This window comes from Quercus lobata, chromosome 7, assembly GCF_001633185.2.
Source record: "Quercus lobata isolate SW786 chromosome 7, ValleyOak3.0 Primary Assembly, whole genome shotgun sequence".
NCBI classification, from domain to species: Eukaryota; Viridiplantae; Streptophyta; class Magnoliopsida; order Fagales; family Fagaceae; genus Quercus; species Quercus lobata.
Window position 1 is genome coordinate 46,293,589 of NC_044910.1, and position 72,089 is coordinate 46,365,677.

A 72,089-nucleotide genomic window follows, 5' to 3' on the forward strand; every position below is an offset into this window, starting at 1 on the left:
ATTGATAGTGTAGGGGTGAAATTTACATGCCAACAGTGGGCTTTGGGCCCTTCGCGGAGTCTAGCCATGACAAGAAGGGAAAACGGGGCCAGAAGATTTCCAGCCTAATCCTGCTGGGCCGGACTTATTTAAGAGGCGTCCGAGGAGGAGTGCCTCCTCGGACACGCCAAATGGGAGTCCAACGTACACGCTGCACACAGTGAGGAACCATCCCAAACAAGAGGAGAATGTTAGATGCCTAGGAGGCAACCACAGCTGCTGCATTAAATGCAAGGAAGCTACTTTTCCAGCCGCATTAATGTGAAGAAGACAGGTGAATAGTGTTATCTTGGCTAGTGCAACTCACAGAAAGATAAGGCGGATGTCCGATGAGACAGGCACTCAAGTGAAATTCCAGATGGTTAACAAGTGTAAGACCCTTATCAATTTGAGGGTGCTATATAAGAGAAGGAGATCCCCAAGAAGAGGGGATCGGAGAATTAAGAAAAAAGAGAGAGAGAAAGGTGAAAGAGCTCTGTAGTCTGTAAACAGAGCAAGAGGTGCACTTATACGTCTCCTCGGACCGATATCCCATTAAACGTAAATGGAATATTCTCACGTTCAACATGTTACATGGTGTACATCTAACTGACGTTCACTTCGTCTAGTCCCAGCTCTGTAACCCACTCTCTACAAATTCATTGTCTGGGGACTTTTGGGCCAGAACCACTTACTTGCTGGGCTTGGGCCCCAAAAACCGCCCCTACAATTGGCACCGTCTGTGGGGAGAACTTGTGTCTCGACAAGTGAAATGGTAAGAGATGGAAGGATCAGGTCCGCGCCAAACCGGACGTGCAGAATCTCAACGGCAGGACAACTTTTTAAATCTCGAACGAGGGAAGGACCAAGATAACCAACGAGAGGGCAGTGTGAACACCTCTCACACGAGTAGAAGCCGCTCAAAAGGGAAAGATCATGCATCCCATAAGTAGAACGAGCGAAAGGCTCTACAGCAAGAGATTGATGATTTGAAGAAGAAGTTGCGTTGAGCGCAACGAAAACATCCTTCACCCGGCTCGGACACTAGCAGTGATGAGGATGGTGAATACAGGCGAAGGTCAAGAACCCCTCCGAGCGATACTTTTTCCTATGAGGAAGAGCAGCCTCGCAAACGCAGCCACAAAAGCCCGTCTTACCAAGGCCTGGCCAATGATGCCATGAGCAAGGCCCTGGATCGCATCTTCCAGTCGCCATTCACGCGTAGAATAGAGAGGGCAGTGCTTCCTCGGCGGTTCCATCAACCAACGTTTGCCATATACAATGGTCAGACTGACTTAGTGGAGCATGTAAGCCAGTTCAACTAGAGGATGGCCGTCCACTCCAAGGATGAGGCGCTAATGTGTAACGTGTTTCCATCCAGCTTGGGACCCATGGCGATGAGATGGTTTGATGCCCTTCAGCCGAATTCCATAGATTCCTTTAAACAGCTGACGTAGGCTTTTGGTTCCCGCTTTATCACCAGCACTAGAGTCCCTCAGCCCCGATTCCCTCTTATCCTTGTCCATGCGGGAAGGAGAAACGTTGAAGGCCTACTCGGACAGATACTGGGAAATGTACAACGAGATAGAAGGAAATTACGATGACGTCGCCATTAGTACGTTCAAAAGGGGCCTGCCGACAAAGCATGGCTTAAGAAAGTCCCTCACTGGGAAGCCAGTCACCAGCGTGCGCCAACTCATGGACAGAATAGACAAGTACAAAAGGGTCGAGGAGGACCAGCAGATGGGGAAGGGTAAAGCGAAGGTTGTCCCTCAGGAGAGGAGGGACTTCAGGTCGGACCGCTTTAACAACAGTAACAAGCCGAGAAGGGACTACACGGAACAGTCCAGACCTACTGGGGCTCAGGTAGTCCATGCTGTGTTCCGAGAACCATTGCACAAGATCTTGGAGAAGGTGAAGTGCGAACCCTTCATTCAGTGGCCGAACAGGATGGCGGGCGACCCCTTAAAACGCAATCAGAATCTGTACTGCTCGTACCACCAGGAGCCAGGTCACACCACCGACGATTGCAGGAATTTGAAAAACCATTTGGATCGGCTTGTCCGAGAAGGAAAGTTGAGGCATCTATTGCACCACCCTGAACAGTCAAATGTCAAAACCAGACAAGGCACATTGAGGCCACCCATTGGCACAATAAATGTCATTCTTGCCGCACTTGGGAGGACCGGTTCCACCCCTTTCAAAGTAATGTCAGTGGGTAGATTCCCGATGGAGCCAGATGAAAGGGAATCCAAGAGAGCCAGAGTGAGTGTCACGCCATTAATCGGGTTCACGGAGGAAGACAAGTAAGGAACCATTCAACCCCATGACGATACCCTAGTCGTCACGCTCAGAATAGGAGGATATGACGTGAAAAGGGTGTTAGTTGATCAAGGCAGCGCTGTGGAGGTAATGTACCCTGATTTGTATAAGGGGCTGAACTTGAAGCAAGAAGACCTGTCGCCATACGATTCCCCCCTGGTCAGCTTTGAAAGAAAAATCGTCATCTCGAAAGGCATGATTAAGCTGCCTGTGCAAACAGACTCAGACGTGGTAGAAGTGAACTTCATTGTCATAGATGCCTACTCCCCCTACACAACTATTGTGGCTTGGCCGTGGTTTCATGCACTAGGGGCTGTGCCATCAACCTTGTACCAAAAAGTGAAGTATCCGTCAGGAAGTCAAGTCAAAGAAATAATAGGGAACCAAGGAATGGCTAGACAATGCATGGTGTCGGCAATCTCACGACGAACAAATAGCGAACCTTCCACTTCAGCCGAGAACGGCTTATAGCAATCAATGACCCCGGTCCCAACTGCGGGTAGTGGAGGACCGGCCATGGAGGTGAGCTGTGAGGAGCTGAGAAAGTGCTCGTCGGATCAGACCCTGAGAGGTTTTTTCAGATCGGCTCGGAATTGCCACCAAAGGAGAAGTCAACGCTAGTTGATTTTCTTTGACGGAATGAGGACGTATTCGCCTGGGATCCCTATGAGGCCTTCGGGGTTGACTCAGATCTCATATGCCATCACCTTAATGTTAACCCGGTTATAACACCGAAGAAGCAGCCTCCTCGGCGGCCGTCAAAAGAACATGCAGACCTTGTGAGAGAAGAGGTCGCGAAATTGAAGAAAGCTAGGGCTATCAAGGAAGTATTCTACCCCGAATGGTTAGCCAACACCGTCGTGGTAAAGAAGAAGAGCGGGAAATGGCGGGTCTGCGTAGACTTCACGGACTTAAACAAGGCCTACCCGAAAGATCCTTTCCCAATGCCACGAATAGACCGATTGGTAGATGCGACTGTCGGACACCCCCGAATGAGTTTTTTGGACGCTTTCCAGGGCTACCATCAGATATCCCTGGCTGTCGAAGACCAAGAAAAAACCACTTTTGTCACCCCAGTTGGAAACTATCATTATAATGTGATGCCCTTCGGCTTGAAGAATGCCGGGTCGACCTATCAGAGGATGATGACTAGGATGTTTGAACAGCAGATGGGTAAGACCGTTGAAGTATATATAGATGACATGGTAGTAAAGAGCAAATTGGTGGCCGACCACATCAGAGACCTCGGGGAAGTATTTCAAATTCTGAGAAAGTACAAGCTACGACTGAACGCATCCAAATGTTCATTTGGGGTGGGATCAGGAAAGTTCTTGGGCTATATGGTGACCCACAGAGGAATAGAAGTTAACCCTGATCAAATAAGAGCCATTCATAGCCTGCATCCTCCTCGGAATCCCAAAGAGGTCCAGAAGCTTACCGGCATGATAACTGCTTTAAATCGTTTCATCTCCCGCTCAGGGGACAGATGCAGGCCTTTCTTCCTCCTATTGCACAAGTGGAAGGGCTTCGAGTGGACTGAGGAGTGTGCTTTAGCTTTCCAACAGCTCAAGGAATACCTCGTCCGACCACCAATCATGTCCAGTCCCGATGCCGACGAGGTGTTGTTCGCATACATAACAGTAGCCTCTCATGCGGTGAGCTTGGTGCTTATCCGAGAAGACAACGGCACACAGCAACCCGTGTATTACGTAAGCAAATCGCTGCAGGAGGCAGAGACCCGGTATCTCCCCCTCGAAAAAGCCATATTGGCCGTCGTACAAGCCACACGGAAGCTCCCCCATTATTTTCAGGCGCATACAGTAGTTGTGCTAACTCAACTTCCGTTGAAATCCGTCCTCCGCAGCGCCGACTACACAAGTAGAATAGCTAAGTGGGGAACGATCTTAGGCGCCTTCGACATTAGATACATGCCTCACACTGCCATAAAAGGCCAGGTCCTCGCCGATCTAGTAGCTGAATTTGCGGAGCCCACCCTAGAAGGAATGGAAATGTCGGGGTCACCAAGTGCTGATGGGAAACTGATCAGCACGGTCTCTCATTATGAACACAATTAGTGGAGAGCACACATCGATGGTGCAGCAAACCAAAGGGGCTCAGAGGTGGGGCTCGTTCTAGTCTCTCCCGAAGGGATAACCATAGAAAAGTCATTGAGGCTCGGATTCTCTGCCACGAACAACGAAGTCGAGTATGAGGCACTGCTGGAGGGGATGTCGATGATCCGGAAATTGGGTGGAAAATGCGTAAGCATATTCTCGGATTCGAGACTCATTGTGGGACAAGTAAATGGGGAATTGGAGGCGAAGGATGAAAGAATGCAAGAGTACCTCGCACGGGCTAAACACCTACAGAACCATTTTGATGACTTCCGTTTAACGCATATACCCAGGAGTGGGAACACCCATGCTGATTCTCTCGCAACGCTGGCCACCTCCTTGGCTCAGCCCCTTCCGCGGGTTATTTTAGTTGAAGATCTCTGCCGCCCAACAACAGGGGAGGCCAATGGTATTCGAGTACACAACGTCGGGGCAAGACCTAGCTGGATGGACCCTCTGGTGCTGTTCTTAAAGCGCGACACCTTGCCAGACGATAAGGTGGAGGCTGATAAAATCAGGAGGAAAGCTTCTCGATTCTGGCTATCAGAGGACTCCAAACTTTATCGACACTCATTCTCGGGACCATACCTACTGTGTGTGCACCCAAAGGCTACAGAACTCATCCTGAAGGAGTTACACGAAGGGATCTGTGGAAGCCATACGGGGGGTAGGTCCCTGTCCCACAGGGCCATGACGCTGGGTTACTGGTGGCCGAGCATGCATAAAGAAGCTCTAGAAGATGTGAAGAAGTGCGACCAGTGCCAAAGGTTCGCCCCGAACATACATCAGCCGGGCGGAGAACTTAACTCGCTGTCCAGCCCTTGGCCATTTGCACAATGGGGCCTAGACATACTAGGGCCGTTCCCCAAAGCGGATGGGACCAAGAAATTTCTTCTCGTCGGCACCGATTACTTCACAAAGCAGGTCGAAGCTGAGGCGCTGGCAAACATCAGGGATGTTGATGTCAAGAAATTTGTTTGGAAAAACATTGTCACTAGGTTCGGGACCCCGCACACCCTGATCTCGGACAACGGCCTTCAGTTTGACAGCAAAGCCTTTAGAGAATACTGCAATGAGCTGGGAATCATCAATCGATACTCCACACCGGCCTACCCACAGGGTAATGGACAGGCGAAAGCCATTAACAAAACCATAGTGAATGGACTGAAAAAGAGGTTGGACGACGCGAAAGGGAGGTAGGTTGAAGAGTTAGCCCACGTCTTGTGGACATACCGCACCACGCCTCGTAGGTCCACGGGAGAAACCCCCTTTTCATTGACCTACGGAGCCGAGGCTATCATCCCACTAGAGATAAACTTCTCAACACAGAGGACTACAGCCTTCAACCCCATTGCTAATAACAGCCTTCTAGAAAAAAGCTTGGATCTCCTCGAAGAAAAAAGGGAAAGGGCAATGGTCCACCTAGCATACTATCAGCAAAAGCTCAAACAGGGCTACGACGCCAAGGTAAAGTCAAGGCCATTGGCGCCCGAGGATCTAGTGCTGAGGAAAGTCCTGGGCACCGCGAGGAACCCTGCATGGGGAAAGCTTGGACCAAACTGGGAAGGCCCATACCGTATCACTTCCGTAGTCGGCATAGGGGCATACTTTTTGGAAGATTTGGATGAACAGGTAGTACCACGCCCATGGAATGTAAATAACCTGAAAAGGTACTGTTATTAATGAAAGACACCATTCTTGATGCCATATTACTGTGCAGCTACTCGGGTTAAGTGTTAAACAGAACCCAAGTCCTGCCTGGCTCCTCGGACCACAGACTTGGGGGAAATTAACCTCTCAACGATTCTCAATAAGTGTTAAAAAGAACCCAAGTCCTGCCTGGCTCCTCAGACCACAGACTTGGGGGAAATTAACCACGAAGCAATTTTCACTAAGCGTTAAACAGAACCCAAGTCCTGCATGGCTCCTCGGACTACAGACTTGGGGGAAATTAACCTCGCAACGATTCTCAATAAGTGTTAAACAGAACCCAAGTCCTGCCTGACTCCTCGGACCACAGACTTGGGGGAAATTAACCCCCCAGCAACTCTCACTAAACGCTAAACAGAACCCAAGTCCTGCCTGGCTCCTCCAAACGCAGACTTGGGGGAAATTAGCCTCGCAGCAATTCTGTCTAAATTATTGACTATCATTCTTTACACATTCATTCATTCATGCTTGGTTTTCAGCAGTTAATGGCAGAATAGACATCCATTTATGATGAAAACAGAAGAGAAAGTAAAACAATAAGAATAAAAGGAAACGACACGATTCATTAAAATCCCCAAAAAAAAATCCTTTTACAGCCATTAAACAGAACAAAATATAAAGGGTCTAACAAGTAAGATCCTACACTACTTTCCTACATCTAATCCCTGAGCAGGTCCGGGTTGGTCGTCGGCTGGCTGTGGCCCCGGAACAGTATCCTTAGCCTATGCAACAACCTCCCTAATTGAAAGACTGTCCTCGGGTAACTTGTCCTTCACGGCCGGCTGCGCGTCCTCAGCCTCAGGTATAGCGGAGTTCGAGGCTAAAGCCTTCGTTAGGAGATGCTCTTCAGGCGCGACCTCATCAGGGGTCTCACGAACGTCCTCGGGAAAAAAGATATTCTCAGTTTTCCTAAGGTCGGAATCCGTTGGGACTGCCGCCCGATCCAGGGCTACACCCCAAGACAGGGTAATGTATTCCCTGCATACAGTAGCCACCTCCTCGACCCACCTAACCTCAGTCCCCTTGACCCCGCGATCATAAGAGGCTGCTACTGCTTTCTCGGCCGCCTCCCTAGCCAGACGGGCCTCCCCCTTGACCTTCGCAAGCTCGGACTTGAGATCTGAAACCGCCTGCTTCTCTGTCACGAGATTTTCCTCGGATTGACGGAGCTGTAGGCGCAGATCCTTAGCCTGCTTAGTAGCATTTTTTAGGTCGGCTTCTGCGCTCGCATGGCGCTTCTTTGCCTCATTTACTTCATGGCTCAGACCATCATTTTCCTTCTTGAGGTCGCCTGTAGTCCTCTCGGCGGCAAAGCAGGACTGAGCCTCGTTGTGAAGGTCCTCACCTGCCTTTTTGGCCCATTCCTCAACAACGAAGATTTGCTGAGTGACCTGCGCCAGAAAAGCAAAGGCTTAATTAAAGAGAATGATGCATAAATGGATATGTAATACGAAAAAGAGATAGGAGAAGTTCTCACTTACCATGGCCATGTCCCTCTTCAACGACATGAAGAGCTCGGGCTGCCGAGTATCCCGTAGCCCTTTCATATCGCGAGGCAAAAGAAGAGACTGCTGCAGGGCCTCAGCCAAGAATGACGCCTCCAGTCGTTGGGATTCCCACAGGGTTACATCCCAAGAAATTGGAGCGCCGTCCAGTTTGAGCCGCGGCGACCATATTCGTTGTTCCCTCCGAATAGCCGCCTCATCTCGGTTATCAATGGACTTGGTCCTCTTCTCTTTGGGCTCCTTGGTCTCTTTACCTTTCTTCTGAGGTTTGGCTTTTTCTTGGCCAACCTCACCCTCCTCCAACTCCCCCACAGGCCTTTTTCGCCTTAAATTAGGCATAAGCTGCAGCGACGCATTCGATGTGGGAGGAGGAGGAGGAGGAGTCTTGGAGGTCGGCTGCTCCTTCGGGGCGTCCTTGGAGGACTGCCCTTTGTTCCTATTGGCAAGGAGGCCCCTGAGGCCAAACCTTTGTTTCAGGTCCATTCCTTTTTCTTCTTTAAGCTTCTGATTGGTACCAACTTGTGCGGTTACTAAACCAAGGTCAGGGGCTGTCGAGGCGCGGTCTAAATCTGAATTAGAATCTGAGAGCTCTACTATCCTGGCCGACACCTCTCCCTCCTCGGCGAAGTGGAATTGGTCTATCTGATCCTCCAAAGACGAGTGCGAGGAACCGGCTTCTTCTTCTAGGACAACCACTGCGGGAAGGGCACGCTGAGCAGGCAGTTGGACAGGAGGCAAATCTCTCGAGGCGAGAAAACCTGGTATGGAGACGTCGATCCGTGCCAATCGCGGACTACCAGCCCTGATTGCTTGGCCGGGCTCCACTAGAGCACGAGTAAGGGGCACGTAGTCCAAAATCAGAGGCGCAGCCCGCAATTGCCCGTCTGCACTCACGTAAATCTCAGACCTCAGAAGGAAATTGAGTGCCTGGACGTTGACCAAACTCAGCCGAGGAGTCGTACGCGCCTTGTCTGCAAGGTCCGAAAAGAGGGTTATGTTAGTCCGAGGAGACAAACAAGCAAAGTCAGAATCGACACAATAAAAAAAAAAGAGGGGGGGGGGGAAGATTAAAAATAAGATCCTTTCCAAGGGATCTAACTCTGTGGTGCCCCACCTGGTTTTCCTGCCTTGACTAGGCAGTGAAGACCGTCGTGCCACTGTCCGAAGACGATCAAAAGGTGGTCCTTCAAGCCTTTGTTGGACTTGGGAAGGCAGGATATCAACCTCACCTCATCGGACTTGGACTTCAAGTAATATGAATCGCCGAGGCTGTGCAGTTCATATAGATGAACCACGTCATGCCATGTAAGGCCGAGGTTCATCTGATTGTTCAGGACCTCTATGCACCCCAGGATCCGGAACATATTTGCGACGCATTGGTGAGGGGCCAACCTATGACCACGCAAGTAATCCCTAGTTATCCTCCCCATAGGGATGGTCATTCCTCCTTCCACAAAGGCTATCACTGGAATGGCAACCTGCCCCGTTCTTCTCTTGATTAAGACCTCCTCCAGAGGACAATACTCTAGACCTACCTCCGGCGGAATACGGTATTTGGCCTTGAAGCCTTCCATACCGGCCGGGGAATCTACCAATTTGTCAAGCTTACCCATCCCCCTAATCCTAGGTGACGCGAAGACGATTTACTTAAGGAATAACGCCAGAAAAGGAAATGGAAAAAGGAGTGCGCACTTACGGGTGAGGAACTCATAGGAAATCTTCAAGGGGACGACTGCGAAGGCTTGAACGCTTTGAAAGGGAAGGTGCGGGAATGCTCTGAGTGCTTGGATGCTTGTCCAAAAATGAGAAGGAAATGCCTTCGAAAATCTCATGTAACCTGGAGAAGATGGACAGACATACTCCCGCCTAGGGAAACGGAAATGATCCCAACCGTTGATCTAACGTCTAACCGTCGGATTAAAAAGATATAAAACCGCTAAAAGCAATAATTAGCGCCTCCTGGGTCATTAAACACCTCCGTCATTAATGACCACGTGAGAAGCGTACCGCCGCACGGGTGAAGTAGGAATCCACAATAAATAGTCCAATGTATGTCAAAATCCCGTCTTTCCTCCTCGGATGAGAAAGAAGGAGCTGAAATTTTGAGGGGCTATTGTAGGGGTGAAATTTACAAGCCAACAGTGGGCTTTGGGCCCTGCGCGGAGTCTAGCCATGACAAGAAGGGAAAACGGGGCCAGAAGATTTCCAACCCAATCCTGCTGGGCCGGACTTATTTAAGGGGCGTCCGAGGAGGAGTGCCTCCACGGACACACCAAATGGGAGTCCAACGTACACCCTGCACACAGTGAGGAACCATCCCAAACAAGAAGAGAATGTTAGACGCCCAGGAGACAATCGCAGCTGCCGCATTAAATGCAAAGAAGCTACTTTTCCAGCCGCATTAATATGGAGAAGACAGGTGAATAGTGTTATCTTGGTCAGTGCAACTCACAGAAAGATAAGGTGGATGTCCGATGGGACAGGCATTCAAGTGAAAGTCCAGATGGTTAACAAGTGTAAGGCCCTTATCAATATGAGGGTGCTATATAAGAGAAGGAGATCCCCAAAAAGAGGGGATCTGAGAATTAAGAAAAAAGAGAGAGAGAAAGGTGAAAGATCTCTGTAGTCTGTAAACAGAGCAAGAGGTGCACTTATACGTCTCCTCGGACCGATATCCCATTAAACGTAAATGAAATATTCTCACATTCAACATGTTACATGGCGTACATCTAACTGACGTTCACTTCGTCTAGTCCTAGCTCTGTAACCCACTCTCTACAAATTCATTATCTGGGGACTTTTGGGCCAGAACCAATTGCTGGGCTTGGGCCCCAAAAACCGCCCCTACAGTTAGCTTTTTCAATTCTCGTGAAAATGTTTCCAAAAATGAATAACTTAATGTGTGCGGACATATATTAACCGGACCCTATCTAATTTGATGCGTTGGTTTCATTGACAATATATGTAATTATTATAAAAGTTTTCTTGGTCCTGTTTTGCACTTTTCTTCTGCTGTATTCTTTGAAGCCTACTTTAAGAAGCAACAAAAATAGTTTTAAATTAGCAGCAGGCCAACTTGGGAAGAAGTTAAAAAGAAAACTATTTGTTGAAAATAGGTTGTGAAATAGTTTGTTCCTTCTTTTGAAGGATTGTTTTTCCTCTGAGATAACATTGTTATCTGCAGGGCTAGTGGTCATCCTTTCAAGGGGTTTGGGAAACAGTTTATTTTTTCTTTTCTCTAAAGTTAAGTTCCTACTTCCATCCCTTTCTATCCGTTCTTATCTGAGCTCAGTTGTTATGGAAGAGTTATCAAAACAATGGACCAAATTTTCGTTGTTGGACAAAGAGGGAGACAAAATCACGTTGGGAAAAAATCAAGGATCCAAGGAACATATCATTGCAGCAAAGTTCTTAACCTGAAGAGCTTTGAACGTTAATGCTATTGCTAGGACCTTCAAACCTCTGTGGAGAGCGATTAAGGGGTTCACAATAAAAAACATGGGTAACCATGTTCTGTTGTTTGTCTTTGAAAACCAGGAAGATGTACACTGGGTTTTGATCAGTGAGCCTTGGACTTTTGATAAACATTTGGTGGTGATTCAGAAGTATGAGAAAAACACCCCATTACAAGATATTAGATTTAACAAAAGATCTCTTTAGGTGCAAGTTTTCGATATTCCAATAAGATACATGTCTAAGGAAGTGGCAGAAGATATATGCAGTTCTTTGGGTGAGGTTGGCTTCTCGGAAACTCATCCAACAGAGGTAGGAGGCTGTTGTGTGCATGTGAGGGTCAGAGTAGATGTGACACAACCACTATGCCGGGGAAGAATAGTTAATTTGGAATAAGGTGACTGAGTATGGGTCTCTTTCAAATATGAAAGGTTACCCATCATATGTTACTAGTGTCAGTGGTGTGGGCGCCTTGATCACGATGAGAAAGATTGCCATCTGTGGATTGAAAGTAAGGGTTCTCTTAAGCCTCAGGATAAACAATTTGGACCATTTATGCGTGCTTCTCAGACAGGCAACATCAGAAAATCTGTTGTTCATGTATCGGGTTTCTTTGAAGATAGAAGGGGTCATCAATCAAATGGGGAGAAGTCACAGGTGAACTCAAGTGCTCAAACGGAGACTTCATCGTCACCGGAAAACTTTGGCCATCCTCCCTCTGGAGAACAAGCCGAAATGGAAGCCTTGGTATTGACAGGGAATGCAATAAATGCCGTTGTGCCTCTGGTTGCCTCGAGACTGCGGACTGATGTGGAGTTGATGACGGATTTGCAGGGTAAAGCTGGCTCTTCCTCACTACCAGCTTTCGCGCACCAAACCAATGACAGTGACGTGAGCACTAGTGGAGGTAGAGCCTCGATGGGTGATGTGGAACACTTACCTATGACCTTAAACTCTGATTTTCTCCCAAAAAGCATGGGAACATATGCTGAGGGAGACCCTTTTCTGGCAAAACTTCAGGAAATTAATAGTGACATACAAAAGTATGATCATGTCCCATGCGAGAAAATAGGGTGCTTAGAGGGTCAACTAGGTTCACAACTACCAAAAGCTGAGGGCTGTCAGAGTAGAGAGGCGGATTGGTTGGGGTGTGTATCAGACAACAAAATGAGTGCAAAAACAGATATAAGTAAAGGGTTGGTTGGATCGGGTAGGAAAGGAAAAGCTGGAGTTGGGCCAGGCCTAATAAAGGAAGTGAAGAAAGGCCAGTGGACTAGATTATTAACTAGGCCTAATTCTGAGTTAATGGAGAAAGCACCCTATGGGGTTGAAGGCCCAAAACGCAAAATAAGGGAAACTTAGGCCCGTGAGGAAGCTAATGCAGTGAAGGAAAAAAACAAAAAACAGAGGAGGAAGCTGAAAAACAGAGCACGTTGTTTACTACACAAATAGGATCGGCGGAGGTTGCGAGGCAACTTCGCCGGGAATTATGAGTCTTCTATGTTGGAACTGTGGCGGGCTTGGGAACCGCAGATAGTTTAGGAGCTTGGAGATTTAGTCTGGGCACAAGATCCTACGGTGGTGTTTTTAGCCGAAATATGGTTGGATGAGGTTAGGCTAACTGGTTTACGTGATTCGCTTCATTTTGGTCATCACCATGGAGTTTCTCGATTAACTCGTGGTGGTGGCTTCGTGTTGTTTTGGAAGAAGGACTTTGACTTGCAAGTCATGTCTTCCTCTCATAATCATATTGATGTCTTGATCAATAGATGAAAGGTGAATGTTTGGCGCTTTATCGGTTTTTACGGTGCTCCTAAAACCCAGCTTCGTATGGAATCATGGGATTTGTTACGAGAATTAAATAATCGCTTCTCGATACTGTGGCTATGTGGAGGTGACTTTAATGAACTTTTGAAGTCGCAGGAAAAGTTGGGAGGCCGGTTAAGACCTTATGGTCAAATGCTGAAATTCCGTGAAGCCTTAGATAAGTGTGGTTTGTTTGATCTTGGTTTTGTGGGTAGTAAGTTCACTTGGCACAAAACTTATCCGGATGGTGGTATTGTTTGGGAAAGGCTAGACAGGGCAGTGTGTACAACAGAATGGTTTAACCTTTTTCCTGTAACTAAAGTGAAAACTCTAGTGTGTGCTTCATCGGACCATAGTCCTATCTTGGTCCTACCCGATGGGATTAGTTTAAACCCTCAACGCCCCTGGTGTTTTGAAAATATTTGGTTAGAAGAGCAAGGCTACCATGACACAGTGAAGAGCACTTGGAAGACCATCTCCTCGGAACCACCTATGCCCAGAGTTATGATGAACGTCGATACATGCAAAACCCAGTTGCGTGATTGGAGTAAGAAATCTTTTGGTAACGTTGTAAGTACATTGGCAGAGAAAAAAAAGAATCTAAAATTAGCGGAAGAGGCTGCAACGAAAGGAGGGAGTGTGGAGTTTTTTCTTCAATTAAAAATTGAAGTGGCCAATTTGCTTAGAGTGGAAGAAAAAATGTGGCAGCAGCGTAGTCATGTGCACTGGATGATCTCTGGGGATAAAAATTCTAGCTATTTCCATAACCGTGCGTCTCAGCGTTTCAGGAGAAACAACATTACTGAACTCATAGACTCTCGGGGAAGAATAGCTTCAGGTGATGAAAAGGTTTCTGAGATGATTATTGAATACTACAACCAACTGTTTACTACCTCTAATCTGCACAACATTGAGGAAGTAGTCCAACATACAAAAAAGGTGGTGTCCGATGATATGAATAACTGTTTAACCAAAAATTTCTCGAAGGAAGAGGTGGAGACAGCCTTAAAGCAAATAGCCCCTTTAAAAGTGCCGGGCCCAGATGGAATGCGCCAATCTTTTTCCAACATTATTGGGAGAGTATTGGGGACGACGTAGTCAAAGCTGTGATTTCTTGTCTAAATTCAAATTCAATTGAACCAGGTTTGAATCACACTTTTATTACTCTAATTCCTAAGGTGAAAAGTCTTGAATTTTGTTACTGAATTCCGTCCAATTGCTCTATGTAATATTTTGTATAAGCTTGTTTTGAAAGTTTTGGCCAACAGGTTGAAGAAAGTGTTACCCCATATTATCTCAGAATCTCAGAGCGCCTTTCAATCGGACAAAGCTATTTCTGATAACATTTTGGTGGCCTTTGAGATGTTGCATCACATGAAAAGAAAAAGAACAGGAAAAATGGGTCATATGGCCTTAAAATTGAATATGAGTAAAGCATACGACCGGTTGGAATGGGTGTTCCTTCAAAGGATCATGGAGAAAATAGGCTTCGACTCGAAGTGGATAGGATGGATTAGGGAGTGCATAAAATCCGTATCCTATTCGATCTTAGTCAATGGCGAACTTAAAGGTCATATAGTGCCAACTCGAGGTATTCGGCAGGGTGATCCTCTCTCCCCTTATCTTTTTCTAATATGTTTTGAAGGTTTAAATGGGTTTATTGATCATGCAGTGGACAATATGCATATTGAGGGGGTTTCCCTTTGCAGAAATGGCCCAAAGATCTCTCATCTATTTTTTGCAGATGATAGTGTATTGTTCTGCCGAGCTAGGGTAGGGGATGTGGAAAAAATTTAGGAGATATTGGGAAAATATGAACGTGCATCCGGTCAAAAAATTAACTCGGATAAAACTACCCTCTTTTTCAGTAGCAATGCCTCTATTGCTACAAAGGAAGAAATAAAAAACTTGCTTGGGATGGCCGAAATAAAGGAGTATGAAAGGTATTTGGGCTTACCGACGGTGGTTGGGAGGAAAAAAAAGGCGAGCTTAAATTTCATAAAAGATAGGGTGTGGGGTAAACTCCAAGGGTGGAAGGAGAAATTATTGTCGCAAGTGGGCAGAGAAGTTCTATTGAAAGCGGTGGTTCAAGCCATCCCTACATTTGCAATGAGTTGTTTTCGATTGCCTATTGGGCTTTGCCAAGACATTGAGATGCTCATTCGAAAGTTTTGGTGGGGTCAAAGGGGTGATAGGAGAAAAATTAATTGGAAAAAATGGAAGGTTTTATGTCAACCAAAGAGTGAGGGGGGACTAGGTTTCAAAGATTTATGTAAATTCAATAAAGACATGTTGGCTAAACAGGTGTGGAGGTTGATTCATGATAAGGAGTCTCTTTTTTACAGAGTGTTCAAGGCAAAGTATTTTCCAAATTGCTCAATTTTTGAAGCTAAGACTTCTACGGGCTCTTTTGCATGGAAAAGTATTTTGTGGTCTAGAGATTTAATTAACAAAGGAGCTTTCTGGAGAATAGGCAGTGGAGAATCTATTCAGATTTATAGAGATGCTTGGCTTCCTAGTCTTGATGGTCGAATCAGCTCTCTTATTTTGCATCTAACACCGGAATCCACAGTAGTTTCTTTGAATAATTCTGCAATGGGTTGGTGGAATACCAACCTCATTGATTTGTGCTTTTTTCCACCTGAAGCAAGTCTCATCAAGTCTATTCTCCTATGTTCTACCCCACAACCCGACACTTTGGTTTGGAGAACAGAAAAATCGGGTTGCTATAAGGTAAAGTCTGGTTATAAACTCCTTTGCAAGCTCCATAATTTTGAAATGAATTGGCCTCAAGTCTCGGACTCGCAGAAAGGCTTCTGGAAAAACATATGGAAGTTGAAGGTGCCCGACAAGGTCAAGCATTTTCTCTGGAAAGCTTGCACCAATTCGCTGCCTACTAAAGATAACCTTCTGAAGCGAAAAATTCTCCATGAATCGGGTTGTTCTCGCTGTTTTGGGGACTCAGAATCTGTAGTGCACGCTTTATGGAGTTGTAGTTGCATCCAAGTTGTTTGGGATTCGGATTTTGGATGGGTGGACAGGAGCTTAACGGCCCCTATTTCTTTCTCGGAAGTTTTGCAAAAAATCCGAGTCAAACCGTCTTTGTTACCGTTATTTGCAGTTACAGCTTGGTCAATTTGGTATCAAAGGAACAAATCTCGCCTCAATGAAAATCCCCTGCCTTTTCGCAATATCGCTGATTTTGCCAAGAACTACCTCTGCGAATTTAGGGGGCTGGATAGCCACCATTCCCACAGACGTCGAGCTACTCCTATCAGATGGCAACCTCCTAGTACAGGTTTAGTGAAAACTAACTATGATGGTGCCATGTTTGCGGAATCTAATATGGCCGGAATTGGGGTAGTAGTCCGCAACAGTGAGGGTCGGGTGTTAGCTGCCTTATCCGAGCAGATCATGAAACCTCCAACGGTGGAAATCCTTGAACTCCTCGCTGCCTGGCATGCCTTAAGCTTTACTACTGAATCGGGTTATGATCAGTTTGTATGCGAGGGCGATTCTGAGTTTGTGGTAAACTCTTTAAGGTGAACCGGTATGGAGAATTCTCGAGACGGTCATCTCATCAAGGATATTGTCTACCTATCAAACTCAATTCGGAGTATATCTTTCGCTCACGTACGTCGGCAAGGCAATGCAGACGCTCATGCCTTAGCCCAGCGAGCGAGACAATTTTTTTCTTCTCTAATTTGGTTGGAGTGTGTTCCAACTGATGTTATGTCTTTTGTATTGGATGATTCTCCCTTTATTGCTTAATATATATCAGCAAGTATCCATTTCTCAAAAAAAAAAAAAAAAATGATATAAGTTTGAGTGTCACGAGGTAGGCCATAAAATCTTGGAAATTTTTAAAGGCTCTAAATGATTCAAATGTATATATATGCTTATATCTAGAAAGTGAAAGTGAAAGGGTATATTGACATGACCATTTCCATACACACCAATTATAACTAGAATCTTCTTTCGGGCCCATATAAGCAGCGGTTGTTATTTGACTCACCATTTGTTAAGGAGAATTGTCGCTCATTTATTTCAAGATCAAAAACTTTTTCAAACCATTAAGCGCCCTTGTGAAACTCGAGACCGCAACTCAATAGCCTATTGTCCTCAACGTTCGTGTGTAAAGTATAAACGGGGAAAAAACCATGCAAGTGAAATTGTCTTAAACCCAAAAACAAAAAAAAGGTTGATAGACAAGTATTCCATTATTATAATATGCTCTTAGGGTACTGGTTAAGAATCCATTTTAAGAAAATTTTAACATCACTTTTATGGAAAATGAAAAAAACTGTCAAAACATTAATTGTTTTTTTCTTTTCCCATAAAAACTTTCTTTAACTGGATTTTTAACCAGTACCCTAAGGGCACTCGTTAGCATTTCCCTTATTATTCTATGCATTGTACAAACATAATAAGTTAATAATAAATAATAATAATAATAATAATAATAAAAACCTGATCAAAATGATGGTAACAATAATATTAATTGATGACACTGTTGATGGATGGTGAAATCTTACATAGATTACCTACCAACAAAGTAAAAAGTAAAAAAAAAAAAACTAGAGATTTGTCAAGGATGATTCTAGTAGGGGATTCTTTGGTACATAAGTTAGTAATGAATTTTTCAGGGCAAAGTTTTGCTACAAACTAGTTTGTAATGGCTACAACTCCCACTAAAAAGTTAACACTACTACATATTTTGTAAATCTAACTATTGGATTGCATATTCTTAACATAAATGTCAAATTTCGTGTTAATTCATTGTTATTTACTATTCGATTCATAAGTTTTTTTTTTTTTTTAATGAATAATTTTGGACTATAAAAACTTGAAATTTAAATATTTAATTGATAATATAACATTGATCTTTGATTTTTAGAAACTTTTTCAAACATGGAGAATATAAAAAGAAAATGTTTGATTTGTCAAAATTCACATTTAATAAAAAGATATTGAGTTAAGTTGTAACCAAACTTTATCTATAAAGAAATGCAATATTTTTGGAGGTCCTTCTTCCCCTTTTAAATTTTGTTTTTGGGGGGGTGGGGGGGGGGGAGAGGAGAAAATGAAAATCTCTCTGCCATTGCAACACATACTTCATATTTGACTTTAGGGGTTGTTATGGATACGATCTTGAAATATCAAAGGTAGGGTTCAACATTTCCAATGGGATCAGTCGCATTTCTATGTTGGGAAAGGACATACTTCAAGTTTGATTTTACACGAGGTAGCTAGGGTTGAGGATAGTAATAGAACTATATATATATATATATATATATATATAATTAAAAAAAATATTTGGCCTCCCTAAAAATTAAAATTGGTCATAAAAGCTAAAGGGATAAAGGGTTCAAGAGTATATATTGGGCCACGGGCCTTGTCCGAGAACAGATAAACGATAGTGAAGACATGAGAATCAAAACTCCATAAGCAATCTATGATTGAGAAGGTTGGGGAAGGTGGGCTGAGGAGGAATCAAGGAAGTCAATCTCGTACCGTACCGGCTACTAAACCGGTACAAATACCCTCCTTGTTTCGTACCAGAAAAAATACTGGCCGTATCTGCGAAATTCAGCTGTTTCAGCCGGTAAATGGATACCGGGCCAAAGCATGAAATGCTTACCCTTTTTTTTTGTGTGGTAATTTTGGCAGTTTTTTAAGGGCAAGATGGTGCAAATCTGAGTAAGTTAAGAAAACCCAATAGAAAGAAAGAGAAAAATGAAAGAAAAATGCACAATAGCTTTGCAAAACGAAGTTAGAATCATCTCTTCTTCAAGACTTCGACTTCATTATTCTTCACATTTTTCTTTTACTATCTTCTTCTTTAAGGACTCAACGATGACCGATTTGCTTCTTCTGTTTTGTAACTTCCGTTCTCTACACTTAGAGTAATTACATTAGCTTGTGCATAAGATTCCGTATATTTTACACTTAAAACCTACTTTTTCTATTTTACACCATCATTTTTACAAATTCACATCAGTTTATCTATTTTATAAGATATTTCAATAAAATATTCATTTTTCTCAATTTTTTTTATTATTTCTCTCAACTACCTTTACAGTTTACATACATTTGCACTCTTTCTCTCTCTCTCTCTCTCTCTACCCATTTTTTCTGATTTGATTCTCTCTCTCTCTCTATACCCATCTCTCTACCCCTCCCTATACCCATTTCTAAATAGATCACCTCTCTCTCTCTCTCTCTCTCTCTCTCTCTCTCTTAAAAACAACCAACCTAACCGGCCGATCAACAAACCTCTCATTCTTTCTCAAAAACTACCAACCCAACCGCCCGATCCACGAACAAAGCTCCACAACCCTCTTACCGATCCAACCTCCCGGGTCTTTTTCTCGACCCATCAACCCAAATCGCTCACCATCAACAACAATTATAGCAACAACCACAACAACCACATACAATAATCGGAAAAAGAACTCTCCGACTACCAAGCCCACCAGTTCCAGAACAACCAAGCTGGGCTCAATGACTTTTTTTACCGCTCCATTAAGCCTCACACTTTTCAACACACCTCTCCAATATCACCCCTCTCACCCACAAGCACCAATCATTCCAGTCAAGCAACAATCGTTCCACAAGCGCCGATCAAGCACCTATCATTCCACAAGCACCGAACAAGCACCGATCGTTCCAATCAAGTACCGATCTATCTCTCTATTGGTTTGTCTGTGTGGGTTTGTTTGTGTGTGGGTGTGTTTGTGTGTTGATTTGTCTGTGTGGATGTGTTTGTGTGTGGGTGTGTTTGTGTGCATCTGAGGAAAAAGAAGATGAGGAGACTAAGTTCGTTGTGCACGGAGAAGAGAGAGAAAAAAATGTGCGAACTAAAATTAATAAAATAATAAATACACATGCTACAGTAACCGTGAATATATGCACGGTTAGAGCAATTACATCAGCTTGTGCATAAATGTGCAAAATGGAAAAACTAACTACTTTTACACAATTTGAGTAAAAAATCACCCACATCAGTGGGTGTAAAATTGTGTATAAATACACAATTGCTACAGTAACCATCCATATATGCATGGTTACTATAGCATGTGTATTTATTATTTTATTAATTTCTCGTTCGCTCCTTTTTTTTCTCTCTCTTCTCCGTGCACAACGAACTCACTGGCTTCTCCTCTCCTAATCTTCTTTTTCCTCAAATGCACACAAACACACCCATGCACAAACACATCCACACAGACAAATCAACACACAGATACACAAACACACCCACACACAAACAAACCCACACGGACAAACCAACAGAGAAATAGATCGGTGCTTGTGGAACGATCGGTGCTTGACTAGAGTTCTTGGGTCTTGATTGGTGCTTGACTGGAGCTCGTGGGTCTTGATCAGTGCTTGACTGGAGTTCGTGGGTCTTAATCGGTACTTGACTGGAGCTCGTGGGTCTTGATCGGTGTTGGACTGGAGCTCGTAGGTCTTGATTGGTGCTTGATCGGAGCTTGACCGAGATGGGTCTTGCCTGATCGGAGCTAGGGAGATCTGACCAAGAGGGAGAGTTGATCTGTGTTGGTATAAAGTTGGGTAGAGAGATGGGTCTTGCTGGACATCAGTGCTTGTTTGGAGATTGGGTCTTGTTTGAGGAGTGAAGCTATCTACGGAGATCTGACCGGGTATAGAGATGGATGGAGATGGGTACAGAAATGAGTACAGAGAGAGAGCAACAAATCAGAAAAAATGGGTAGAGAGAGAGAGAGAGAGAAAGCGCGTATGTGTAAAAGGGGTAGTTGAGAGAAATAATAAAAAAATTGAGAAGAATGAATATTTTATTGAAATATTCTGTAAAATAGATAAACTGATGTGAATGTTTTGTAAAAGTGATGGTGTAAAATAAAAAAAGTAGGTTTTAAGTGTAAAATAGTACAAGCTGATGTTATTGCTCTAACCATGCATATATACACAGTTACTGTTTACTGTGTAAATAATTTTTTTATTCTTTTTTCTCTCTCCTCTCTTCACCTCACTCTCTTTTCCTTTCTCTCTCCTTTCATAATTACTGTTCACAATGTTAAAAAATGAATATTTTATTTGATTAAATGTGTATAATAGACAAACTGATGTGGGTGTTTTGTAAAAATAGATGTGTAAAATAGAAAAAATAGGTTTTAGATGTGCAAAATGGAAAAAAATTTGCACATACTAATGTAGATGCTGCCTGTTTAGTGAGTGAGTTCAAACTCACATTTTCACATTTTAAACAACATTACACATTTTCACACACTTTTTCACCCATACGTATTTCAAAAAACTTTAAACAATCATTCTCAAACTACTCTACCAAACACCCCCTAAATGGGATATGGAAAATCCGAAATAACACTTTCCTAAAAAAACGCAGGTATAAAAAATTGAAAAGGGATATAAGCATATAAGGATGTTAGACAAAAGTACGAAACATAGCAAAAAAAGTCATAGTATAAACTGATTATTCAAACAGTACTTTTACACAAAAGGAAAAATTATGAATAACATGAACATCTTTATATGTAATCGGGTAAAATAAGTCAAAATCTGGCTATCAAAGCAAAAAAATCGCCAACTAAGCACAAAAATTGTTTAATATGGTTGTTTAAACAATAATTTTTAATATTTAAATAATAATAATACATTTAACACGTATTTTCACAATTATGAAAATTGAACAACAATACTTAACCCTTACTACCGAACAGCCCTTTACCTCTAGACCACGAATGTCGTTCATGAGACGAGGAATTTGCAGAGGAAACACTAGTACTAGTACTCCCTGAGTTATTGTTGTTCCCAAAGAACAGGTCCGACAGGTAATTCCCCACATCCTCAGCGGCAAATCTGACAATTAACCCAACATTTCGCTCTCCAACAACATTAGACCTGTGAGCGTCGTAGAATTCCCGATAACTTGGGACAATCTTTCTCGCTAATGAGACTTTCATTTCGTCTCGGAGTTTCGGGTCCGATACGACAAACGAGCTCTGTTTCCTACAAGTTTCGTCGAAGCTCGAATTGAATTTCCTGAAAATTTCCTTCGCCTGAGCTGGAGTAATCGTGGCCGTTGGATTTTCCGGCAGCGTTGCAATCACTGAGCCCCACGCTAATCTCTCGTAATTCGCGGCGAATAGTTTCACTTTCTCTTCGTGCTTTGCGATCCAATCCTCGCCGAGAAGGTACTTCAAGTTCGAGGTTTGAACTTTGGAGACAACGTGGTTAAGGTTGTTGGCTAAGAATATGTTCGAGAGACAAACGTCTTTGTGATGTTCAACTTTGCCGTCGAGTTTGCAGAGGAGTACGAGGATTAACCAAGCCATGCGCATGGAAATCGCTGGTGCCGGAGAGTCATCGGTGGATGGACTTTCGAAGTAAGATTCCGGTAACGATGATCTCGGCGGCGGAGGCCAGTCGGCGAAAATGTCTGCTAGGATGTTACTGTAATCGGCGAGGAGAGAGAGGTACTTCATGGTGGTGAGAGTCAGAGTGTGAACACCGCCGCCACCGTGGATTTTCGACTTCGACGAGTCCTTCTGCATTGTTGACTCGAACTCCGATAGCATTGAGCGGACCGTGTCGCTGAGTTTGTTCAGCGAGTTGAGAGCTTGAGCTCGAACGGTGACGGTTGATTCGAATGAGAAGATGGAATCGATTTCGATCCAGTTGGTTGAAATCGCTGTGTACATGTCGAGCACACGGAAAATTTTCTCAGGATGAGATTTCTTGCTCTTAGCTACGAGTTCGGGGAATCCGAAGAGAAGAGTAGCTCCTTCTTTGGAAATCTCAGTGAAACAAGATTCTCTGATCGAGTCTGAGGAAGCGAAAACATGGTCGCAGAGGATTCTCTCTCCGTTGAAAAGAGTTGTCATCGAAACTTTCACTGCCTCCAACCAATCCTTGATTCTGCGATCGAGAACTTCCCAGTCCATCTTATTGATTTGTGAGGAGCTAATTTTTTCAACACCAAGTCGATAAATGCCTTCGTCGATAATCGATTTTCTGATAATTTTGTATATACTGATACACTCTTTGGCGTAACCAGAAGAGATCATACACTCAGCTATGGATCTCAAGTCAGTCATAGCTATGGATGAAACTTCTTCGACTTCATCGATTGAATCGCCTACGTTGCGCACTTCATCATCGTGTGAGACTGAGCCATCATCGTCAAAATCAGAAATGCTTGATCGAGCGGAGGCGCGTGAGGATCGAGCGGAGACTGATTCGGGGTCCAAGTGAGCTCGATTCATGGAAAGGATTTGATAGAACTCCTTCTGGAGTCTCTTCATGGCTATCTGCATAAGGTTCTGTGCGTGCACGAGCTTCTCCGAGGTTGAATTCTCGGTGACCAAGGCGTGCATGGATTTCTGAAGATCGTTCACGCACCTGATGAATTGCATGGCTTCACTTTTGCTCTCGTGGAACAAAGATGTGACTTTGGCATAAGTAGAGGTTTCTGGGTTCCACTTGTTTATCAAAACCGTGGCCGCTTCGATGCTCTGCTCGATCAATGACTCCGAAAAGTTGCGTCGAGGAGTACCAGTTGAAATTGAGTTTCTTGCAGGTGAAGAATATCCAGACATAGAGAAAGATGAAGTTTTGGAGTTGAAGCAAATACTCCTCATTCCTTTTCTAGGCATTTTTAAGATCTTGGAGTGAATATGAGTGATTGTTTGTGTGTGGGTGTGATGGGTGTGATAGATAAATACTTGAGCTCTGTGATGGTGTGTGAGGAAAGGTATATCACCGTATCAGAGCTAAAGATTTATTTCTAGTTCTTAGTGTCTTTGTTTATGGTAAATTGTGAGTTGGAACATTGTTGTGGGGGTATATATAGACAAACGAACAACGCCGTTGCTTGGCCGAAACTCAAAAAAAAAAGAAGAGAAAAAAGAAAGAAAGAAATGAACGCCGCCATTATTGCTTAAAGAAATATTGTACCGTGTATACCGTAAAGGCCTTAGGGAAGAACGTGGGATATTGACTGCACGTAAATTGACTCTTACTCGTTCCACGCGTACAGTTGTATACTTGTCTTTTCGACTAATTTTTAGGAACTCTCAGTAGAGAATAATGCTCATTTTTTTCATATTTTTTGTAGGGGTTTTTCATTAAATTTAGGTTAAAATGTAAAATTACTTGAAAAATAAAATCTGAAAAAATTTAAAAGGTCAATTTTGTATTTTATCCTTAAATTTATAATGAAATTCACCATAAATGTAAGGAAAAAGAACATAATTTTTCCGTGAAATATCTAATAATTTTATGTCTTGTATTGTGTGTCTCTCAGAGAAGCTGGGAGCCTGGGACTTTGAAATTTGATAAAAGTAAAACTCAAGGAAATATCAAAATAATAAGAGGTGGAAATATTTTTGTATAAAATTGACAAGAGAAAATAGATTTGTCCATGTGTAACAACACTCAACTGTTCCATTTTGTAGTGATACATATTAAAAATAAAATAAAATAATTCTAAATTGGGTATATTATAAAAATAATAATACTAATTATTTCTGGTCTGAGTTTATTTGAATCAACTTTCAAGTCAAATAAATATCATTTCTAAAATAAATAAAAACTATCAAGTCAAAAGCGATAAATTGAACCCTTCAAAAGAGGATAAATTGACATAAATATCAATGGGGATATAAATCTCTTGATAACTTATCCTTTGGTGCGCTTGATAGTTTTGAAAGATTATTGCATGTGATTTGAAGATCTTGACTAGATTTTTGTAATTTACATACATTCTTTATTTATTTTTCTCTAAATCCCACCTTAAACAATTTTTTTTTAGTAATCTATATATACATAAAGAAATTTGTGTTTTACTACATGAAAAAATAGGTTTATGGTAAACAATGTTTTTTAGTAATCTAGTTCTTAGTGTCTTTGTTTATGGTAAATTGTTAGTTGGAACATTGTTGTGGGGGTATATATAGACAAACGAACAACGCCGTCGCTTGGCCGATAGTAAAAAAAAAATAAATAAAAAAAGAAAGAAAGAAACGTGTATACCGTATAGGCCTTAGAGAAGAACGTGGGGTGTTGACTTTTTAAATTGTACAAGGAGTCACGTAAATTGAGTAATTGACTCTTACGGGTTCCACGCGTACAGTTGTATTTGTGTGTCTCTCAGAGAAGCTGGGACTTTGAAATTTGCTAAAGTAAAAAGATATTAAATTCTACAAAGATATTTGTGGGTCCGAGAGGTCTGCAATCCAGCCCAAACTCTACCTGGGCCCAGAACCCGTGCCGAAGGGGTATCCTGCCGAGGACGAATGGTCAATGGCCGACGTGGCGAAGGGAATGGCTGAGGACTTACCCTGTCCTCGGTATTCCGGAGCTGTAATAGAAGGACCCACACTGCGGTGTAGGCAACCCCCAAACAGCCCCCCTCCAGGGGATGTGAACGAAATGGGGCCCATAGGGAAGCAGGGTGTGAAAGTTAGACTAAAGAAAACGCGTCCTTTCTTCAGTAAATGCACTTGTCAATACCCAGAGATGGTTGAAAAGAAAAGACGTTTGGACAGTGTGAACCTTGATCCATGCAACTAATAGAAAGTTAGATGGGATGGCTGACGGGACGGACACAGAGATAAGCTCCCGCCTGACCTACAAGTGGAGGGTCAGGATCAACCAGGCCGGACTATATAATAAAAAGGAAGGTGCGCCAAAAAAGGGGGGCTGGGAAAAAGTGGCCAAGAAACGAGAGCCTCCCAGCCCACCTCCATGAGAAGTACTCTAGGGGTGACGATCATTTAACCTTGTATGAACCCCCTGAACAACCCACCGCCTATCGATCAAGGCCTAGCCTTTCAAACCCACGCTCTACAAATGATATTGTTAGGGCCGTTTTACGTGCGAACCCGACACTGTTACGGTCCGCCACGAATCGTGACCCTACAATTGGCGCCGTCTGTGGGGAAGGCTTGCGTGTTGGCGCAGGTGGTAGGTTGAAACACTTCCTCTGTTATTTCTAACCGTTGGTTATAGAGTTCAAGTATAAAATCTCACTAGGGGCTACGTTTCTTGACGAGGGGCTTAGCTGAAGAGCTAACTCCCCTAAAAGCTAAAACTCCTCGTACAGAACAAACTAGGCGCTTGGTAACGTTAACCGTATAGATAAACTCAAGGGGCTTGGCTGAAGAGCTAGCTCCCCTAGAGCTAAAGGCAAGCCAAGGCCCCATACAAAGAGAAAACTAGGTTTTGGACAGAACCAAGGCATTGCATAGTCCTCGGACTCAAGCCTGTGGGAAAACCAACTACCTGGATGTGGAGAACTAGGTTTTGGACAGAACCAAGGCATTGCATAGTCCTCGGACTCAATCCTGTGGGAAAACCAACTACCTGGATGTGGAGAACTAGGTTTTGGACAGAACCAAGGCATTGCATAGTCCTCGGACTCAAGCCTGTGGGAAAACCAACTACCTGGATGTGGAGAACTAGGTTTTGGACAGAACCAAGGCATTGCATAGTCCTCGGACTCAAGCCTGTGGGAAACCAACTACCTGGATGTGGAGAACTAGGTTTTGGACAGAACCAAGGCATTGCATAGTCCTCGGACTCAAGCCTGTGGGAAAACCAACTACCTGGATGTGGAAAACTAGGTTTTGGACAGAACCAAGGCACTAGTCCTCGGAGGTGGAAAACTAGGTTTTGGACAGAACCAAGGCATTGCATAGTCCTCGGACTCAAGCCTGTGGGAAAACCAACTACCTGGATGTGGAAAACTAGGTTTTGGACAGAACCAAGGCATTGCATAGTCCTCGGACTCAAGCCTGTGGGAAAACCAACTACCTGGATGTGGAGAACCAGGTTTTGGACAGAACCAAGGAATTGCATAGTCCTCAGACTCAAGCCTGTGGGAAAACCAACTACCTGGATGTGGAGAACTAGGTTTTAGACAGAACCAAGGCATTGCATAGTCCTCGGACTCAAGCCTGTGGGAAAACCAACTACCTGGATGTGGAAAACTAGGTTTTGGACAGAACCAAGGCATTGCATAGTCCTCGGACTCAATCCTGTGGGAACACCAATTACCTGGATGTGGAAAACTAGGTTTTGGACAGAACCAAGGCATTGCATAGTCCTCGGACTCAAGCCTGTGGGAAAACCAACTACCTGGATGTGGAGAACTAGATTTTGGACAGAACCAAGGCATTGCATAGTCCTCGGACTCAATCCTGTGGGAAAACCAACTACCTGGATGTGGAAAACTAGGTTTTGGACAGAACCAAGGCATTGCATAGTCCTCGGACTCAATCCTGTGGGAAAACCAACTACCTGGATGTGGAAAACTAGGTTTTGGACAGAACCAAGGCATTGCATAGTCCTCGGACTCAAGCCTGTGGGAAAAACCAACTACCTGGATGTGGAAAACTAGGTTTTGGACAGAACCAAGGCATTGGCCTTCAGTCCCGGACTCAAGCCTATGGGAAAACCAACTACCTGGATGTGGAAAACTAGGTTTTGGACAGAACCAAGGCATTGCATAGTCCTCGGACTCAAGCCTGTGGGAAAACCAACTACCTGGATGTGGAAAACTAGGTTTTGGACAGAACCAAGGCATTGCATAGTCCTCGGACTCAAGCCTGTGGGAAAACCAACTACCTGGATGTGGAAAACTAGGGTTTGGACAGAACCAAGGCATTGCATAGTCCTCGGACTCAAGCCTGTGGGAAAACCAACTACCTGGATGTGGAGAACTAGGTTTTGGACAGAACCAAGGCATTGCATAGTCCTCGGACTCAAGCCTGTGGGAAAACCAACTACCTGGATGTGGAAAACTAAACACTAAACGAGATTTAGCTACTCTGCATGATGGCGAAAATGGTGCTTATATCTTCGCAAAAACAAAGGTTAGAAATGAATCTAAGGCCTCTGTGGGCACAAGTAAATAAGAGTTTGAGGAACATAGTGTTAAATGTCTTGCATGCATAGTTATTTGTACATATTAAAATGAGTCAGCGCAGAGTTTATAAGCAAATAATGCGCATTAACAAGGGCGGATAACCAATATATACATGTTCAAATACTTGGAAACTATCGATAAATTAGGAAGTTTGCGAAAGGAAAAGAGACAAATTAATCGTTCAAATAGAAACAAATACAAAAGCCCAACCAAGGCTTCTACTTTTCTGCTTGTTTGTCGGTTGCATTTTTGGAGGTGGGATTAGGATCAGCTTCAATGCCTGGAATGACGGTTTCTTCTAAGGAAGACTGAACAGGGCCAACACTGGTACTCTGAGTGACCACAGCAAGGGGAATGGCCTGTGGCAACTGTGCAGGAGCGGCTAGTTCTTCTGTACTCGATACCTGAACGCCCACCTTGGGTTCAGTAATTTCTGTAGGTATCTCAGGATCCGCATGCTGCGATATTACCACCACATCTTGAAGTATTCCCTCTTTGGGCGCCTTGCTAGTAGAACCACTGGCTTGTAAGTTTCCCGACGGGGTGACCTCTTCCTCGGGTTGAGCATCCATGGTCACAGAGCTAGTGGAAGTGGTGTCACGGATGGCCGCCGGGTAGAAAACGCTCTCTGCCTTCCACAAATCTGATGAAGCGTCCACTCCAGCTCGCTTCAATGCTTCTTCCCAGACCTGGGAGCAATAAAACCTGCATACTCCAGGAATCTGCGCCTTAAGGGTGGCTTGGGTTTCGGCTACTCCCATGTTATAACCATCATCCTCGGCCGTATTCTTGGCAGCCTCTGCCTCATTCCTGGCAAATTCGGCCTCCTGCTTTGCCCGTACGGCTTCATCCCGGGCATAGTCTGCCACTCCTTTTTCATGCAAGGCCACGGTCAGCTGCTTATTCAAATCCTCGATTAGGTCTTTGGCTATTCGCAGCTGGTCCTCGGCTTCAATTGCGCGCTTGGTTTGGTCCTTGGCCTGTTTCTGGGCACTATCAAGGCCCGCCGAGACGTTATCCCTCTCGCGAGTAGTCATTATTAAATCATCCTTGACTTTAGCGAGTTCCTTTTCAGAAGCTTCGAGTGTTTTTGAGGCTGTTATGCGCTTCTTACGTTCGTTCTCGGCTGCCTTACTCCTGTCATGCACCTCTTCCTCCATCCTATAGGTTGCCTGGAGAGCCTGTCAAGAAAGATGAACGCGTAGTGAGCGGTAAACCGGTAACAAGGGATGATAAGGTGTTAGGTGGCCAGAAATCTTACCATGCACAAGTATCTCTTGGTGCTGAGAAAAACCTCCTGCATCCTCATTCTCTTCAGCTTGTCCATATCATTAGGGAGTAATATGGTTCTCCCTAATGCGTCCGCCACGTATTCACCCTCGCCGTCTCCGAGGTCCCTCAGGGAGGCCGTTTCCAGTAATGGACCCCCGTGAAGCATTGGGGCAGGGAGCCAGGCGCTCGGTAGGGATTGGGAATCAATTCCTTTCCCCTTGCCTTGAGGGGTTTGAACTGCGGGTCCTTTGCCCTTGCTTTGGGGCCCGAGCTTCAGTTGTTTTGTACGCGGAGCCTCATCCTTCTCCTTTGAAGGTTGGGATTTTCCCTCATCCGCGGTGTCCTTGCCCTTGGGACTCCTCTTTCTCTTAGAATCAGCACCTTCAGGTCTGGGGGACCGAGCTGGTTGGGAGGGGGTGGGAGGTTCGGGGCGGTTGGATTGTGGCTGGGACTTGGTGGAGGATGACCGGGTTTGGATTGTAAGGGGTCGAGGCGGTGGAGGAGGAGCATCGGGTTGTGGTGCCTCCTGGGTATCCTTCCTTGGTTGGGCCTCGAGGAGTTGGAGAAGGGGGGTTAAAGGTATTCTCTTGACTCCCATCTCGGCTTGCGAAGAGGTGCCTATTAACGACAATTCAGCCTCGAACAAAGTTGGGTCACCTAGGTCACCAGGAGGGTCCTCTGATTGGTAGACTAAATCAAAAACCCTGAACCCCTCCTCCGTCAGATCGGGTTCACCTTCGTCCTCGGCTGCTTGATGAGATGTAGATGGACCCACCAGGGGGAGGTTCTTGGGGACAGCTGGCTCCTGAGAGATTAAAAATCCCTTTTCTACTACAGTAATTTTTGGAAGCCAGGGACGGCGGGCACTGATCACGTGCTTTGCGTCCCCAAACGACTTCTGAACTGGAGGGTACCCTAGTATTTTGTGAGCTGCACGGACTTGGCCATCACTGTCATTCACGAAAACTGCCGATTGTAAAACAGTCTCCAAATCCGCCCGATTGACTAAATGAAAATGCCGTGTATAGGCACGTGCATCTACAAAAAAAACAACAAACATATATGCATGGTTAGTTATCAAAATACATTAGATTAGAATGGATTAAAGGGTTATCCCTCTTCCATTCCTGAAACCCCACCTGGTTCTCCTTCTACTACGGGGCATGGGTCGCCATCATGCCACTCCCCAGAGACAATAAGGAAATCCTTGTTCAGTCCCTTGTTGGAATCAGGAAGGCACTGGATCAACCGAACCCTATCGTCCCTTGACCTCATGTAATAGGTTTTTCCTTTCAATTTCTGGAGGTTATAGCACCAATTTACATCATGGTGGGTCAGTCTTAAACCCATCTTCTCATTTAAAGTGTCCACGCAACCCAAAATCCTAAGAACGTTGCCGGCACACTGGGTAGGGGCTAAACGGAAATGCCTGAGGTAACCCCTTGTCACTGGCCCCATAGGGATTCTCATACCTCCCTCTACAAAGGCAAGGACGGGAATTACAACCGCGCCCGTTCCCCTCTTAATGTGCCATTCCCCCATCTTACAGTGCTCCAGACTTACATTGGGGGGAATATTATAATCAACAATGAACTTATTCATCGCCTCATCAGTGTCGACCAACTTCCTCAACCTCAATTTAGTTGCCTTAGTCATCTACTAGCACAAACCTAACCCGCGACGGAAAAGAAAGGGAGCCAGAGAGAAATAAACCCAGACAAAGAAAAAATGAGAGTTAATGAAGGTAGGAAACTTACATAAGGGGAGAGTTACGCTTCGGATGGGCTATATGTGCTTGAGATAAACTTGAAATTGGGCGGAAGTTCAGATGAACCCTGGATACACGCGCTAAAGCTCTTAAGTATATAACTGGAGAGACGAATCCATCTCCAGAATATCTTTTATACTTTCTAGGGTAAACTGCACGCCCATTTTCCCGCCTGAAGAGGCCAGGAAATCATCACCGTTTGATTTTCATCACACCGTTGAACGTGGGAAGCACCAAGCCGCCCGCATTTAATGAGGCCACGTTTCGCCTTCCGAACGGCTCTGGGGACGTGCCTAGGGCAGGTGAAAAACCTCGGGAATCGATATATGACGAGGATTGTTAGGCATTAGCTGATCCCTGGTGTCATCAAAACCCACCTATCCGTCCGAGGGAACGGATAGCAGGATTTTGAGGGGCTATTGTGGACCCGAGAGGTCTGCAACCCAGCCCAAACTCTACCTGGGCCCAGAACCCGTGCCGAAGGGGTATCCTGCCGAGGACGAATGGTCAATGGCCGACGTGGCGAAGGGAATGGCTGAGGACTTACCCTGTCCTCGGTATTCCGGAGCTGTAATAGAAGGACCCACACTGCGATGTAGGCAACCCCCAAACAGCCCCCCTCCAGGGGATGTGAACGAAATGGGGCCCATAGGGAAGCAGGGTGTGAAAGTTGGACTAAAGAAAACGCGTCCTTTCTTCAGTAAATGCACCTGCCAATACCCAGAGATGGTTGAAAAGAAAAGACGTTTGGACAGTGTGAACCTTGATCCATGCAACTAATAGAAAGTTAGATGGGATGGCTGACGGGACGGACACAGAGATAAGCTCCCGCCTGACCTACAAGTGGAGGGTCAGGATCAACCAGGCCGGACTATATAATAAAAAGGAAGGTGCGCCAAAAAAGGGGGGCTGGGAAAAAGTGGCCAAGAAACGAGAGCCTCCCAGCCCACCTCCATGAGAAGTACTCTAGGGGTGACGATCATTTAACCTTGTATGAACCCCCTGAACAACCCACCGCTTATCGATCAAATCCTAGCCTTTCAAACCCACGCTCTACAAATGATATTGTTAGGGCCGTTTTACGTGCGAACCCGACACTGTTACGGTCCGCCACGAATCGTGACCCTACAATATTAATATGTGAATACTATAGTAATGTTACAGTTAGTTACAAATTATTTTATAATATTTTTACAAATTACTGATATAGTTTTAATTTTTTTCAAATAGTTATTGTCATTAAAAATGTAATGTTACTGATAGGCTCATATTAGAACTAGTAAAAATTTACCACATCATTAGTTTGTAAAAATATTATAAAATAATTTGTGTCCATAACATTACTATTTGATATATACTTGTATTTGATATTTGTTTCATTGTTTATTTTTTTAGCACCTCGTCAGCACTTATATAATAGGAGGAAATAGTAAATATTTCTGAAATATTTTTTAATGCGCGGGTTGACCAGATTCCTAAAAAAAGAAAAAAAAAAAAAAAAAGGTTGACCAGATTCACTTGTTCAGAGTCTTTGCCTCCTTTAGGTTGAAAAGGAAGCCATTTCTCCCCCCCAAAAAAAAAAAAAAAAAGTTGACAATGGAAGCCAAAGGAAACAAATTTAAGTTGCGATTTACATGTGGACGTACGTAAGCATAAAAATCATGGACAGCGCCTAGCAAAGAGGAAAAAACTAAACTAGAGAATCAGGCATGACGCAAACACAATTATATCATGGCCCTCGCTCTTTCCGAAGTAATTTTCGAGACAAATCATAATCAAGGTGTTGTAAACAGAATAAAGTACAATACTCGTTTCGCACGCGGTTCACTGTGATTCAACTAAAAGTCTAATTTTGTTTCTGTCTTTGCTTGTCGACTAATTCTTTTTCTTATTTAAAATTGCAACATTTCTCATGATTATTACCTTGTGATGTTTATGATAAAAACACAAAAAATTCTAATTAAGGGAAAATTTAACGAATGCCTAAAGGGCATTGTCATTGAAAATATTTTTAGAAAATTTTTATGAGAAAAGTTTTTATTTTTAATTTAATTTTTTTGATGCATTTTTATATTTTTTATTCTGAGCGAGTGTATTCTTATAAATAGAAGATGCATTCTTCCGGGAAAATGTCAAAATGGTCCTTGACCATGCAACATCCAAGAGAAAATATGACCACAAATTTCATTTCTCTGTTAAGAGATTTCTATCTAGGCATGTAGGTAAACCAAGTAATCCTCAGGCTCTTAGGCTTGTGAAAGATTTTAGGCTTGTAAGTTAATTTCCCTTGTACTTGCGGTCTTCTAAAGTCCTATTAATCCTTAGGCTCTTAGGCTTGTGGAAGATTTTAGGCTTGTAAGATAATTTCCCTCGTACTTGCGGTCTTCTTAAGTCCTATTAATTTAGGCATTGCTGAACCCATATCCTCTCTCAGAGTGACTATGCATGTATCACCTAGAGTTGCAAAAACACTGGTTTACACTCAAAACAGTTTTGCAAGCTAGTCACTTCCTAAACAGTATGACATAATTTTGAATGCATATAAGTTAGTAGGGGTTTAAAGTAGCTTTAAAATGATAAGTGCAAAAGGGATAAAAGAAAAATGTTAAATCTAATGTAACCAAAGGAGCAGAGGCATATTGAGACACTTATGAGGATGTTGTTCTACTAGAATGGATGATGCTATAAATTGAAACGAGAGATGTGTAGTTGTCCCATACCCACTATGTACAAGTGGGAAATTATAGAAATATTGGGTTAGACCCAGGGACAGAACCACCCTTGGACTAGGGGGACAATGGCCCCCTAATTTTTTTTAAAAAATATTATTATATATATATGTGTGCCAATTTTAGCAATTTTGTTCTATAAATTTACATTTTCTTTCCTTTTAACAATATCATTGATTTTTTTAAGAGTAATGCAATACTCAAACTTTTTTATAACATTTTTACAGACTGTTTTGGTAGCAAATTCTTATTAGTTCACATATGAGCACACCGCTCACATCATTTTTACTATGATGTTGTAAGGCAATGGCATAACAGCTAATAAAATATCTCTTTCCCTTCTCATCAATATCAAGGGGGTGGGTTCCTCTATACTGTTGTAAGAACTCAATTTGTAACGATCTCCAAACTCGTATTGGGTTTGAACGCTGAAGGCCCAAACAATAAATTTGTAGAGCATGGATATAAAAGAATTAGATTAACTTCAAAAGAAAAACGATTAAACTTAACATTTCTTAGATGGATTAACACAAATATTACAATCAATTTCTTCTTTAATCAAGCTAAGTTCTTATTTCATAAGGTTTTCCTCTAAGCGTCCCTTGTTTAGAAGTTCCAATCCCCTCTCTCAATGCATTCTTCTACATTATATACTCCCCCGTTGGTGTCATCTTTACCACACATGTGTAGGTTGGATTCGGGGAATCCCCTCCTGTCCCATCCAACCATTCTTGGATTCTTTAACCAGCAGCTGTAAGGCTGCTTCATCACTGTTCAGACATCACCTCCACATTAATGCGGCCAGAGAGTTGGTTGAGAGGCAATTAATGCGGAGGCAGCAGTTGTTTAAGATATTTGTTTACCTTTTCTTTCTTACCCTTGGTCCCATGTCCCACCCTTAGTGGTAATGTAGCTCTGAAGTGTGTTTGTAACAATATGGCATTCAGGTCATCCTTGGACACATATTGCTGAAAATGATTTTGTCCTCGGACGAATACTGAACTCATTTCACGTGATATCTACTATTCTTTTCATTTGGTTACCCTTATAACCTGATATGGGTCTCCTCGGATAGTTTTACGTCCTCGGATGGGCCACAGGCCCAGTTAACACGGTTTTAATAATTATTGATTAACCGGCCCCCACAACTGTTATTAAGGATATCCCCCCCCCCCAATTTTTATTAAATAAAACCATAGATGCACAGGATCACAGTTATGCAGTCAAAAGGGATTGCAAATCACTGCAATTCCTTCGCTTGTTCGAACCTAAGCTAATGCTATGTTTGTTTCATTGAAAAACCTTTTGTAAAAATAGTTTTTATTTTTTATTTTTTTTAATGTTTGGTAGCACAAAAAAAAAAAAATGGTTAACCACAATTTTTAGTCAACAAAAAACCGTAGTAAAAATAAGGTTTATTTTCTATAGGTTGTTTTTCAAAAAATAATTTTGGAAAACAATCTCTCTCACATGTTGCATCTCCTATTGCCAAGAGTTCCATCTCTTGGCTACATATATACTTCTTGGTTATCAATCTCTCTCTTACAATATCTAAGATCCTAATCTCATTTAATAGTAATTCTTCCTTACTAAGATAAATATCTCCCTTATTAAGAGCATCCACTTGCCGTTGATTTTCACCTTCTACCCCAATATTTGTGAATCAAAGATAAAGAAATTTAAACATAGACGCAAATAATCATTTGCAAAATGGCTTCACATATAAAATAATCAATACGTAAATACCAGATAAGAATATGTCCATGAGAAAGAAAATCTAAAACTCAAGAACGTTGAGAATAGACACTTGTGCAAGGTTAGGTAAATTAATTAGGAGAGAGAAAGAAAGTAGAAAAGAAAAATAATATAAGGATTATGCTAATGAGTGCCCTTAAGGCAATGGTTAATAATCCATTTTAGGAAATTTTTTACACCACTTTTATAGGAAATGAAAAAAGCTGTTAAAACATTAATTTTTTTTTTTCTCATAAAAAATTTCTTTAAATAAATTGTTAACCCGTGCCTTGAGAGTATCTGTTAGCATTTTCCATAATTATAATACTCTCTAAAATTAATTAGATAAGTTAGCTAATTTGGATAGTAATTAATTTTAAAGATGACATTAATTAGAGTAATTTTCTAATCATTATATATTTTTTAAATCTACAGTTTAAAAAATGTATAACTTTTATAAAGTTACACCACATATAATTTGAACCTATATCATATATATATATATATATATATATGTATATATAAAAGTTTCCCTTTCGATCCAAGAACCATGCATATTGTACGAAGGAAGGGAGGACTTATTGATTGACTATATTTTAGGGCAGATTATTGTTCAGTCAAGTAGTTTACACTTTGCACACGTTTAATGGGTCTGACTCCCCTGCCGTTTAAACCCTCCATTTTTCTCCAGTTTTTATTTTGATGAATGACACCTGGCAAGAAAAATGATCCAACGGCTTAAAAATAAAAGCAAGTCAATCCCATCTTCTTTACCACTTTATTTCCCTTTTTTTCTGCGACATCTCCTACAGTATGAGAGAAGCCCCTCAAAGCGCACCAACGTCACAAATTCTAATGAGCTTCTTTTCAACCAGCTAGTGTAAGTGTTCATTTATGTTTTCCTCTTTTGAGAGACCCAAAAAAGAATTCTGCTATGAAAAGGCTTTATTGTTTCCTGCTAAGTGCTAAATTGAAATCAATCTCTCCAAGATCCATTTCTTTGTTTTCTTCCTTCTTCTCATTGTAAGCATTAGAACACAGAGGCCCTTTGTATAGAATTATTTATATATATATATATATATATATATATTTAAATTGAAAGTAGTGGGCTTTTGGGATTTGCAAAGTAGTGACTGGCAGGTCGAGGTCAACGGGGTTGGCTCTTGGCATTGAGTTTCACTTTCATTGTGCCGTTACCACCTTATAGTTACCAACTTTTCTTCATCTTCTCTCTCTCTCAGTGTGTGCAATGAGATTTGAAAATTCTCATTTATGGCATTGATGACCTTAAATTGCACAATTGATTCAGTCTATTCGTGATTATTTTTTGGAGACGTGTTGGTACAGACTTTGTGATGGGATATACTCATAGACTTTTCTCATGCTCTGGCGGTGATGTTGCGAGAAGTGGACTTGCCTTTTTAAAACTATTGGGTTCCTCTCATACTTTTTTTTTTAAAATTGATACGTACACTTAATTGAAACTCCGTACCTCTATTCATTTTTTTAATTTTGCTGACTCAAGCTAGAACCAAAAAAATATTCGATAGCGCTTCATAATTGACTACGTTGCTCCAAAAGAAAACAAGGAAGAAGTAACTTCTATGAGGAAGTTTAAAGCACGTGATGATGATGCACTGGTTGAGATATGCTTGATATATTCATGTCGAATAAAAAAATTGACATGTGGGTTGTATTTTATTAATTACAGTGAAGATCTATCATGCGAAAAACCTACTTTAAAAAAAAGAAGGAAAAAAGTCTTCAATTTGAGGCTTCATGATAAGGTTATTATTGTAGTTGTATTTTATTTTTTAGCACCTACTAATTTTTGTTTTCTATTTGAGGCTTCATGATAAGGTTATTATTGTAGTTGTTGTATTTTATTTTTTAGCACCTACTAATTTTTGTTTTCTTCCAGTTTCATGTGAGACAAAGTTTATATCCGCCGGTCTCTGTACGATTACTACATGAACTGCCAATTTTAAATTCGTATTATGGCTCACTTGATTGTACAAATAATTCTTTAATTTTGATTGGGTTTCTACGTTTATTTGAGTATTTAGATTAATTCATAATAAAAACATCTAACGTCTTTAAAAAATCAAGGCAAACATATAATATTTTAGAAGTTTTCAATATTTGATCATACTGTTAACTTCTAAGTTATTTTATTTTTCAACTCTACTTCTTCTATTTTTTTTCTTTTTTTCTTTTTTAAATCTTTATGTGATCAACTTTACTTTTAAGTATTCGTAAAAATTTTTTGAATATCTTATACTTTGATTAATTTTTAACTTCATATATTAATTACTATTTTTTTTAGAAGAATTAATTACTATTTAATGGTTTTCTTTTCTACTTGTTTGAAATATACGTTTATAGTTAGTTTAAATTATGAAACATCTTAAACATAATAATGATTATACTAATTCCTACAAACACTAGGCTCAAAAATGTTTTTTTTTTAAACCAAGCTGTGGGGACTATGGCCCAAAGTAACGAGTTGGGCCTTAGGCCCGTCCGAGGACACCAGTTCGTCCGAGGAGACAACGTGGTTTAAGCGATCCATGTTAAGCCTATCACTGGAAACAAAGAAAAAAGGTCCGAGGAGTAATTTCTCCTTGGACACTAAAAATCCGGAGCAGATGTACGTCCAAGCCACTGAAGCCCATCCCCTAAGTACGTGAAAAGGAAGGAAACACAAAATATCTAAGCAAAAGTTGCCACCACCACATTGAATGCACTACAGCTACTTTCCTGGCTGCATTAATGTGGAGAAGACCCCTGAACAGTGTTACCTTGGCTACCACAACTCACAAAGGACTGAAGGAGGTGTCTGATGGGATAGGTGCTCAAGTAGGGGCTTGGATTATCAACAAGTGTAAAGCCCAGATGATAAGGAGGGGCCTATATAATGTATAGAAACCCCCATAAGGAGGGGGTAGAAAAAAGGAGGGAGAACATAGTGATATGCAAAGAAACCCTAATGTACTGGTTCATATAAATAAATTGAGTTCTGAATCTCTTCGGACTGGGAGATCTTTCAACGTAATGGCTTTTGTTTCGGTCTATGTATACCTTTATCCCATGCTAGCATCTGTCTAACTTATCTAAACCTAGTTCTTTGACTCATACTCTACTAAATTCATTGTGGTGGACTTTTTTGGGTCAAGACTACACACGATAGGGGTTTGGGCTCCAAAACTGTGTCCCTACAATTGGCGCCTTCTGTGGGAAAGAGCTTGAGTGTTAGTAAGTACGATGGTTAAGCATGGCAAGATTAAGTCCACACCAAGAGAATCCATGCCAAGCTAACCCTCATCAGACAGAACCTATTGGGCCTCAGCGACAAAATAATCCTCCTGACCCCGGGCTAAATCCAGGCAATGGAAGAAACCGAGAGGGAAGCGTACATACTACTCAGACGAGCCAAAGCCACTCCCAAGTAGGTAGTCGCATATTCGAAAGGCGAAAAAAATATCAGGCCATGCAGCGAGAGATAGACGACTTGAAAAAGAAGTTGCACTGTGCACAGTGAAGGCGGTCCACCTCCAGCTCAGACACATCCTCTAACGAGGAAGAGGATGTTAGTTACAAGCGGAGGTCAAGAACTCCCCCAAGTGAAACCTTTTCCTACGAAAAGGAGTCGCGCCCTGAACGGAGATATAAGAGCCCATCTAGTAAGGGTTTGGGTAATGATGCCATGAACAAGGCACTGGATCAGATCTCCAGATCACCCTTCACGCACAGGATAGAAGGGGCTAAATTATCTCGGCGCTTCCATCAACCTACGTTTATCATCTACGACGGCCAAGCAGACCCTGTAGAGCACGTGGGCTAGTTTAACCAGAGAATGGCTATCCATTCCAAGAATGAGGCTTTGATGTGCAAAGTTTTTCCGTTCGGCCAAGGACCCGTGGCGATGAGATGGTTCAACAGCTTGAAGATGAACTACATAGATTCCTATAAGCAGTTCACTCAGGCTTTTTGCTCTCGCTTTATTACAAACAGCAGAGTCCCTCGACCCTTAAGTTCGCTATTATCTTTGTCTATGCACGAGGGGGAAACCTTAAAGGCGTACTCGGATAGGTATTGGGAGATGTATAACGAGATGGATGAAAACCACGATGACGTTGTCATCATCACGTTCAAAAACGGTCTTCCCACTGAGCACGGCTTAAGGAAGTCTCTAACTGGTAAACCCGTCACCAGCGTTCGCCAACTGATGGACAGGATTGACAAATACCAATGGGTGGAAGAGGACCAGCTACAAGGGAAAGGAAAGGAGAAGATCATTCCTCCCAAAGGGAATGATTACAGGTTAGAACGATATGACAGTAACCGGCCGAGAAGGGATTTTTCGAGACAGGTTGGACAAACCAACATGCAAGCGATTAATGCCGTATTCAGAGAAATGGTGCAACAAGTTCTGGAGAACGTAAAAAATGAGCCTTTCTTCAAATGACCGAGTAAAATGGCCGGAGACTCCTCAAAGCGCAACCAAAACCTGTATTGTCATTATCATCAAGACTACGTGCATACCACAGAGGATTGCAGGAATCTATGGAATCACCTGGATCAATTAGTTCGAGAAGGAAAATTACACCACCTTTTACACCCCTCTAGCGGTCATCTAGGCCAGGCAGTCCAGGAGCCTCGAAAAGATGTATTTTTGAGACCTCCCATGGGGACGATACACGTCATCTTCGCCGCTCCAGGGAGGACCGGCTCTTTTCCTTCCGGGGTGCTGTCTGTGGCTCGACTCCCTGCCAAGGATGGTGAGAAGGAATCGAAAAGATCTAAAAAGGGAAACTCACTAGTGCTGGGGTTCTCGGACAAGGATAAGATGGGAACTATCCAACCTCACGACGATACTTTGGTAGTTACGTTGAGGTTTGGAGGGTTCGACGTGAAAAGGGTACTAGTAGATCTGGGCAGTGCTGTGGAATTGATGTACCCTGATTTGTACAGGGGGCTGAACCTAAAGCCTGAGGACTTAACGGCTTATGACTCTCCTCTTATAATTTTCGAAGGGAAGACTGTCATACCAAAAGGGCAGATCAGATTGCCCATACAGACTGGATCAGAGGTAGTGGAGGCGGATTTTATCGTGGTTGACGCCTACTCACCCTACACGGCCATAGTAGCCAGACCTTGGCTCCAGGCCCTAGGAGCCCTGTCTTCTACGCTTCACCAGAAGGTAAAATACCTGTCGAGGAGCCGAGTGGAAGAGATTGGTGGAGATCAGGCCATGGCTAGGCAATGCATGGTGGCCGCCATCTCACGCCGGTCCAATGCTGAATCCTCGGCTTCTATGAAGAACTTATAGCAATCAACCACCTCGGCAACACAAGTCAGAGAACTAGCCGAGGAGATGAAATGTGAAAGTTTAGAAAAGGTTGTCGTTGACAATAATCCGGAAAGATTTTTCCAACTTGGCTCAGAATTACCTCTTCAAGAAAAAAGAGAACTGATCGGGTTTCTGAGGAGGAATGTTGATGTATTTGCATGAGACGCCTACGATGCCTCGGGGGTTGACCCTAGTCTCATTTGTCACTACCTAAACGTTAACACATCTTCTATTCCAAAGAAGCAGCCATCCCAACGCCCGTCAAAAGAGCATGCCGATGCTGTTAGGGATGAAGTGATGAAGCTGAAAAAGGCAGGGGCTATCAAAGAAGTTTTTTACCCCGAATGGTTGGCAAATACGGTGGTGGTAAGAAAAAAGACGGGGAAGTGGCAAGTTTGCGTAGACTTCATAGATTTAAACAAGGCATGCCCAAATGACCCGTTCCCGTTGCCTCGGATAGACCGGTTGGTAGATGTGACTGTAGGCCACCCCCGAATAAGCTTCCTGGATGCCTTCCAGGGTTATCATCAAATACCACTGGCTCTAGAAGATCAAGAGAAAACAGCGTTCATGACACCTGTCGGAAATTACCACTATAAGGTGATGCCTTTCGGTTTAAAGAATGTAGGGTCAACCTACCAAAGGATGATGACCAAAATGTTCAAACCACAATTAGGCAAGGCTATTGAAGTCTACATAGACGATATGGTAGTAAAAAGTAAAGTGGTGTTTGAGCACATGAAAGACCTTGAAGTCATTTTTGGCATCTTAAGGGAACGCAAGCTGCGCCTCAATGCTTCTAAGTGCTCATTTTGGGGTCAAGTCGGGGAAATTTCTGGGCTATATGGTAACTCACAGAGGAATAGAGGTAGGCCCGAACCAAATCAAAGCAATTAATAGCCTACAAGCTTCTCAGAACCCAAAAGAAGTACAGAAACTCATTGGAATGATCACAGCATTGAATCGGTTCATCTCCCGATCTGCAAACCGATGCTGACATTTCTACCTCTTGATGAATAAGTGTAAAGGATTTGAATGGTCCGAGGATGGTGTCCTAGCCTTCCAATAACTTGAAGAATATCTATCACGGCCACCCATCATGTCTAGCCCTGAGGTCGACAAGGTTCTGTTCGCATACATAGCAGTAGCCTCTCATGCTGTAAGCTTGGTATTGATACGGGTTGATAATGGGATACAACGACTGGTATACTACGTAAGTAAATCATTACATGAAGTTGAAGTGCGCTACTTGCCACTGGAAAAGGCAATTCTTGCAGTAGTGCATGCCACACGAAAACTTCCCCACTACTTTTAGGCACACACAGTCATTGTCCTAACTCAACTTCCCCTCCGATTAGTGTTTCGAAGCACCGATTACACAGGAAGAATCGCCATGTGGAGTACGCTTCTAGGGGCTTTCGATATTAAATACATGCCTAGGACCTCTGTTAAGGGTCAAATACTCGCAGATCTAGTCGCTGAATTTGCTGAATCCTCTATAGAAGCAGTAGTCGAGGAGGAAGACATGGATGGAAAATCGGTTGGCATAATCTCTACACAAGGAGCCTTGCGATGGAAGGTCTATGTGGATGGCACGGCAAACCAAAAAGGATCTGGGGTAGAGCTAGTTCTAATATCGCTCGAAAGGATTACCATTGAAAAGTCATTAAGACTTGGGTTCTCGGCTACAAACAATGAAGTCGAATATGAGGCTTTGCTGCAAGGAATGATCATGGTGCAAAAAAAGGGCGGAAAGGAAATGGAAGCATTCTCGAACTCCAGACTAGTCGTAAGCCAGGTGAGGGGCGAGTTGGAGGCTAGAGATGTGAGAATGCAGGAATACCTCGGTTAAATCAAACGCCTGCAATCAGACTTTGAATTTTTTTAATTTGACTCATGTCTCTAGAAGCGGGAACACACATGCGGATTCGCTGGCCATTCTTGCCATGTCTTCTGCACAGGATCTACCACAAGTGATCCTTGTTGAGAATTTATGCAAGACAGGTTCAATTGAAAGGGATACAGTTCGGATCCATCAAGTCAGAAGGAATCCGAGCTGGATGGATCCCATAGTGAACTTCCTCAAAGATGATGTATTACCAGAAGGGAAATTGGAGGCCGAGAAGATACGAAGGAATGCTCATCGATTTTGGTTGTCAGAGGACCACAGGCTATACAAGCGCTCCTACTCTGAGCCATACCTACTATGCATACACCCAGAGGTATCAAAGTCATTGTTTGAAGAACTGCATGAGGGAATTTGTGGGAGTCACACGGGAGGAAGATCGCTAGCACATAGAGCACTCACCCAGGGGTACTGGAGGTCGAACATGCAGAGAGAGTCCCAAGAATATGCAAAGAAGTGTGATCAATGCCAGAGATTCGCCCCAAATATCCACCAGCTGGGGGGAATCCTTAACCCCCTCTCCAGTCCTTGGCCATTCGCTTAGTGGGGTCTGGATATTGTCGGCCCTTTCCCGAAAGCAGCAGGGAACAAGCGATACTTAATAGTTGGCACTGATTATTTCATCAAATGGGTGGGGGTTGAGCCTTCAGCCAACATCAGGGATGTGGACGCAAAGAAGTTCATTTGGAAAAACATCATTACGCGCTTCGGAACTCCTCGCACCCTCATCTCGGACAATAGCCTTCAATTTGATAATAAAAACCTTCAGGAAATACTGCTGCGACTTTGAAATCACAAACCGATATTCCACTCCAGCCTATCCCCAAGGAAACGAGCAAGCCGAGGCTGTGAATAAGGTCATAGTGAGCAAGTTGAAAAAGAGACTGGATGATGCAAAGGGAAGATGGGTGGAAGAACTACCACACGTCTTATGGACCTACTGAACCACGTCGCGACGGTCAACGGGAAAAACTCATTTTTCAATGACTTATGTGGCCGAAGCTGTGCTCCCCCTGGAAACTAGCTTCCTAATGTTGAAATTCAGTACTTTACCCCAAGAAATAATGACGAGTTACTAGGGAGAAGTCTAGACTTAGCCGAGGAGAAAAGATAAAAGGCAATGATCCAATTGGCCTATTACCACCAAAAGCTAAAGTAGGGGTATGATACTAATGTAAAACTTCGGCCCTTAGGGCCGAGCGACCTCGTGATGAGAAAAATTTTTGGCAACGCTAGGAATCCTTCTTAGGGCAAGCTGGGACCCAACTGGGAAGGACCAAATCGCATCACCTTAGTGGTAGGAATAGGTGCTTATTATCTGGAAGACCTAGACGAGAAAACTATACCTCGCTTATGGAATGTAAATAATCTGAGAAGATATTATTATTAATGAAAACAGTTATGCCTGTATTGTGTCTTATGATCATCGCGTATTTGTTGGCTCACTTTTATCCAAGTTTTAAACAGAACCTAAATCCTGCATGGATCCTCGGACCACAGACGTAGGGGAAATTAACAACTTATGGCATCAATACAAGTTTTAAACAAAATCTAAGTCCTGCATGGATCCTCGGACCACAGATTTAGGAGAAATTAACAACTTATGGCATCAATACAAGTTTTAAACAGAACCTAAGTCTTGCACGGCTCCTTGGACTACAGACTTAGGGGAAATTAAGAACTTATGGCATCAATACAAGTTTTAAACAGAACCTAAGTCCTGCATGGCTCCTCGAACCACAGACTTAGGAGAAATCAACAACTTATGGCATCAATACAAGTTTTAAACAGAACCTAAGTCCTGCATGGCTCCTCGAACCACAGACTTAGGGGAAATTAACAACTTATGGCATCAATACAAGTTTTAAATAGAACCTAAGTCCTGCATGGCTCCTCGGACCACAGACTTAGGGGAAATTAACAACTTATGGCATCAATACAAGTTTTAAACCGAACCTAAGTCCTGCATGGCTCCTCGAACCACAGACTTAGGGGAAATTAACAACTTATAGAATCAATACAAGTTTTAAACAGAACCTAAGTCCTGCATGGCTCCTCGAACCACAGACTTAGGAAAAATTAACAACTTATGGAATCAATACAAGTTTTAAACAGAACCTAAGTCCTGCATGGCTCCTCGGACCACAGACTTAGGGAAAATTAACAACTTATGGCATCAATACAAGTTTTAAACAGAACCTAAATCCTGCATGTCTCCTCGAACCACAGACTTAGGAAAAATTAACAACTTATGGAATCAATACAAGTTTTAAACAGAACCTAAGTCCTGCATGGCTCCTCGGACCACAGACTTAGGGAAAATTAACAACTTATGGCATCAATACAAGTTTTAAACAGAACCTAAGTCCTGCATGGCTCTTCGAACCACAGACTTAGGGGAAATTAACAACTTATAGCATCAATACAAGTTTTAAACAGAACCTAAGTCCTGCATGGATCCTCGGACCACAGACTTAGGGGAAATTAACAACTTATGGTATCAATACAAGTTTTAAACAGAACCTAAGTCCTGCATGGCTCCTCGAACCACAGACTTAGGGGAAATTAACAACTTATGGAATCAATAAAAGTTTTAAATAGAACCTAAGTCCTGCATGGATCCTTAAACCACAAACTTAGGGGAAATTAACAAAGTCCTGCATGGATTCTCGGGCCACAGACTTAGGGGAAATTAACAACTTATGGCATTAATACAAGTTTTAAACAGAACCTAAGTCCTACATGGCTCCTCGGACCACAGACTCAGGGGAAATTAAAAACTTATGGCATCAATACAAGTTTTAAACAGAACATAAGTTCTGCATGGATCCTCGAACCACAGACTTAGGGGAAATTAACAACTTATGGCATCAATACAAGTTTTAAACAGAACCTAAGTCCTGCATAGCTCCTCGGACCATAGACATAGGGGAAATTAAAAACAAATTAAAAACTTATGGCATCAATACAAGTTTTAAACAGAACATAAGTCCTGCATGGATCCTCGGACCACAGACTTAGGGGAAATTAACAACTTATGGCATCAATACAAGTTTTAAACAAAAATGTATATATTTTTTCTATACTAAAGAGATGAGGGGCTAGATAATAAGTTCAGATGATGTTTTGCATTTGAATGTATTGATTTTAAAGGTTTTGAATAAATATTATAAATCTAAAAATGTATTTAATAATATATTAATATGTCATTTAAAGTTGTAAATAATATAATATATAACACCATGTATATTGTTGGATACAAAATCCTTTGAATACCGTTCCTATTATACTTGAGTAATTTATGATTAGAAAAGAAAAATAATTTTTTTTAAAATTTACTAAAAATATTATTAATTTTTACAAATTAATATAAGAAGTTCAACGGTTACATCTACAATATTTTAATAATAAATCTTAAGTGGTAAGTTATTATTAATTCTAATTCGAACCCACAAATAAAATCCACAGAATATAATAAATATTTATTGTAATTAAAATATTTATTTATTATTTGGTTGAAATTAAAATCCACCGAATAGAATAAAAAGTAATTAAAATATTTATTTATTATTTGGTTGAAATCCACTGAATACAATAAATTGACAAGTTTGTTTTGAGGCTTTATGTGTGGCGTGACTGTGTACTTGTACCAGTACCAGTAAGTATATTTAACATTTTTGGACGCAAAGCCAAAGCCAAACCAAAACGAAAAGAAAGGAGAGGAGGAAAGGGAATAAAATGGAAAAAAATGGAGAAAGAAGAAAAGGAGAGAGAAGATAAATAACAGTGAGCGTATGAGGAGGGCATCATATGGTAATAGGGCCAACTAAGGGAAGTTACAGATTGTCAGACCAAAAGCAAAAGGGAGAAGCCTGTCCTCTGCTCTACTCTAGAATTCTAACAAAACCAGGAAGTTCGCTCCTTTTTTTTCTCTCTCTTCTCCGTGCACAACGAACTCACTAGCTTCTCCTTTCCTCATCTTCTTTTTCCTCAGATGCACACAAACACACCCATGTACAAACATATCCACACAGACAAATCAACACACAGATACACAAACACACCCACACACAAACAAACCCATACGGAAAAACCAACAGAGAGACAGATCGATGCTTGTGGAACGATTGATGCTTGACTAGAGTTCTTAGGTCTTGATTGGTGCTTGACTGGAGCTCGCGGGTCTTGATCGGTGCTTGACTGGAGTTCGTGGGTCTTAATCGGTGCTTGACTGGAGCTCGTGGGTCTTGATCGGAGCTTGACCAAGATGGGTCTTGCCTGATCGGAGCTAGGGAGATCTGACCAAGAGGGAGAGTTGATCTGTGTAGGTATAGAGTTGGGTAGAGAGATGGGTCTTGCTAGACATCAATGCTTGTTTGGAGATTGGGTCTTGTTTGAGGAGTGAAGCTATCTATGGAGATTTGACCGGGTATAGAGATGAATGGAGATGGGTACAGAGATGAGTACAGAGAGAGAGCAACAAATCAAAAAAAAAAAAAAGGGTAGAGAGAGAGAGAGAGAGAAAGTGCGTATGTGTAAAGGGGGTAGTTGAGAGAAAAAAAAAATTCAGAAGAATGAATATTTTATTGAAATATTTTGTAAAATAGATAAACTAATGTGAATGTTTTGTAAAAGTGATGATGTAAAATAGAAAAAATAAGTTTTAAGTGTAAAATAGACGGAATTTTATGTACAAGCTAATGTTATTGCTCTAACTATGCATATATACACAGTTACTGTTCACCGTGTAAATAATTTTTTTATTCTTTTTTCTCTCTTCTCTCTTCACCTCACTCTCTTTTCCTTTCTCTCTCCTTTCACGGTTACTGTTCACAGTGTTAAAAAATGAATATTTTATTTGATTAAATGTGTATAATAGACAAACTGATGTAGGTATTTTGTAAAAATAGATGTGTAAAATAGAAAAAATAGGTTTTAGATGTACAAAATGGAAAAAATTTTACACATACTAATGTAGATGCTGCCTGTTTAGTGAGTGAGTTCAAACTCACATTTTAAACAATATTACATATTTTCACACACTTTTTCATCTATACGTATTTCAAAAAACTCTAAACAATCATAAGGGGGTATAAAAACGCAGGTATAAAAAATTGAAAAGGGGGTATAAGTATATAAGGATGTTAGACAAAAGTACGAAACATAGCCAAAAATAAGTCAAAATCTGGCTATCAAAGCAACAAATTGCCAACTAAGCACAAAAACTGTTTGATATTGTTGTTTAAACAACAATTTTAAGTATTTAAATAATAATAATACATTTAACACGTTTTTTCACAATACTCAAAATTGAACGACAATACTTAACCATTACTACCGAACAGCCCTTAACCTCTAGACCACGAATGTCGTTCATGAGACGAGGAATTTGCAGAGGAAACACTAGTACTAGTACTCCCTGAGTTATTGTTGTTCCCAAAGAACAGGTCCGACAGGTAATTCCCCACATCCTCAGCGGCAAATCTGACAATTAACCCAACATTTCGCTCTCCAACAACATTAGACCTGTGAGCGTCGTAGAATTCCCGATAACTTGGGACAATCTTTCTCGCTAATGAGACTTTCACTTCGTCTCGAAGTTTCGGGTCCGATACGAAAAACGAGCTCTGTTTCCTAAAAGTTTCGTCGAAGCTCGAATTGAATTTCCTGAAAATTTCCTTCGCCTGAGCTGGAGTAATCGTGGCCGTTGGATTTTCCGGCAGCGTTGCAATCACTGGGCCCCACGCTAATCTCTCGTAATTCGCGGCGAATAGTTTCACTTTCTCTTCGTGCTTTGCGATCCAATCTTCGCCGAGAAGGTACTTTAAGTTCGAGGTTTGGACTTTGGAGACAACGTGGTTAAGGTTGTTGGCTAAGAATATGTTCGAGAGACAAACGTCTTTGTGATGTTCTACTTTGCCGTCGAGTTTGCTGAGAAGTACGAGGATTAACCAAGCCATGCGCATGGAAATCGCCGGTGCCGGAGAGTCATCGGTGGATGGACTTTCGAAGTACGATTCCGGTAACGATGATCTCGGCGGCGGAGGCCAGTCGGCGAAAATGTCTGTGAGGATGTTACTGTAATCGGCGAGGAGAGAGAGGTAGTTCATGGTGGTGAGAGTCAGAGTGTGAACACCGCCGCCACCTTGGATTTTCGACTTCGACGAGTCCTTTTGCATTGTTGACTCGAACTCCGATAGCATTGAGCGGACCGTGTCGCTGAGTTTGTTCAGCGAGTTGAGAGCTTGAGCTCGAACGGTGACGGTTGATTCGAATGAGAAGATGGAATCGATTTCGATCCAGTTGGTTGAAATCGCTGTGTACATGTCGAGCACACGGAAAATTTTCTCAGGATGAGATTTCTTGCTCTTAGCTACGAGTTCGGGGAATCCGAAGAGAAGAGTAGCTCCTTCTTTGGAAATCTCAGTGAAACAAGATTCTCTGATCGAGTCTGAGGAAGCGAAAACATGGTCGCAGAGGATTCTCTCTCCGTTGAAAAGAGTTGTCATCGAAACTTTCACTGCCTCCAACCAATCCTTGATTCTGCGATCGAGAACTTCCCAGTCCATCTTATTGATTTGTGAGGAGCTAATTTTTTCAACACCAAGTCGATAAATGCTTTCGTCGATAATCGATTTTCTGATAATTTTGTATATACTGATACACTCTTTGGCGTAACCAGAAGAGATCATACACTCAGCTATGGATCTCAAGTCAGTCATAGCTATGGAAGAAACTTCTTCGACTTCATCGATTGAATCGCCTACGTTGCGCACTTCATCATCGTGTGAGACTGAGCCACCATCGTCGAAATCAGAAATGCTTGATCGAGCGGAGGCGCGTGAGGATCGAGCGGAGACTGATTCGGGGTCCAAGTGAGCTCGATTCATGGAAAGGATTTGATAGAACTCCTTCTGGAGTCTCTTCATGGCTATCTGCATAAGGTTCTGTGCGTGCACGAGTTTCTCCGAGGTCGAATTCTCGGTGACCAAGGCGTGCATGGATTTCTGAAGATCGTTCACGCACCTGATGAATTGCATGGCTTCACTTTTGCTCTCGTAGAACAAAGATGTGACTTTGGCAAAAGTAGAGGTTTCTGGGTTCCACTTGTTTATCAAAACCGTGGCCGCTTCGATGCTCTGCTCGATCAATGACTCCGAAAAGTTGCGTCGAGGAGTACCAGTTGAAATTGAGTTTCTTGCAGGTGAAGAATATCGAGACATAGAGAAAGATGAAGTTTTGGAGTTGAAGCAAATACTCCTCATTCCTTTTCTAGGCATTTTTAAGATCTTGGAGTGAATATGAGTGATTGTTTGTGTTTGGGTGTGATGGGTGTGATAGATAAATACTTGAGGTGTGTGAGAAAAGGTATATCACCGTATCAGAGCTATAGATTTATTTCTAGTTCTTAGTGTCTTTGTTTATGGAAAATTGTGAGTTGGAACATTGTTGTGGGGGTATATATAGACAAACGAACAACGCCGTTGCTTGGCCGAAACTAAGAAAAAAGAAAAGAAAAAAGAAAGAAAGAAATGAACGCCACCATTATTGCTTAAAGAAATATTGTACCAAGATCCATTTCTTTGTTTTCTTCCTTCTTCTCATTGTAAGCATTAGAACACAGAGGCCCTTTGTATAGAATTATATATATATATATATATATATATATATATTTATTTAAATTGAAAGTAGTGGGCTTTTGGGATTTGCAAAGTAGTGACTGGCAGGTCGAGGTCAACGGGGTTGGCTCTTGGCATTGAGTTTCACTTTCATTGTGCCGTTACCACCTTATAGTTACCAACTTTTCTTCATCTTCTCTCTCTCTCTCAGTGTGTGCAATGAGATTTGAAAATTCTTATTTATGGCATTGGTGACCTTAAATTGCACAATTGATTCAGTCTATTCGTGATTATTTTTTGGAGATGTGCTGGTACAGACTTTGTGATGGGATAGACTCAGACTTTTCTCATGCTCTGGTGGTGATGTTGCGAGAAGAGGACTTGCCTTTTTAAAACTATTGGTTTCCTCTCATACTTTTTTTTAAAAATAGATATGTACGCTTAATTGAAACTCTGTACCTCTGTTCATTTTTTAATTTTGCTGACTCAATCCAGAATCAAATTTAAAAAAATTGATACGTACACTTAATTCAAACTCCTTACCTCTATTCATTTTTTTAATTTTGCTGACTCAAGCTATAACCAAAAAATATTCGATAGCCATTTTAAAACTATTGGGTTCCTCTCATACTTTTTTTAAAAAATTGATACGTACGCTTAATTGAAACGCCGTACCTCTATTCATTTTTTTAATTTTGCTGACTCAAGCTTGAACCAAAAAAATATTCGGTAGCGCTTCATAATTGACTACGTTGCTCCAAAAGAAAACAAGGAAGAAGTAACTTCTATGAGGAAGTTTAAGCATGTGATGATGATGCATTGTTTGAGATATGCTTGATATATTCATGTCGAAAAATTGGCATGTGGGTTGTATTTTATTAATTACAGTGAAGATCTATCATGCGAAAAACCTACTTTAAAAAAAAGAAGGAAAAAAGTCTTCAATTTGAGGCTTCATGATAAGGTTATTATTGTAGTTGTTGTATTTTATTTTTTAGCACCTACTAATTTTTGTTTTCTATTTGAGGCTTCATGATAAGGTTATGATTGTAGTTGTTGTATTTTATTTTTTAGCACCTACTAATTTTTGTTTTCTATTTGAGGCTTCATGATAAGGTTATTATTGTAGCTGTTGTATTTTATTTTTTAGCACCTACTAATTTTTGTTTTCTTCCAGTTTCATGTGAGACAAAGTTTATATCCACTGGTCTCTATATGATTACTACATGAACTACCAATTTTAAATTTGTATTATGGCTCACTTTATTGTACAAATAATTCTTTAATTTTGATTGGATTTCTACGTTTATTTGAGTATTTAGATTAATTCATAATAAAAACATCTAACATCTTTAAGAAATCAAGGCATGCATATAATATTTTAGAAGTTTTCAATATTTGATCATACTGTTTGTGGATCCGGGAAGTTTACAATCCGGCCCAAGCTCTATCTGGGCCCAGGGTCCGTGCCGAGGAGGTCTCTTGCCGAGGACGAGTGGTCGATGGCCGGGGAGATAAGGAGAACGGCTGAGAAGCTGCCCTATCCTCGGCACTCCAGAACTTCGATGGGAAGATCAATGTCTTGGTGGAGGCTATCCCCAGGCAGTCCCCTGAAGGGGATGTAAGTGGAAGGGGGCCCATAGGGAAGCAGGGTGTAGGATTGGATCAAGGACGATGCGTCCCCTCAGCACTAAATGCATCTGCCAACACCCAGATCCGATTAATGAGAAAAGACGTTGGGACGGTGTAAACTTCGATCTTCGCAACTAGTAGAAAGTAAGACGGGACGGTTGATGGGATGGATACAGAAATCAGCCCCTGCCTGACCTACAAGTGGAGGGCCAAGATCAACCAAGACGGACTATATAATAAAAAGGTAGGTGCACCAAGCAAAGGGCTGGGAAAAATGGCCAAAAACCAGAGTCTCCCAGCCCACCTCCAAGAGAAAGACTCCAGGGGTGAATGAAACATAATTATATACGAACACCCCGAAAAACCCACCGCCTGGTGACTAAGGCCTAGCCTTTCAAACCCACGCTCTACAAATGATATTGTTTGGGCCCTTTTTACGTGCGAACCCGACACTGTTACGGTCCGCCACGAATCGCGTCCTTACAATTGGCGCCGTCTGTGGGAAAAGCTTCGGGAAACGATAAGTGACAAGGACTGACAAGTATTGGCGGATCTCTGATGTCATCAAAACCCTCCTATCTGTCCGAAGAGACGGATAGCAGGATTTTGAGGGGCTATTTTGGGTCTGGGAAGTTTACAATCCGGCCCAAGCTCTATCTGGGCCCAGGGTCCGTGCCGAGGAGGTCCCTTGTCGAGGACGAGTGGTCGATGGCCGGGGAGATAAGGAGAACGGCTGAGAAGCTGCCCTATCCTCGGCACTCCAGAATTTCGATGGGAAGATCAACGTCTTGGTGGAGGCTATCCCCAGGCAGTCCCCTGAAGGGGATGTAAGTGGAAAGGGGCCCATAGGGAAGCAGGGTGTAGGATTGGATCAAGGACGATGCGTCCCCTCAGCACTAAATGCATCTGCCAACACCCAGATCCGATTAATGAGAAAAGACGTTGGGACGGTGTAAACTTCGATCTTCGCAACTAGTAGAAAGTAAGACGGGACGGTTGATGGGATGGATACAGAAATCAGCCCCTGCCTGACCTACAAGTGGAGGGCCAAGATCAACCAAGACGGACTATATAATAAAAAGGTAGGTGCACCAAGCAAAGGGCTGGGAAAAATGGTCAAAAACCAGAGCCTCCCAGCCCACCTCCAAGAGAAAGACTCCATGGGTGAAGATAACTTAGACACGTACGAATACCACGAAAAACCCACCGCCTGGCGATCAAGGCCTAGCCTTTCAAACCCACGCTCTACAAATGATATTGTTTGGGCCCTTTTTACGTGCGAACCCGACACTGTTACGGTCTGCCACGAATCGCATCCTTACACTGTTAACTTCTAAGTTATTTTATTTTTCAACTCTACTTCTTCTCTTTTTTTCTTTTTTTCTTTTTTAAATCTTTATGTGATCAACTTTACTTTTAAGTATTCATAAGATTTTTTTGAATATCTTATACTTTGATTAATTTTTAACTTCATATATTAATTACTATTTTTTAGAAGAATTAATTACTATTTAATGGTTTTCTTTTTTACTTGTTTGAAATATACGTTTATAGTTAGTTTAAATTATGAAATATCTTAAACATAATAATGATTATACTAATTACTACAAACACTAGGCTCAAAAACGTTTTCTTGAAACCAAGCATGAAAAGAAAAAATTATAACTCACATTTATATTATAATTTTTCTATGGTAATCAAGTATTTTTTTAATAACTTAAATTTTTTTTTTATAATTTTTTTAAATTAATTTTATCTTAATCTTGTCCCCTAAATCAAAATCCTAACTCCGTCATTGTTTGCGTAGATAATTATGCATCATGATATATAATAATAGTTCATAATTGCATATTAATATTAGCCCATGTCAATTAATTTATCAAATGGATACTGAATTGCTGATTAATACAAATTAATCGTACGTTTGTCAGGAATCATATTTTTATTAATTAATTAATTTATTTTGACAAGGTGGAATCAGATTGTTTTTATTTTTTATTATAAAAATTGGTATTAGTCAGATTTGTTGGAACTACTGAAATGGGAATTTTTAGTCCGCTAATCTACCAGTCAACTATTTGACCTTGTAGGCATATAAGTTTGTAACTAAGAATCCATATAGACACGACATATCCTTCCATGCAAATCAGACATAACATTTTGGTAGCAAAATATCATTTGTGACGAAGACGATGAACCAAGAAATATAAATAGGGGGTGTAAGAAGATTATTGAAACTGGTTAATAACGTATATTGCTACCAATGTATAAAAGATAACATAAAAATATGATATAGAACACAGCACTAGATACAACAAACCAAGAGATATTATTAGATTCAACAGGGTTTTTACATCAGACATAAGAGAAACTGAGGGACCAAGGCTTATAATCTTACAAGGACTTATAAGGGCTTTCTTCACTCTCTTCACTCTACTCTTTACAAAGGCACCAGAGGCCTATTTATAGGCAAAATATTAAAAAATAATTTACATTCAGAGTACAATGAGCTTCCAGAGAGGACGGTAGGGGCGGTCTTCGTGTTGACAATTGTCCAGGGAAGTAGAGGTCTCAGTTGAGTATTGTTGGGCTGATCAGTAGGTGTCAATCCATGTAGGGGCCCTGGCTTCATAGTTGTACTCATCTAGATACACTTCTGAAAAGTAGATTTTTGGAGATAAGGGTGCTACGTCTGAAGACGCTTCTAGGACCATTTTTTTTTTTTTTTTAAAGTGTTAAAGATGTCTAGTCTCATCCATCTCTTCCATGGAACCATTCTTCATCAACATCCATATCTGGATCATGGTTATGATAATAAGGATCGTCATACCCTATAAGAGGATTGGGCATGGGCATTTCCCAATGATCTTCATGTGGCCATTGTTGTTTACAAACTTCTGGATTAATTGGCATTATTTCAGATAAGGTTCCTTTATTAAGGGATTCTGTCATTATGAGAGCATGGTGACAAGATACCTAAGAAGTGTCCATATGTGTGTGGAGAGTGCCATTTGGATTAGTGACCCAATGTATCTTTGCTGGGTGAAAGATTCCTTCTACACAGATATCATTTTTGGAATTGAGTTTTGCAACCAAACACGCTAAGGTAATTTTACAACCAAATCTTGGATGTTCTGCTTTAGGATACTTTATCCATTCTCCTTCATGAGCATTGTAGGGGCGGTTTTTAGGGCCCAGACCCAGCAAGTAAGTGGTTCTGGCCCAAAAGACCCTACAATTGGCGCCGTCTGTGGGGAGAACTTGTGTCTCGACAAGTGAAACTGTAAGAAATGGAAGGATCAGGTCCGCGCCAAACCGGACGTGCAAATTCCCAACGGCAAGACAATTTTTTGAATCTCGAATGAGAGAAAGACCAAGATAAGCAACAAGAGGGTAGTGTGAACACCTCTCACACGAGTAGAAGCCGCTCGAAAGGGAAAGGTCATGCATCCCATAAGCAAAACGATCGAAAGGCTCTACAGTAAGAGATTGATGATTTGAAGAAGAAGCTGCGCCGAGCGCAGCAAAAACGTCCTTCACCCGGCTCGGACACTAGCAGTGATGAGGATAATGAATACAGGCGGAGATTAAGAACCCCTTCAAGCGAGACTTTTTCCTACGAGGAAGAGCGACCTCGTAAACGCGGCCACAAAAGCCCATCTTACCAAGGCCTGGCCAACGATGCCATGAGCAAGGCCCTGGATCGCATCTCCTAGTCGCCTTTCACGCGTAGAATAGAGAGGGCAGAGCTTCCTCGGCGGTTCCATCAACCAACGTTTGCTATATACAATGGTCGGACTGACCCAGTAGAGCATGTAAGCCAATTTAATCAGAGGATGGCCGTCCATTCCAGGGATGAGGCGTTAATGTGTAAGGTGTTTCCGTCCAGCTTGGGACCTATGGCGATGAGATGGTTTGATGCCCTCAAGTCGAATTCCATAGATTCCTTTAAACAGTTGACACAGGCTTTTGGTTCCCGCTTCATTACCAGCAGTAAAGTCCCTCGGTCCCTAGATTCCCTCCTATCCTTGTCCATGCGGGAAGGGGAGACACTGAAGGCCTACTCAGACAGGTACTGGGAAATGTATAATGAGATAGAAGGAAATTATGATGACGTCGTCATTAGTACGTTCAAAAGGGGCCTGCCGACAGAGCATGGCTTAAGAAAGTCCCTCACTGGGAAGCCAGTCACCAGCATGCGCTAACTCATGGACAGAATTGACAAGTACAAAAGAGTCGAGGAGGACCAGCAGATGGGGAAGGGTAAAGTGAAGGTTGTCCCTCAGGAGAGGAGAGACTTCAGGTCGAATCGTTTTAACAGCAGTAACAGGCCGAGAAGAGACTACGCGGAACAGTCTGGATCCACTGGGGCTCAGGCAGTCCATACTGTGTTCCGAGAACCATTACACAAGATCCTAGAGAAGGTGAAGTGTGAAACTTTCTTTTAATGGCCGAACAGGATGGCAGGTGACCCCTCGAAACGTAATCAAAATCTGTATTACGCGTACCACCAAGAGCCAGGTCACACCACCGATGATTGCAGGAATCTAAAAAACCATTTGGACCGACTTGTCTGAGAAGGGCAGTTAAGGCATCTGTTGCATCGCCTTGAAGGATGGCAGGAACAGTCAAATATCGAAACCAAACAAAGTACATTGAGGCCACCCATTGGCACAATAAATGTCATTCTTGCCGCACCTGGAAGGACCGGTTCCAGCCCTTTCAGAGTAATGTCAGTGGGCAGGTTCCCGACTGAGCTGGACGATAGGGAATCCAAGAGAGCCAGAGTGATTGCCACACCCTTAATCGGGTTCTCGGAGGAGGACAAACAAGGAACCCTTCAAACCCACGATGATGCCCTAGTCGTCACGCTCAGAATTGGAGGTTATGACGTGAAAAGGGTGTTAGTTGATCAAGGCAGCGCCGTGGAAGTAATGTACCCTGACTTGTATAAAGGGTTAAACTTGAAGTCAGAAGACCTATCACCATACGATTCCCCTCTAGTCAGCTTTGAAGGAAAAACCGTCACCCCGAAAGGCATGATTAGGCTACCTGTGCAAACAGACTCAGATATGGTGGAGGTGAACTTCATTGTGATAGATGCGTACTCCCCCTACACAGCTATCGTGGCCCGACCGTGGCTTCATGCACTAGGGGCTGTGCCATCAACTTTGCACCAAAAAGTGAAGTATCCATCAGGAGGTCAAGTCAAAGAAATAATAGGGAACCAAGGAATGGCTAGGCAATGCATGGTGTCCGCAATCTCACGACGACCAAATAGTGAACCTTCCACCTCAGCCGAGAACGGCTTATAGCAATTAATGACCCTGGTCCCAACTACGGGTGGTGGAGGACCAACCATGGAGGTGAGCTGTGAGGATCTGGAGAAAGTACTCGTCGGATCAGACCCTGAGAGGTTTTTTCAGATCGCCTCAGAATTACCACCCCAGGAGAAGTCAACACTAATTGATTTTCTTTGACGGAATGTGGACGTATTCACCTGGGATCCCTATGAGGCCCCCGGGGTTGACTCAGATCTCATCTGCCATCACCTTAATGTTAACCCGGCTATAACGCCTAAGAAGCAACCTCCTCGGCGACCGTCAAAAGAACATGCAGACGCTGTGAGAGAAGAGGTCGCAAAATTGAAGAAAGCAGGGGCTATCAAAGAAGTATTCTACCCCGAATGGTTAGCCAACACAGTCGTGGTAAAAAAGAAGAGCGGGAAATGGCGGGTCTGCGTAGACTTCACGGACCTAAACTAGGCCTGCCCGAAGGATCCTTTCCCCATGCCACGGATAGATGATTGGTAGATTCGACTGTCGGACACCCCCGAATGAGTTTTTTGGACGCCTTCCAGGGCTACCATCAGATATCCCTGGCTGCCGAAGACCAAGAAAAAACTGCTTTTGTCACCCCAGTTAGAAACTATCATTATAAGGTGATGCCCTTCGGCTTGAAGAATGCCGGGTCGACTTATCAAAGGATGATGACTAGGATGTTTGAACAGCAGATGGGTAAGAGCGTTGAAGTGTATATAGATGACATGGTGGTAAAAAGCAAATTGGTGGCCGGCCACATCAGAGACCTCGGTGACGTCTTTCAAATTCTGAGAAAGTACAAGCTACGACTGAACGCATCCAAATATTCATTTGGGGTGGGATCAGGAAAATTCTTAGGCTATATGGTGACCCACAGAGGTATAGAAGTTAACCCTGACCAAATAAGAGCCATTCATAGCCTGTAGCCTCCTCGGAATCCCAAAGAGGTCCAGAAGCTCACCGGCATGATAGTTGCTTTAAACCGTTATATCTCCCGCTCAGCGGACAGATGCAGGCCTTTCTTCCTCCTATTTCACAAGTGGAAGGGTTTCGAGTGGACTGAGGAGTGTGCTTTAGCTTTCCAACAGCTCAAGGAATACCTCGCCTGACCACCGATTATGTCCAGTCCCGATGCCGACGAGGTGTTGTTCGCCTACATCGCAGTAGCCTCTCATGCAGTGAGCTTAGTGCTAATCCAAGAAGACAACGGCACGCAGCGACCCGTCTATTACGTGAGCAAATCACTGCAGGAGGCAGAGACCCGGTATCTCCCCCTCGAAAAAGCTATCTTGGCCATCGTACAAGCCACGCGAAAACTCCCCCACTATTTTCAGGCACATACTGTAGTTGTGCTAACTCAACTTCCGTTGAAATCCGTCCTCCGCAGCGCCGACTACACAGGTAGAATTGCAAAATGGGGAACGATTCTGGGCGCCTTCGACATTAGATACATGCCTCGCACCGCTGTAAAAGGTCAGGTCCTCGCCGATCTAGTAGCTGAATTTGCGGAGCCCACACTAGAAGGAAAGGAAGTGTCGGGATCACTAAGTGCTGATGAGAAACTAATCAGCACAGTCTCTCAGCATGAACACAATTGGTGGAAAGCACACATCGACGATGCAGCGAACCAAAGGGGCTCAGGGGTGGGACTCGTTCTGGTCTCTCCCGAAGGAATAACCATAGAAAAGTCGTTGAGGCTCGGATTCTCAGCCACGAAAAACGAAGCCGAGTATGAGGCGCTATTGGAGGGAATGTCAATGATCGGAAAATTTAGAGGGAAAAAAGAGAGAAAGAGAGATTAAAGAATTCTGTAGTCTTTAATCAGAGCAAGAGGTGCACTCATACGTCTCCTTGGACCGGTATCCTGTGGATATAAATGAAATATTCTTACGTTCAGACTGTTGCATGGCATACAACTAATTAACGTTCACTTCGTCCAGCCCTAGTTCTGTAACCCGCTCTCTACAAATTCATTGTCTAGGGTCTTTTGGGCCAGAACCACTTACTTGCTGGGCCTGGGCCCCAAAAACCGTCCCTACAAGCATCATTTTTCAAAATTTCAGACCAAAATTTGCGAAAATATTTATTTCCACGTTGGAAAATATATCTGTTAAATTTCTGGCTCAAAATGAAGACACAAGTAATACTCATTGAGTAAATACCACATGTAGAGATAATGTGCAACAGTCCATTGAGTTATCCAAAAGGCAAAAGCAGTTTTCCATGGTTGGTCTATATTAGGGAAAATAGCAAGGAAGAGTCTGTTGTGGTCTTGGAGATAATTATGAAGGACTTTAATGATTCTTTTGAATCTGGCTTATAGGGTCAAGGTCTTTATTTGATCTTTAATTTCTAGGGGAAGGTTTTCTATCATTTTAAGGATATCATCAGGATCTACAGAACAAGAGCTTGAGAAGGAGGATGGATCTGTAATAGGATATACACATAGGGGTGGAGGAATGATTGTGGTGTTTAGGATTGGAGGTTTTCTGGAAAGGTAATCAGTAATAAGGATATCTTTTCCTTTAATGTGCTTGACTTGGAAAGACCACTGTGAAAACCAATTTGACCATCTGAGTAACTGAGAATGTTGGAGCATTTTCCTTTTGAATTGGAGCATTTTAGGAAAGGAGGACATGTCCATTTCAACTAAAAAATTATGCCCAAGGAGATGAAATTGGAATTTTTCAATCCCATGTTTGACTGCAAGGATTTCTTTGAAAATAGAGTGGTAGTGAAGCTCTAAAGGCTTGAATGCACCACTTTTATAACCACAAATACTTCTCTTGCCATCAACTTCCTCAAAGAAGGCTGCCGCCCAGTATTCATCACTTGCATCTGTCTGCAATATCCGTTTGCCTAATCCTGGAATCTATAAAGGGGGAAGCTTTTCTGCTAGGTTTTTTCAATTGTTGGACTGCTTTTGTGTGAACAGAATTCCATTTTGGAGGAGATTTCTTCAACAATTGAGCTAAACAATTCCTGTATCTGGAGATCTTTGGGATGAAATCTGACATGTAATTTACAATTCCAAGGAATTGTTGTATCTGTTCGGCACTTGTAAGCTTATCTAGAAATTCACCAAGAGAGACAGCTATTTGAGGCTGCAAAGTATACTTTCCATTTGAAATGTTTATTCCCAAGAAGTCTATAGAAGACTATCCTATGACCATTTTCTTTTTTGAAAGCATTATCCCTTGAGATTTTACTAAATTATAAAATTCAGTGAGCAATCTTTCATGGGATTCTTCATCTTTTGAGAACAGGAGGATGTCATCCATATAGATTAATGCATTGGTCAAGAGTGGCTGGAACAATGTTACCATTGCTTTTTTAAATTGGGATGGAGCATTTTTTAGACCAAAAGGCATGATAGTCCATTGATAATGGTGGTCTGGGATGCAAAACGCCGTCTTGTATCTTTCTTCTGGATGGATTCCTAATTGCCAAAATCCTGCTTTAAGATTAAACTTTGAGAATACTTTTGCATTTGAAAGATGCTGAAAGAGAGCACTCTTGTTCGGCAAGGGGAATTTATCATCTGCAAGAAAATGATTAAAATCCTAGTAATTGATTACCAATCTGAGTTTTCCTCGAACTTACTCAGCATGCTTGTTGACATAGAATATCACATGCCCAGGGGGAGTTTGTGGGTTCAATGAGGCCTTCTGAAAGGAGGGTAGATAGTTCCTGCTTGGCCAAAGTTAAATGTTCTAGATTCATTCCCTTGTGACTGGCTTTTGTGGGGTTGACATCTTCATTCTTTTTAAAAGGGAGGTGTATAAAAAAGTTTGGGTTTTTCCACAAAGGTTTTGAATTTTTAAGGAGGAATTCAAAATGGCTATTTGCACAACAGTCATTAATAATCTGGAGTCTCAAAGATCAAAGGGGTCTACAGTGAATAAATGAGGTACTCGGGTCCAAGTGAGAAGGTGTTGTTTGTGCAGAAGTACTTTTGAAGACCATCTAAGGCTAGATATTTGATGAAGGAGATCAAATCCTATGAGAAGGTCTTTGCCTGTAAGAGGGGATCCAAGGACTTGGTATTTGATGGTAAGGGTTAGAAAGATTCTGATGAAGAGCGGCTTACTTTTCGGGGTGATAAAATATGTTTCTCCATTTGCTGCTTGGAACATCTGATTATAGGGCAACCAGAATTCTACAGGTAAAATTTTGGGGTGAAGGATTGTTGCTACTACTCCTATATCAAACAAGGCTATCACAGGAATAGGTCTGGAGTAAGTATTAAGGAGAATATGTACTTGGCCTATGGGTATAGGATTGGTTAGGGGGGTTATAATAGGTTGGGATGTGTAGATGGTTTGGATTTCTGGGTCTGAATCATATTCATTGTTTGGATCTAAATCTTCTTCTGAAATGGAATAGGCCATGACTGCCAAAGCTTGAGGAGAGTAGTCATCATCAAGTAAAAAGAGTGATTCTACATCCGAGAAAGGAGTATCATCTGCATGGATCTGTGCTTGTTCAATAAGTTTTGCTGCTTTCTCTTTTTTTGGACAATTTTTTGCAAAGTGACCTAGTCTTCTGCATACAAAACATACCTTTGAAGTTTTTCCTTTAAATTGCTTTCTTATCAGAAACTTCCATTTTTTCTTCCAGAAGGATTTTTTCTTTTGACTTGCATAGTGTCTTTTCTTCCAAGAATGTCTCTTGAAATGATCTCTTCTTTTTGTTGGATAAGCACAATTTTTCTCATAACACTTTATCTTGCAAATCTTTTCTTCTACAATTGTCTTTAAGTTTGCTATGAACCTTTTCAATTTCTGAAAGAAAATTTCTTTGGTTGCAGAGTTTTTCAAGAGCAATAAGCACATGCTAGTAAATTTCTCCCAAGGAGGCTTGCTACAGAGTTATTTTCTGGAGATTCATCATGCGGAGAGTTTCATCTCCCAATGGTTCTGGGAGGGAGTTGAGAAAGGTATGCTTGGAATTGACATCATCCATACCATTAAAAGTATAGTATCTTCTTGACATCTTGTCAAAATGTTTCTCCAAATCTCTTCTTTCAAATGAGCAGCACTTCATCAATAAGAACTCTTCTCTTGCCACTTTTGTATAATGGGTAACCAAACCAAGGAATTCATTATAAATGATTGTGAAAAAGTCTTCTAGTGTGTCGCATTGAGCTGCTTGTCTTTGCCTGTATTCTCCTAGATTGATCCACCATTCTCTTAATCTTCCTGTAACTCTTGCAATAAACTTGGCAATAGTCTGGGCAATAGTAGAATTTGGGGCTTGGAGTTCAGCTATACACCATGAATACATGTTAAAGATCTCTTCATGTCATTTGGAAGAAGGGGTATTATCAATGGTGAATAGGTGTTTTGAATCTGTGGTTGATGAATAGGTCAATCTTGTTTGATTTTTAGGGATAAAGGATGCTGGAGGAAAGATTGGTGGTGGAGGTAGAGGCTGTTTAGGGCGAAGGACATCATCTTCTTCTTCTACCTTTGGTTGGTTGTCCATCATAAACACTTCCTTTAGACCAAGATCAGACAAGTCTAGTTCTGTGTCATCAATTACTGGAAGCACAAAAGGTTCTCTTAAATCTCCAAGGGTAAGGGTTTTGAGAAATGATGAAATTGGATTTGGAGGGTCAGGATCCATAGCCAACATGTTCATATCTGGAGGTCTTGAAGAGGCACCAACAGTGGGATCTGGGGGTTGGTATAATGGTTTTTTGTTCTTTTCTTTAGGAGAAGGTTCATTTTGTGACCTAGCTTGAGGTTCTGGTTGAGATGGAGCTGAATATGTTATGCTAGGGAATATTCCACTTGGTTTAAAAGGGTTATGATCAGGATGTATCATGACTAATGGTTTGAGGTTTTGGTAGGGAAAAGTTGGTGAAAATGGAAAGGATAAAGGTATAGCCAGGTCTTTGTATAATGATTGTCGAGGCTGGTAAGGCATATAGAGATGCATCGGGAAAGTTTAGATGGCTTCTTTCTATGATTCTTCCAAGGATTGAAGTTCTGTCAGCAACTTTTTTTTTTTTTTTCCTTTTGCCCAATAAAAGGAAAAGAAACAGACAAATCTTTGACTGTGGAAGCAATTGTTGCCAATTCTTGTTCAACCATCTTGATCTTCTTCTTTAAATCTTAAATAAGAGAATTGGAGGATGGGAAAGTATGAGTAACTACCTCAGCTATCCTTTGTTGTTTATTAAGAATCTTGGAAAGGGCTTGGTTTTGTGGCTTGCCAGTTTAAAGCTGCTTTAGTTGAAGAAACCTGTCTCTTGGTTCCATCTGGATTGGTTCCAACAGGAATTTTAATTTTCCAAATGTGTTTTGTGTTGGTTTGGAGATGTTCAAAACTTTCAAGAGAAGGAAAATTCTGTGAATAGGAGGTTGAGGCTTGGTCAAACATATAACAAGGTAAAGGCTTCTGTGTTTGGGTTTGTTTGGTAGAAAAGAATCGGCATTTTGATATTTGGGTAAGGACTTTCTGGTAGTATGGGATCAAAGGAGGTTTAGAGGTTTGATCATGGTCTTTCTTGCATGGAGGGGAAGGAGGGGTTTTTTGCCTTCTAGTTCTAGGATAGAGAACATAATAATCAAATTTTCCAGAGGATTCTCCAAGGAGATCAACTTCTGGATCTCTTGCATCATATCTTTCTTTGAGTATTATCTGGGAAGATTTTTTCTTTCGTTTTGAATGATCTTCTTCAAAAGCTTCTTCTTCTTGGCAATCAGCACAATCACAAATATCCCACCATATGTGACCAGAAGGTGATTTACCTTCATAACAAGGCTTTCCATCTTCTCGAAATGTCTTGATTTTAAGACCACTTTCACAAACATATGACACTGGTTGAAGCATAGCAATTTGTGTTGGAAAGACCGTTACATCTTTCTTCTCTGGGAGGGTCGTCAAGAATCTTGTCTCCACCTCACCATTTGCTTTCCTTATAAGGAAAGGATCATTTGACTAAATCGGTTTAGTTGCCTGATGAAGCATCTAATATCTCGTAATCCATGATTCTGGAAAGAGAGTAGTCATTTGGTCTCTGTTAAGTTGTCTCAAAACAAACGTACACATGGGTGTTATTCTTGGATCAACTTGAATCAGCAATGCATCATTGGATTGAGCTATGTCTGGCACGGTCATGTCAAAAGCATGATTCTGAAGTCTATAAGCAAGCTGGTAATTAAAAAAGCTATTAAAACATTATTTTTTGCTTTTCCCATAAAAACTTTCTTTAAATAGATTGTTAACCCGTGCCCTAAGGGCATCTGTTAGCATTTCCCATAATATAATACTCTCTAAAATTAATTAGCTAGGTTAGCTAATTTGGATAGCAATTAATTTTAAAGATGACATTAATTAGAGTGATTTTCTAATCATTATATATATTTTTTAAATCTACGGTTTGAAAAATGTATAATTTTTATAGAGTTACACCAGGTGTAACTTGAACTTATATCATATATATATATATATATATATGTATATAAGTTTCCATTTCGATCCAAGAACCATGCATACTGTACAAAGGAAGGGAGGACTTATTGATTAAATATATTTTAGCCTAGATTATTGTTCTATCAATGGGTTTGCTCCCCTACCGATTAAACCCTCCATTTTTCTCCAGTTTTTATTTTGATGAATGACACCTGACAAGAAAAAGTCTTCTATTTGAGGCTTCATGATAAGGTTATTATTGTAGTTGTTGTATTTTATTTTTTAGCACCTACTAATTTTTGTTTTCTATTTGAGGCTTCATGATAAGGTTATGATTGTAGTTGTTGTATTTTATTTTTTAGCACCTACTAATTTTTGTTTTCTATTTGAGGCTTCATGATAAGGTTATTATTGTAGCTGTTGTATTTTATTTTTTAGCACCTACTAATTTTTGTTTTCTTCCAGTTTCATGTGAGACAGTTTATATCCACTGGTCTCTATATGATTACTACATGAACTGCCAATTTTAAATTTGTATTATGGCTCACTTTATTGTACAAATAATTCTTTAATTTTGATTGGATTTCTACGTTTATTTGAGTATTTAGATTAATTCATAATAAAAACATCTAACGTCTTTAAGAAATCAAGGCATGCATATAATATTTTAGAAGTTTTCAATATTTGATCATACTGTTAACTTCTAAGTTATTTTATTTTTCAACTCTACTTCTTCTCTTTTTTTCTTTTTTTCTTTTTTAAATCTTTATGTGATCAACTTTACTTTTAAGTATTCATAAGATTTTTTTGAATATCTTATACTTTGATTAATTTTTAACTTCATATATTAATTACTATTTTTTAGAAGAATTAATTACTATTTAATGGTTTTCTTTTTTACTTGTTTGAAATATACATTTATAGTTAGTTTAAATTATGAAATATCTTAAACATAATAATGATTATACTAATTACTACAAACACTAGGCTCAAAAATGTTTTTTTGAAACCAAGCATTAAAAGAAAAAAATATAACTCACATTTATATTATAATTTTTCTATGTTAATCAAGTATTTTTTTAATAACTTAATTTTTTTATATTTATAATTTTTTAAATTAATTTTATCTTAATCTTGTCCCCTAAATCAAAATCCTAACTCCGTCATTGTCTGCGTGGATAATTATGCATCATGCATGATATATATTATTAATTCATAATTGCATATTAATGTTAGCCCATGTCAATTAATTTATAAAATGGATACTAAATTGCTGATCATACAAATTAGTCGTACGTTTGTCAAGAATCATATTTTTATTTATTTATTTATTTTGACAAGGTGGAATCAGATTGTTTTTATTTTTTATTATAAAAATTGGAATTAGTCAGATTTGTTGATCTACTGAAATGGGAATTTTTAGTCCGCTAATCTACCAGTTAACTATTTGACCTTGTAAGCGTATAAGTTTGTAACTAAGAATCTATATAGACACAACATATCCTTCCATAGTTCCATGCAAATCAGACATGACATTTTGGTAGCAAAATATCATTTGATACTCGTGTGACGAGTCTTGTAGAACCGAGATAAGTCTAAAATACAGTTGATTCGGTTTTCTGTTACTTTTAGTTAATCAAGCATTGTGGGCAGGGCCGGCCCAAGGCCTAGGCCTAAGCCCCCACCACAAAAAATATTTGCCATTTACAAAAAAGGCCCAAAATTTTATAAAAGATATGAATTTTTTCAAATAATTGTGCACTTTTAATTATTAGTGATGTTAGGGATATTATAAATTTTACTATAAATTTATAAATTGACATGTTATTAATCACAAAAAAATATTTTAAATATTCATCAATTACATTATTGAAGGTCATCAATCACTGTTATTGTCATATTATATTGTGAACATATTGTAGTAACTTTAGCATTTTTTTTTTTTCCTAACAAGGCTTTAAAAAAAATTTACAAATGTGTTCAATCATCAATGATGATTAATCTTCCTTAATAGTTTGAAACTTTCATATTTGTAAACTAATCTACTACAAAGCCACACATCAATTCATATCATAGATTATATATTAGATTATAAATGTAATTAACTATGTATCGTCATATATCCAAGATAAATTAATTTTCTTTTTAAAAAATAATTTTTTTTCTTTTTGTTAAATTTATGTTTCAACTATGATATTTATTTCTCTATATGAAATTAACCTTAGTTTAATTAGCATTATTTATTAAATTATCTATTTAATTCATCAAATTAACCTCAATTTGATTAACATTAAATAATTTTATTTAATTAATATATACATATAAAAGGCCCCACATAAATCTTTTGCCTTAGGCCCCAAATTAGGTTGGGGCGACCTTGATTGTTGGGGGGGGGGGGGGTAATTGAAATACTTTAAAACTTTTAAGGCTTTAAGCTTTAAATTAGAATGTTTTAAAATATAAGGTTTATTACATTATTTATTGCGTTATACTTTTATAATTTAAAATGATTTGATTTTTGTTTATTTAAAACTGAAGATACATACATAAACATACGCAAGTACAATTTATATTGTCATTAGGGTCTAATAATCTCAGTTATAGAAATTAGAAAGTTCATGATAGATAAGGACTTTTTTAAAAAAATTTTAATAAAAAAAAATATTTGGATGTTTAATACAAATAGTAGAAAATAGAAATAAAGAATGCTGGTTTGATAATTTTCTTATTGTATAATAGCCTCATCACACATGCTTTGCACATGCAATGAGTCTTTTTTTTTTTTTTTTTTTTTTTTTTTTTGTCTAGTGTCATAATTTTTCTTTAAAAAAAAAAAATTGGATATTTTTTTTTTAATACATGAATTAGTAGAAAAGTGTCTTATTTTATAAGTATTTTAAAAGAAGTTTGAGATATATTTTTATTGGGTTGTCCTCAAGTTTTTTCCTTATTTAATGTAAGGTTTAGAGATATTTCTAAATCACAAAAAAGTCCGATCCAAAGAGAAAAATCATTTTATAAATAGTATAGGTAAAATATACTTTATAGAGTCCATAAGAGTTAGTCAAACTATAATATTTTTATAAAATTTTATATAAATATTAGTATTTTACTAGCATAACAGTAAGAGTAAAACCCCAAGCAAGACAAAATCTACTCGGTGTTATAAACCATGCAGGACCATTTCCAATTCAACCCTATCATTCTACGCAGGGCGTAGCCATAAATTTTAGTTTTTGGGGGGGGGGGGGGGGAATTACATATTCATATATAAATACATTTGCACAACTAAATTTTTACCCCTAACATAAAATTATCCTCTATTTTTTTTTTCATTCAACATTTTTAGTCTAAATAAATCACTAAAAAATAATGGGAAACTTAACAATAGAAAATTTCTTTTTAAGTATTGTCCCTCCTTAATGTCACATATATATCCTCAGTGTAGTTTTTTTTTTTTTTTTTCATTTAATTTTTTGTGACTAACTAATTAAGTATTGACAAACAATTTGAAACTTAACAAAAACAACAAAAAGACTTAGTCCCAAATAAAATAAGATAACTCTAAGAGAAAATTTATTTTATTAAAAACTTACTTTTTGAACCTAACAACCGAAACTACCAATTAAGAGAGGAAAAAACTAAAAATTTGAAATTAACAACTATTTTTGTTACAAGGTGGATAGTTTGTTGTTCTTATCAACTATTTTTTGGAACCCAACAATTAGTTGCTCAATTCTTTTTTGTAGGGCCAGCTCTTATTTTTTGAAGGGGCCAAATATTGATTTTAAGGTCTAATATTTTAAACAATTGCAAATTATGCATACATTATTATGTAGTTTTTTAAAAATTTTAGGGGGGCCACCCCCCCCCCCCCCCACTCCCCAATTGCTAAGTGTAGCTCTGCCCTCGATTCTACAAATGGGTATGACCATGTAAATAAAGTACATATACCAATGCATTAACCTGGCAATAGAAAGTAAAACTTTAGTGGCCATTTGGTATGGTAGTTTAAGCAGCATTTTTCAGTTTTTAAATAATATTACACGTATTTTTATATACTTTTTCACTCACATGTATTTCCAAAAAAATACAAACAACGTTACTAGAATAACGTTACCAAACAGCCACTTAGAGCATCTCCAGCAGATTTAGCAAATTTTTATACTGTTTGGAGAATGAACAGTGATATTTAGCTTTTACCTACCCACCTTTTCAAATACACTTCCAATAGATTCTCTATCCCATTATCTATCTCATTATGATATTATTTCTTCATTCATTGTTTTTTTTTTTTTTTAATCATCGTTTATTCTTTTTTTAACAACTATATTTTTCAATGAGAAGTGTTATGTTCACAAGATTTTTCACAATACTTTCACAACAAAATTTATGTGGAAAGTTGTTACTAGTTTTAATTTGAACCCACCATTGAAATTTTTTTTTCCTCGCCAATATTAATTAATAACAATCTGTTACTTAAAATTTATTGTGAAAATATTGTGGTAATATTTTTCAATTAGGAATTTTTTTTTAATATTATTTTTCTTCCAACCATTTCATTTTCATCCACGTTTCCTTTCATTTTTTCTTTTTTCTTTTTCTTTTTTTTTCTCATCCACACAAGTGTCCAGCCCCCTTCTTTTTATTTTCTTTTTCACCTCATCAAGAACATTCCAGCATCTCTTTGCTTCACATCAGAGAGAGAGAGAGAGAGAGAGAGAGAGAGAGAGAGAGAGAGAGAGAGAGAGAGAGAGAGAGAGAGAGAGAGAGAGAGAGAGAGAGAGAGAGAGAGAGAGAGAGAGAGGCTTGTCATCCTCCAGCCGCTCCAGTGCCGCTCTAGCATCTCCACCGCCACTGGGTCAAATTGGCTTGTTCTTTCTTTTCTTTTTTTTTTTTTTCATATTTGCTTGTTCTGATTCAACTTTATTTTAAGAATTGGATTTTGTTTTGTGATTGGATTAATTCTTTTGCTCATGAACAGGTCTCTCTTTTTTCTCTTTTTTATTTTTTTTCTTTTATTTTTCTGATTTCATTTGGTTTATGAGAAAAAAAAGAAGCAACGGCAACAGAGTGAATGAGAGAATGAGAGAAAAAAAAAAAAAAAAAAGCAACGGAGAGAATGAGAGAGAAAAAGAAATTTGGAGGAGAGAGAAAGAATTAATATAAAAAGTAGTTGGTATAATATTTTATTCAAGAAAATCAATAGGTAATGAACAGTAGCCCATCAGACTTGATGGGCTACTGTTCATAAGCCCAAAAAAAATTTGGGTATGCATAATCCGCTGGAGTTGGTTTTTTTGCTCACATTCTCTATTATAGCTAATATTTTGGGTATGCATGCACTGCTGGAGATGCTCTTAGTCACCCAATTAATGGACTTTTTCTTCTGTGTGCATTGTGTTGGCTTCCTGGACCATCAACCACCATGACTTATTACTATGCTCGTGTTTGACTCATTGAGATTGCCTTAATTTGCTTCTATCCCATTTTTGATGTAAACCCTTAGAAGCTGTGTGATATTAGATTTATGGACTTTTTGAGCCTTAAAACTTTTAAGGCTTTAAGCTTTAAATTAGAATGTTTTAAAATATAAGGTTTATTACATTATTTATTGTGTTATACTTTTATAATTTAAAATGATTTGATTTTTGTTTATTTAAAACGGAAGATACATCTATACACATACGCAAGTACAACTTATATTGTCATTAGGGTCTAATAATCTCAGTTATAGAAATTAGAAAGTTCATGATAGATAAGGACTTTTTTTTAATTTAAAAAAAAAAAAAGAATATTTGGATGTTTAATACAAATAGTAGAAAACAGAAATAAAGAATGCTGATTTGATAATTTTCTTATTGTATACTAGCCTCATCACACGTATTTTGCACATCCAATGAGGCTTTTTTTTTTTTCCTTGTCTAGTGTCATAGTTTTTCTTTTTTTTTTTAAAAAAAAAAATTGGATAGTTTTTTTTTTTAATATATGAATTAGTAGGAGAGTGTCCAATTTTGTAGGTATTTTAAAAGGAGTTGGAGATATATTTTTACTAGGTTGTCCTCAAGTTTTTTCATTATTAAAAATAAGGTTTAAAGATATTTCTAAATTACATAAAAATCTGATTCAAAGAGGGAAATCTTTTTATAAATAATATAGGTAAAATATACTTTGTAGAGTCCTTAAGAGTTAGTTAAACTAAAATATTTTTATAAAACTTTATATAAATATGAGTATTTTACTGAGTATAACAGTAAAAGTAAAACCCCATGCAAGACAAAATCTACTTGGTTTTATAAACCATGCAGGACCATTTCCAATTCAACCCTGTCATTCTACGTATGGGTATGACCATGTAAATAAAGTACGTATACCAATGCGTGAACCTCGCAATAGAAAGTAAAACTTTAGTCACCCAATTTAATGGACTTTATCTTCTGTGTGCATTGTGTTGGCTTCCTGGACTTTATCTACTGTGCTCGCGTTTGACTCATTGAGATTGCCTCAATTTGCTTCCATCCCATTTTTGATGTGAACCCTTAGAAGCTGTGTGATATCAGATTTATGGACTTTTTGAGTCTTCTATTAATTAAATGCATTGCAGTCATTTCTCGTTTATTTATCTCTGGAAACTTTCACAGTCCTATTTGACGGCTTATACATGTGTGACTCATGAGTTCTTCTGCGATGGAAAATTATTTACTATGATGAACCTTCTGGCTAGCTAGGTATACATAATAGTCTGGTTGGTGATTATTTTCCAGATGCGTTTAGACCAATTAGTAGTTCCACATTCAGGCCGGCTCAACTACTTTTGGGGCCTTATGCAAAAATTTTAAATAAGACCTTGTTCTTTTTGATAAGTTTCTTGTTCATTTGTAATATTTTCACCCAAACTTTCTATTGTGTTTTTTTTAACACTAGTAACAAATTTATCCATAAATCCTTTTTGAGATTCAATTAGTTTTTCAATTTTTCTCTTTTTTAGAAGTTTTTCATATCCGGATAAATATTTTCTAGTAGACATAAGACATTTATAATAAGAAAATATTTATAGATAAATAAAACAAAATTTTATAATTAAAAATGATAATTGTGGGGCCCAATAGCTTAAGGGCCGAGCCCGTTTACTCGTAGAGAGTCCAAAGGCCCAAGCCGAAAAGAGCTATGGCCCAAGGCCAATAATGTAGAGTATAGGATAGTCTTAAGATACCGCCGAGGACCGCTCAGTCCTCGGCAAACCCAAAGTCCCACCGAAGAGAGGGGCAAAAACGGTATAGGACTAACTTTGAAAGAAAATCTAAAATATCCGGGGAAAGCTGCCCTTACTGCCATTTAATGCTTTGCACCTGACAGAGCCGCATTCTTTGGCTTTTACAACCACCCCCAACGACTTTGGATATGGGCTGATGGGACAAGTATCAGTCTTGGAAAGTTTAACCCTACATGTGGACGAAGGACAGCGAACACAGG

General features: G+C 40.7%; 4 protein-coding genes across 4 annotated transcripts; 2 read left to right on the forward strand and 2 right to left on the reverse strand.

Annotated features, from left to right (window-relative positions):
• Nucleotides 1–21,553: 21,553 nt before the first annotated feature.
• LOC115952555 (exocyst complex component EXO70H1-like) lies at nucleotides 21,554–23,736 on the reverse strand. Its single transcript, XM_031069728.1, has one exon. The coding sequence runs from the start codon at nucleotides 23,584–23,586 to the stop codon at nucleotides 21,631–21,633; it is 1,956 nt and encodes a 651-aa protein (XP_030925588.1). The 5' UTR covers nucleotides 23,587–23,736; the 3' UTR covers nucleotides 21,554–21,630.
• A 15,483-nt stretch (nucleotides 23,737–39,219) lies between these two features.
• On the forward strand, nucleotides 39,220–39,831 carry LOC115952121. The gene has a single exon (XM_031069200.1). It carries the CDS (start codon nucleotides 39,220–39,222, stop codon nucleotides 39,829–39,831), a length of 612 nt encoding a protein of 203 aa, XP_030925060.1.
• A 9-nt stretch (nucleotides 39,832–39,840) lies between these two features.
• On the forward strand, nucleotides 39,841–40,695 carry LOC115952122. The gene has a single exon (XM_031069201.1). It carries the CDS (start codon nucleotides 39,841–39,843, stop codon nucleotides 40,693–40,695), a length of 855 nt encoding a protein of 284 aa, XP_030925061.1.
• Nucleotides 40,696–47,970: 7,275 nt separating this feature from the next.
• On the reverse strand, nucleotides 47,971–49,983 carry LOC115952123 (exocyst complex component EXO70H1-like). Its single transcript, XM_031069202.1, has one exon. It carries the CDS (start codon nucleotides 49,900–49,902, stop codon nucleotides 47,971–47,973), a length of 1,932 nt encoding a protein of 643 aa, XP_030925062.1. The 5' UTR covers nucleotides 49,903–49,983.
• Nucleotides 49,984–72,089: the final 22,106 nt, after the last annotated feature.

Bases quoted from the DNA above. Each gene is read 5' to 3' on its own strand.
- LOC115952122 (XM_031069201.1), top strand. From the start codon at position 39,841: ATGGCCGGAGACTCCTCAAAGCGCAACCAAAACCTGTATTGTCATTAT.
- LOC115952121 (XM_031069200.1), top strand. From the start codon at position 39,220: ATGGCTATCCATTCCAAGAATGAGGCTTTGATGTGCAAAGTTTTTCCG.
- LOC115952555 (XM_031069728.1), bottom strand. From the start codon at position 23,586: ATGCCTAGAAAAGGAATGAGGAGTATTTGCTTCAACTCCAAAACTTCA.
- LOC115952123 (XM_031069202.1), bottom strand. From the start codon at position 49,902: ATGCCTAGAAAAGGAATGAGGAGTATTTGCTTCAACTCCAAAACTTCA.